The sequence below is a fragment of the Lacerta agilis genome, chromosome 1 (genome assembly GCF_009819535.1).
Source record: "Lacerta agilis isolate rLacAgi1 chromosome 1, rLacAgi1.pri, whole genome shotgun sequence".
Classification (NCBI taxonomy): domain Eukaryota; kingdom Metazoa; phylum Chordata; class Lepidosauria; order Squamata; family Lacertidae; genus Lacerta; species Lacerta agilis.
In genome coordinates this window covers 56,994,357-57,066,445 of record NC_046312.1, presented here as the reverse complement: position 1 = coordinate 57,066,445, position 72,089 = coordinate 56,994,357, and positions in this window count along the sequence as shown.

The window sequence follows — 72,089 nt, the reverse complement described above, 5'->3', positions numbered from 1 at the left end:
TACCACTGTATGTACACTGCTGCCAACTTAGATTTGAAAGTGGCATTGAATCTTCTCTCATAAAAGGATGAATTGGATGGACAACAGTGGTTAATATCTGCCTTGGTGACTTATTCCAAATTACTTTTCCAAACACACATGCACATTTCTACATTGCACCAGCACTGGAAAGCAATGAAGGTGCCATCCAGCGGTTCCTTTCATCCCCAGTGCCCAGCCTACAAGTTACTTGTGCTCAAAGTTATTTGGTCCAGTTGTATCACAGGGAAAATATGTCTGTGCCTTCCATATGCCTTAAATGTCTGCAACGTTTAAAAAAAATGCTAGGAAGATTCACTAACCATATACTAGAATGTAACACCATTTGTAACATGACATGTCTACTAAATGAATCTAATACGAAGAGTTTATCCTATAAAAATTAAAATAAAGCTTATCCAATATTAGGTAAAGTCCTCAGGTCTTTGTAATCCTTAAAGAGAGTTGTTTTACTGTCAGAGAACTTTGAAAGACTTTCCCCCATCAAAAGTCTTTGAGGTATGTGGATAAAATGATAATTCCAACAGCATAGAAACCTTCCAGTTTAATAGAAATTCCTAAGTGTATTCTCAGTCCTCTCTAAACCTAACCAAATGTGTTTTGTCACACATAAGTTGTTCCAAAACCATTTCAGCTGCTGTGCCATACGCCATAGACTCACTAAGTATGGTATATCTGTTCTTGCCACAATTAATTAATTAATTAATTATTCTTAATAATTTTGAGTAATCATCTTATAGTACATTCCCATACATGTCTGCTCAGAAGCAAGTACCTTTGAATTCAGCTAGATTTATTTCAGGTAAGTTGGTATAAGATTGTTTCCTAAACAGCTGAAAAACGCCTCACCATTAGCAACAATGGTGAACATGACAATCTCTTTCTGAAAATTGCATTTGCTTTCTTCCCCAAACCTGGTGTTTTTTTTTACAACTTCACTGTATATGTATATTTTTTTCCATTAGGTTTCAAACACCACCAGCACATTTCTGGACTACATCTCTTTCATTTACTTACTTGACCAGGAGTGAGAAATCGTTGGTGAAATCATTTGCAATGCTTTTCTCTCAGATTACTAGAGATACAATGGCTTAGCTCATTCAAGGAAATAGATTCCCACTCCTTTTCTGCAACTTTTAAACTGCTCGTTGCAAAGCAGGGGTGATATCTGCAAACAACAAACCCCAAAGATAACAGCACCTTGGCTCTGGTACTGAAAGGTGCTCAACTCTTTACTATGCTGCAAAAGACTGAAAAATTAAGGGGAGCCAGACTCAATTGGCTATGGATTTATCCAACTAGACACTTTATTTTAACTCCCGAGGCACATCTGCATGGCTCCAGGCTATTGTCATCCTTTGATTCTGTCCTCTTGCTTCCGTTAACCCTTTTTAAAGGTATAATACAGGGGTCAACAAACTTTTTCAGCAGGGGGCCGTCCACTGTCCCTCAGACCTTGTGGGAGGCCCAGACTATTTTTTTTGGGGGGGGGGGGGGTGGAATGAACAAATTCCTTTGCCCCACAAACAACCCAGAGAGGCATTTTAAATAAAAGCACACATTCTACTCATGTAAAAACACACTGATTCCCGGACCATCTCCGGGCTGAATTTAGAAGGCGATTGGGCCGGATCTGGCCCACGGGCCTTAGTTTGCCTACCCATGGTCTAATATCTCAACTCTGAGTGCTACTTTTGAATGCTGTGTTTCCACACCTCATGGGTCTGAAATCCACCTGAGAACAAGATCTAGTGGGGGGGGGGAATCAATCTGTATTATTGAGTTAAAATCTAGTCTCAACTCTCCCATTTTCCCTTTGGTTCCTTTCCCTTTGTTCTGTGGATATTTTGCTACTCATAAGTTATAATTGTCTTTAATCCTTATGTGTACACCTTTGTATCGCACCCACTGGAAGGCTTTGATGTTCTTATTTATTACTGTTTGTTTTTAAATTGAAATAAGGAACAAACCCCCAGTAATTTCAGCCCTACCTCACTTATGTATTCAAGGAAGTGTGCTATTTACACCAGGATTTGCTTTTCCTATCCCTTTATTTCCACTTAAAGCAATATAGGTGTGTTTGGTAATTATGATAGCTTTCCATTCTCATACCAAACTACACCCACGCAAGTCAGTTCCAGTTCCAAGAACTAAAGGTTATTTGGATGGCAAGAGGAACAGGAAAAAAGCCTCATGCTCCTCTTAAAAATAATTGCACAGGAAGTTTTTATTTATTAAAAAGAGAATAATTAAGTGGGGCAAGGTAGCTCTTTCTGTAAAAAATGGAATTATCAATCCAACCTTTAGCTGCTTTGAAATAAGCAGTGTGTGTGCATTATTGCAACTGAAGCATCAGCCTTTGGTCAACAAATGAATGAAATTCCAGGTGGGTAGGCATGTAGAACTTAGATACTAGTACTGACATGTATATGTTATAAGCTAAGTAAGAATTTTATCTGTCCTTTTAATTGGAAAGACCTCTTTGGCGTGGGTGAGGCATCCTGGGTGAGGTAGGTTGTTTTTGGAAACATAAGAAATGAAGATCCACTAGGTAGCACAGAAATGTTCCAGTGGTTCTTTGCCTTTCCTGATGGGAAGTTTATGAGTTATCTTCTCAGTGATTGCAATGGTGATTGTACTGTGATTGAAGGGATAAGTCATAAGAACCAAGTTAATAATTCCTTTGCAGGAATATATATATATGAATGAGAGACCCATGGACATTTCCATCCAAGGTAAAGAAATGTACCTTTCTGTCCATATTCCCTCCAGCAATATTGAGATGAATGAGAATTGATATACAAAATTTGAATTGAGTGCAGGGCCACTTATGAATTACTTTTACAGAGTTCTCATGTATGTATGTATGTATGTATGTATGTATGCAGACTTCAGAAGCTTATGTAACCATATTCTGTTCCATATAGAATATTATGTTTTAATGTTGAGGTCTTTTCCCTAGACATTCTTAAGACTATTTAGTGGTCCTGTGGTTAAGTCTAGAAGTTCTTGGTATATAACAGAGACCAGACTTCTATCTCTATGTCCTCTACTTCAGATGATTAATTTAAATTTGATTAGGGGTCTGGTGGCTTGTGTTGCCAATGCTTTACCTGCTAATAGATGAGAAAACTCTGTTTCTTGCAGCAAGGACTATACCTGATTTCCTGTATTAATTTTGAATTGTTCTTTAGATATTGGTTTATTGTTAATGTAAAAAGATTGAGTCTAAATAGGTGTTTTTTTCTCTCATGAAAGGATAGCATTGTACAGAGCTGGATCTTGGATCTGGGGGGTGCGAGCCAAATGGGATCAATGGACCAAGGTGTCAATGGACCAAGGTGATGCTGCCATCTTTTCCAAATTTGTGGCATGCTTAATGTGTATGGATTGTGAAGTGTAGGTAGGTTCCCATGAGGCAAGACACAGTGATAACAGCAAGAACCTTTATTAAACTAACAGAACTGGATAACAGGGGCAAAGCAACTGCTTATATACATTTCTGAAGGCACGGGCCACTCCCACTGCCAACTTCCAAGCTGCGAACTTCCAAGCTGCGAATCATGACTCAGACTTTAAGGGCCAATGGCAGAGGCCCAAATCCTGAAATGTTCTGTGATTTGATATCATGTATCAACTCAGAACACAGGGGTTCAGAATCCTTAGTCCAGACTCAAGCTCAGACAAACACAGACCACCGAATACATAACAGATTGTGTATTGTTTTAAACATATTTCAAGACAATTCAATAAATGGATTTATCCAGTGTCCAAATGTTTGTGTCTGGAATCATTTCATCTTCTAGGTCGATCCATTTTTTATTTGCCTTGCGGTAATAAAGCTCACTCCTGCCAACCTAGCAGTTCGAAAGCACGTCAAAGTGCAAGTAGATAAATAGGTACCGCTCCGGCTGGAAGGTAAACGGCGTTTCCGTGCGCTGCTCTGGTTCACCAGAAGTGGCTTAGTCATGCTGGCCACATGACCCGGAAGCTGTACGCCAGCTCCCTTGGCCAGTAAAGCGAGATGACCACCACAACTCCAGAGTCATCCGCGACTGGACCTAGCGGTCAGGGGTCCCTTTTCCTTTACCTTTAATAAAGCTCAAGCTGTTGAGTTGGAAGGCATCATAATACAGAGTTGAGTGTGGTAAGCTCCATCCACCCTCTATAGCCTTCCTAGAATAATTTTTCATAGCCAATCTGGACCTATTCTTATTAAAAGCAAAGCTATCAAGCATGGCCTACCAATTTTTAATACCTTGGAATAGATAAAGGAATTATGGTATTGCCCTACATCACATACCCTGATTTTATCATCTTTTTCACATATACTTCTGAACCAGCCTCCCCAGAAAAAGGCTATTGAAGGACAGCTGGAGAAGTGAGTTGGCCAACTCTACTTCTTGCATCTAAGCAGCTTTTAGACTCCTGGGGCCCAGGCACGTTGCCAGGGCTCTGGATGCAATGCCACTATTGCTCCACACTAGCTCAGCTTAGTGTGTGTGATATAATGTGTCTTCTAGGGATGAGGGAGCCCCATGAAATGCTCTACTGCTGTAAATGCACATGTCCTGAGAAGTTATCAAAGAACAGCAACAGAATCACACATATGGTCAATATTACTCTTTACTGAGGCTGAAGTCTAACATTGCCTTTTAGGTGTCTCTACGCATAACAACAGCAGTAAGGAATAATCAGTCCTGATGTAATACCAGGAACACTTGCAACAGGGAGTAAGTCCCAATGTGACTTACCTCTCAATAAACATGCTGAGACTGTACCATGCCATCTTATGCATGTTTAATTCAGAAGTAAGTCGAGCTGTGTTCAGCGGGGCTTACTTCCTAGGGAGTGCATTTCATATTGCAGATTTAATCTCCTATCAACCAGAAATTCCCTGGTCTATTGCTGTTTATTCAACACACACTGCCTTTTACTAGGACTTTACAGTAGGAACAGATGAATCTATGATTTTCCATTTTTCTCAGTTTTTCATTTTTCAAATTGTTTGCCTCATTTCTGCAGCACTGTGTGATTAAAAAGAACTCAACAAGAAAATATCTCCAGATTGACATATTATTGTTTGTAGTTTCCCCTAAGAAGCCTATTTTCTGCTAATAAAATGCAATTTTTGTATGAACTTTTCCCGTGTGTGTGTGTGTGTGTGTGTGAGAGAGAGAGAGAGAGAGAGAGAGAGAGAGAGCTCTATTTTTTTCTTGTTGGATATCTGCATTGCAAAATCTGGAGAAATATGACTTTTGAAGGACAGCTGCATTTATTTTTGCATATTGGTTTGGGAAACGTGAATTAGGTAGGTTCACATTAAAAAGTGAACCAAACACATTTCTCCGTCCTCCCTGCTTTAGAACTATAAGATAGACAGGAACTAAAAAAGCATTTTAAAACTGGAATGTCAATACCTATTCCCAATGAGCCCTTGCCCTAGAAAAATGAGGTGGTCAATCCACTGGTTGTACAGCTGCTTGCTTCCAGAATGAGGCCATTGTCAAAATTCACAGGGTTGCCATTTGCAGTTCGATTTATGAATTGTAACACATGGCTATGTTAAGAATTCTCACTGGGCACATATTTTATTTTATTACAATACAACATGCAGATTAAACAATCAACCGTAACATTTGACTCACAGACTGCATTGGCAAATCACTAATGTGTCCTGCATGGCCTAATCACAATCTAGGCTGGTATTAAAGACAGATCAGCAAGATTCTTCCAGCTATTAGCAATATTCCCATATGTGAGCCAAAGGTGAACCTATAAACTTTCCTGTTTTCAAAAATCCTAATGAGGGAGAACTTCCCCCTAATCCTGCAGGGTTTTTTCCCCAATTCCTTGTACCCATAATGGAAATAAAGAGAACATTTACAATGGTTCAAATCCTTTTTTTCTACCGAAGCATTTAAGATCCTGCATATCGCTACGATTTAAGGATCAGTTGTGGATGAAGAATATTGTTCACTTAGCAGTTTTTTTCTGTTCTAGAAATTGCTTGCTTAGCTTTTATTATCAATCAGCTTGATGAAAAAGCTACATACTAGTTAACTGAAAAGTATTTCTAAATATGAAAAGCCAGATGGGTCAAATCTTGAAAGTTCATCTTGCCTGACTTCAGATTTGCACTGCATAGTAACTAACAGTAAGCTATGCAATTTGCTTACAGATCTTTCAGAGGAGCTGTGTTTAAAAACGTTTTATTTTGATTTACCAAGCTTATCTAAGTTTGGGGGCAATTTATCTTAACTGACAATACCAGCACTTAAGGAAACATCATTTCAGAGACCTGGTCTTGATCCAAAATAAATCAGAAGATTAGGTCAAAAGAGATCTTCTATCCTAAGTGGGAGAACTGGAAAGCTTAGAGCCAGTGGTATCTTTTTGTGCATTTGATGTCAGAAAAAGAGTCAGATACAGTATGTCTATTTAAATTGTGACGCAACAACTGGACTCATCTGGGAACAGGGAAGTGTCAGCACAGGCACAGGACTCAAATTCACCACCAGCAACAAGGTGGATAATCTAAAGTAGGGATGGAGTTTTAATGGAATTTTGTGGTTCTGGTTCCCATTGCTTTGCTACCATGTGCTCCCAGACTGCACATCTGGTTTCCCCCATCCAGAACAAACCGAGTAACTTATTTCAGGTTGGATTTCCCACCAACCAAGACTTCTCCTATCTTGCCTGGATTAAGTATGCATTTCCTTGGACTGAGTTTTGTAATTTGGTGGTGTCTGAAAACCATATAAGGCTGGTTAAGTATGAAAGATGGATTTCTGCTGTGTATACTCAGCAGCTTTCCCTGACGATAAAGATGGTACAAGACGCGATAAATGCATTTATACACCTTGGGAAGCGAAAGCTCTGTTTACAGCCACTTGCAGCTCTCAGAACCAGGAACTGTCTCCAGCCTAAGCTAAATGGAGTGAAACAATGACAGCCAAACAAGTAAATTCTGTTTGCACGCGCGCATGGAAACACATACACGGAGCCCACAGGCTAGGATTAGAACTGGAATCCATCTATTTCCAGCGAATTTGACAACCCTGAGCAATGAGTGTTTCCTTCACCTTCTTACAGACATGTGTGTTCTAAATATCTAAAGGCAATCTTTAATTGAATTGTAACCTTATCTCTTTAGCTTACTTCCGCAATCAGTAGCAGCCGGTACGAAAGCTCAGTCCCGATTTCAAGATAAATAAGATATATCACAGCCCTCCTCTCGGCCCTGCATCCAGAAATCCCTCCTGACTCCTGCCATGTTTATCTACACCGCCCTGGTGGTCTCCTCAGTGCTGGTGGCACAGGCAATGATAGCTCCCTGATGACTGCCAGGTCCACTCCTGTGTTCTCAGAGTGGGGCTACCAATAATTACATGTCTCTCCAAAGGCTCCAATATTCTCATGAGGCCTAGCACACTGTTTGGAAAGAAAACAATGGTCAGGGGATACTCGGTCCGACTGGGGTTTTCAGCAATACTTCACAATAACAATTAAAAATAATTAACCTTGCCCTCAAGAATAGCACATTCCAAATCAGAGTGTTCAGTCTCACTCACTGAAGGTCTTAACGAATACGTAAAAAGGTACAAAGATCAGACCATATGAACCCAAAGTGTCCTTGCATCTTGAAATCTGTCAGTGACACCTATTCTGACACCATATTGAGAATTTAGGTATTTCACTTATTTATTTCTTTTTTAACAAGATGTAAGCATTGATCATACACACACACACACACACACACACACACACACTGGTACCTTGGGTTACAAACACTTTGGGTTACAGACTCAGCTAACCCGGAAGTAGTACCTCAGGTTAAGAACTTTACCTCAGGATGAGAACAGAAATTGTGTGCCAGCAGCGCAGCGGCAGTGGCAGGTCCCGTTAGCTAAAGTGGTACCTCAGGTTAAGAACAGTTTCAGGTTAAGAACGGACCTCCAGAACAAATTAAGTTTGTAACCAGAGGTACCACTGTACCAACCCTCTAAATGATTTATATAAAATAATGTAAAACACCCATAAGAAAATACTGATAAACTCAACAGACTTTAAGTACAAATAAAACATCATAAAGTTATTGAAATATAAATTACACACACACACACACACACACACACACACACACACACACACACACACACTATATACTGTATCTGTATCTAGATAGTTGGTAGATAGATGGATAGATATATATATATAGATTAGATAGATACATAGATGATAGATAGATAGATAGATAGATAGATAGATAGATAGATAGATAGATAGATAGATAGATAGATATATGATATAGTGTGTATTTATGGGTGTATATATAGCCATAAAGGGAATAATTCAGCATATGTGGCAATTGTTCCATCAGTGCAAATTGTTCAACTTGCCAGATAGAATGATCCCCCCTCAACTCCCACTGTGCACTGTTCAAGGAGCAATCTGAACCCCATCACAATATATTTTGTGTGGTAGGGGGAAGAGGGGGTGAGCCCCCTGGCAATAGCAAAGGTCCTTGCATGGGCTTCCACTAGTGGGACTAGTTAGTTTGAATCCCATCCAACAAAATGACATATGTGGATAGGCTTGCATTATGGTAACTAGGGCTACTGTCTCCCACCCTCTCACTCAGGAATAAGCCTCGCTGAAATCAGTGAGATGTGTTCTTAAGTAATATACGGTATAGGTGCCTTCAGTGAAGAAATCTATTCCCACCCTTCCCCCCAGATTATTACCCATAGCAGGACCAATGGACTGAATCTAGACAACTAGGTTGCACCAGAGTTTTCTTCATCCATCTGGTCTCCTCTCTTCAGTCGGCAAACGAAAGGCTCTTCCCAACATCCCCCCTCCCCTGCCAAAGTTGCTAGAGCATGGTTTGGACAAATAAGCAAGAAGAGTGATTTGGTTTAAAATGTTTAGTTTGGGTATAAACAACTTTGGGGACTGTTAGGATGAAATGTCCGTGGTGTGCTTTCACCATATAGTCTGCAACTGGAAAAGGACTTCAGGACCATGGACCTGAATGGCAGCTTGGGAAATGAATGGATGGAGGAAATGAATAGGAATTTTTAACGAGTTAAGATTAAAAGGAAGAAGCCTTTCAAGTTGACTTGAACTCAGTTAAAAGTGAACTTTTTCAATTGTTTAAAAACTAAATTAAAAAGAGGAGTTTTGTTGATTCATGAGAAATGCTCTGAAAACTCTATTAGTGTTATCTTTCTTTTCAAATACAAGAAGGCATATTCTTTTCCGTGAGCCCACAGAAAAGCTCGCAAATTTACTCACAACTAGCCCTCCTTTACCTGACAACAATGTTGCACTTGTAACACAGTTTTCAGAACAACAATTTACCTGTGTTAGATCCTTCTTCCTCTCTCCATGTGAAAAACATTATAAAAGTCATTAGATTATAAGGAGATGAGGACAGCCAGAAAATAGATATTCATAGATAGGTGAAAAATGAAAGCAGTTTCCAATAGTACTGCTCAGTCATTCAGTTTGATCACATGACCAGGTGACCCAGCACTAACCTTTATTGACAAAAAGGGTAGTGTAAGTCAAACTCAATTTTAAAGGCTAGTTTTCCCTCTGCCCTTCTTAGCTTGGCTCAGTCATCAGTAGCCCTACTCCTGAACAGAGTCTGGAGTAGTGTTAATTTACACTAGTTTAATTTAGCCAGAGTAAGTTCTGCCAGCTTCCTGTATTTCAGATTGTCCTGTAAGTAAGTAATACTTTAGCCGTGATGAGTAACTCCAGTGGATTCCAATGGGAGTAAATCTTGAGTCTCATGGGAGTAAATCTTGACTCCTAGTCCTACCTAGTTTCTTTTGTAAATCACTCAAAGTGAGGTTCTCAGTTAGAATGTGAAAGACCCTCTTGGCCCTGTGTAATTTCACAGGAACATCCACTGTTGAGTTGACTGTGAAAGGAACTGTTAATAACCCTTGGACATCTGAAGTCACTCATGTATAACTTCTGTACAGCATTGGATAAAAATAGATGCTAAACGATGAAATCTGGAGAGCAATGTTTTGGAAAATATGTTTTTATTTTTTGGCAAAGATGGGCCATCAGTAACTGTGAGAAATAAGTTTCAAAGTTGATTGGAACATGCAACTTCTTGCAAAGTTGTGCAAGTTAGAAGCTATGGTTCTTGCAGATTAATCTCTCGTGTGACAGGTTGCAATTATAGGGCTCAGAGTAATCTCTGTATTGTGCTTCCCCAATCTTTTGCCCAAGAAAACCCAGAAAACTAAATGAACTTTATATTGGAAGCAGAATACTCCCAGGTCCTAGTCCAATACTCTAACTACCACACCACATACACATATGCATACACATACACATACACATACACACATTCCACCTTTAAGTTCAAATATATATCAAGTAGCACAAAACCCAAGATAATTTATGGAGGCTGAAGGATGCTACAAACAGAGGAGCAATCCAGAGTTCTGTCAGTGACACTGAAAGGAAAGATTCTAAGCCTGTCTCCAACCCATGAGTAGCAAGGTGTTTTCAGAGAGTGGCACAGAAGGAAACAGGTCCACGTGGTGGCTTATGTGTTGAAACAAGTAAAAAGCTGTGGCTGCACCACAGTAGACTGACATGCTGCTAAATGGGTGGGGCTATTCTCTGGTAATGAGCTGTCATGCTACCCACCCTAACTGTGAAAACCTGGCCAAATATGTTTCCCCAAGATCTACAAGAGCAAAGGGCCCTGGCACTATAGCAGTGCTTCACTTGTTTTTGAATGAGGATCCAAGTTGAACTGGAAATCTTTTGGTTTCTCAGCATCTGTAGCAACAAATCATGATGACACATCGGAGCCAAAGGAACAAGAATGAACATGTGGCTGCTTCCATGGACACCACATTAATCTTCATGGTAAAATGGTTACAGCTGAGGGTAGATCTCCCCACCCGCAGAATGTTACCCTGTTCAAATAATCCACCACACCGAGTTCTCTTTAATGTAGCATGTCAGGATACATATGGAGGATCCCATGGTAAAGTACTACAGAGACTCGGTTCTGCAGAAGATGTTTAGGTTTCGGCCAGGATTGAAAAACAAAGGATATACAGCTTCTCCACTAATCAAAACCACAGCTAATCTGCTATTCAGATGTGCCATTTGCAACTGTGCTGGAGCCCAGAAGCCATATTGCATGTTCAAAGAAAACTTGTGGAAGAGGCATATCAGGAGTCCTCAGAGGGTCACAAACCAGTTTTGTGTGCTGTTTTATCCAAATCTCAGCTATTACTTAGAAGGAGAGACTGACTATGTGTGACATCATGGGCTTAACTATTCCACTTGGTCTGTCCTATCCCCTTGCCCTAGGAGACTTTATTAAAAAGCTGCTGCTTTTGAGGACTTCTGGAGAGGTGATAATGTGTGTGATGTAGCCACCTTGAGGCATATGTGAAAAGTAAAGTACAGTCATACCTCGGGTTACAAACGCTGTGGGTTGCACGTTTTCGGGTTGCGGACCGCACCAAACCCAGAAGTACCAGAATGGGTTACTTCTGGTTTTCGGTGCTTGCGCATGCACAGAAGCACAAAATGATGTCACATGCATGTGCAGAAGCACAGAATCACGTCACGTGTGTGCGCAGATGCAGCGCTTCAGGCTGCAAACGCTGCGGATTGTGAACGTGCCTCCCACACGGATCACGTTCGCAACCTGAGGTATGACTGTAGTGTTAATTAAAGGAAAGTAAATCAATTTCTAAAGTAGCATAAACATAAATGGCTGAGGTTTTCCCAGCCCCCTTAAGAAGTTGGTGCCTTGAAGAAAATGCTTGAGTGACATTGATGGGCCTGTTTCCTCCTTCAGACAGGCTTCATCCATCTGTCCATCTTTTTTCTTATACTCATTATCTACTGCAATGCCTCTCTATAGCCCAAGCCATAAAGTTCTGTCACTTGGTTCAGGTCACTGCTAAGACAACCTGTATGTTTTGTCTCAACTGCAGAATACTAACTGTGGTACTGAAACACACGCCTCAGTCCCTCTCCAAGGTGCTGATTCTGTTTTGCCTTGGACTTCTGACCTCCCTCTTGCTTGAACCATCCCCTATCCTCAGTGATGGGCCACTCCATGCATCAGGATACTGTCATGCATCCTCCCTTGGCACTTGTTTCTCCAAGTTGGCCATAAGTTAAGGCAGTCAGATGAACTAGTTATTGTATTTGAAAGTTCTCTGCGGAGGGGCTGGAACATGTTATCACCGCTAGCAACTTCACTGTAATAGGGACTATAGGGGAGGACTTTGTTGCCACATTTAGCATCACTTAGGTTTGTTTGTTTTCTTTTTTCTTGTCATGGATATGAAGTTTCCAAGCTGAGGGAGTCAGCCTACTGCAGAGGATTCTGGAAGAAATAAATGTTAGTGCTCCTTTTCTACATCAAGCAATCTTAGAACAGTAATGGTTACTTCTGGTAATGGTTACTTCTGGCAACATGCTGCCACAGTTTTCCTCCAATCAACAGTAATATAACAAGACTATAGCACAACTTAGGTATAACACCAAATCCCTTATTTTCCTGGCTTTCTGAACCAAATAAGTTGGATTGTTACGGGTTTACTTTATGTTTAGTGCCTTCTGTCAGCCCCGATGAGAGAGGTCATGAAAAGGGTGCACTAGATATCTTGATTTCCATTAAAGTTGGAGCTAAATGGGTGTTGGCGATAAATGATCAGAATGGAAATTGTGTTTGTATTTTATCAATATTTACCTATATTGTTCCTAGAGAAACAAGAAGCTGGTGGGTTATTTGTATAAGTTAGGCAACACCACTGAGGCCATCTTTCAATTTACCTTAGTCTCTCCTATTCTCTACTATGGGAATTTCAATGGACAAACCTGTTCATTTGGTTATGAAAGTTGTAAAAGATTGGGAATTTCCCCCCAGACAATTTTGAGTATTATACAAATAGGAGAGCTGTGATCAGTAAGCCAGACAGGTGTGTGTGTGTGTGTGTGTGTGTGTCTTACAAATTGGGCTATAATGTAATGCATATATTCTGGATGTAAGTCCACTGGACATGGTGTGACTTACGTATAGTGAACATGCATAGGGTCACTCCGTAACCTTTAAATACTGCTTGAGAATTTGAAATAGAAACTGTTCCTGTGATCTGAAAAATCAATATATTTTAGTTTCAGTAGAAGGAAAGTATAACTGGTTATATTTTGACCTCAGCTTGATGATCCAACATTATGAGACTGAGATAAGCCAGATAGTGGTTATCGGGAGGTTTTTAACGCATGATGTTATTATTATGTCTTTAGAAATGCTGTAAACCACCTGGAATGGCTGGGGAAACCCAGCCAGATGGACAGGGTATAATTTTTTAGAATTTTTTTTATTGTTATTATTATTTATTAAAAGAGAGCTTAAAGGTTTTCTCAAGTAGCACAAGCAAGTTCAAGGGTGGATTAGTTTATTTAAAGATCCAAGCATGCTAAATGGAATTCTAACTTGCAACATAAAATAGAGACAATTTTTTTATGTCTCTTGGATATATTATCTGCCCTTGGGCCTATTTCTTTATGCCATTAAAAAAATGGTGAATTAGAACTATATATTATAGACTACACCACTTAAGCTAAATCAGATGTTTTGTGGGGGTTCATTTGATACTGAATGCAAATAAACATAAACGGAGCAGAAGATTTACTAAGGCAATTAGATGCTTGAGACTGTTGAAGTTATTACCATCAATTATCATCTGAACTGGAGCTCACTTTTTAGAAATAGACGCGTCCAGTTTCTGGAGTTTGGTGGTGCATAGCATGCAATAAATGCATTATTAGATAGATGGTATTTCAAGATGGTGATTACTTTCTCTGTGTGGCTATTTTTAATGTCCTCCAACTGTTTCCTTTTAAGAACTATGGAGAATATGGAGAATTATTAATAACAGGGGAGGGAGAACTTCAATGAGGTTTAAATTTGGGCTCAGAAAAGCTAAACTATTTGCTTTCCTCTCAGAAATTAGCCCAGCTAATTACAAGTTCTGCTTATTTAACTTATATGCAGAATTCATCATGCAAAAGGCTGGACTGGATGAATCCCAAGCCGGAATTAAGATTGCCGGAAGAAATATCAACAACCTCAGATATGCTGATGACACAACTTTGATGGCAGAAAGTGAGGAGGAATTAAAGAACCTTTTAATGAGGGTGAAAGAGGAGAGCGAAAAATATGGTCTGAAGCTCAACATTAAAAAAAACTAAGGTCATAGCCACTGGTCCCATCACCTCCTGGCAAATAGAAGGGGAAGAAATGGAGGTAGTGAGAGATTTTACTTTCTTGGGATCCATGATCACTGCAGATGGTGACAGCAGTCACAAAATTAAAAGACACCTGCTTCTTGGAAGAAAAGCAATGACAAACCTAGACAGCATCTTAAAAAGCAGAGACATCAACTTGCCAACAAAGGTCCGTATAGTTAAAGCTATGGTTTTCCCAGTAGTGATGTATGGAAGTGAGAGCTGGACCATAAAGAAGGCTGATAGCCGAAGAATTGATGCTTTTGAATTATGGACTGCAAGAAGATCAAACCTATCCATTTTTAAGGAAATCATCCCTCAGTGTACACTGGAAAGACAGATCCTGAAGCTGAGGCTCCAATACTTTGGCCACCTCATGAGAAAAGAAGACTCCCTGGAAAAGACCCTGATGTTGGGAAAGATTGAGGGCACACGGAGAAGGGGACAACAGAGGACAAGATGGTTGGACAGTGTTCTCGAAGCTACCAACATGAGATTGACCAAACTGCGGGAAGCAGTGGAAGACAGGAGTGCCTGGCATGCTCTGGTCCATGGGGTCACAAAGAGTCGGACACGACTAAACGACTAAACAAACAAAACAATTACAAGTTCATTTACAAGACCCAGAGTCCAGCCACAATTCTGTTTGTGCATTGATTTCAAGTCATAGGTCCAAGAGGATTTTGTTTTGGCCCACCACTTTCCTGCCATTTCTGTTGAACCAGAACAAATGCCAATCGGGTTTTCTGTTATGTTGTTATGTTTCCAGTGATTTTGCACACGACCCGATTATCTCAAGCTCCCAATGAGGTCCCCCACCAAGCCCTTCAGAGTCCTCCTGGGGCCTAGTACACAGCTGTAGCAGCATGCCAGACATCAAAGAGGAAAGCAGAACTAATCTTCCTTGCTCCATTCCTCTGCCATCAGAGCAGCAAAAAAGCTAAGTGGGGGAGGGAAGGTGAGAGACTTTGAGACTGGTGTATAGTTGGTGGAGCTAGAATCAAAATCTTTCGGGGGCCATACATTTGCCTCCTATTTTAGCGAGCATTATGCACCACCAAAATTCATATTTTTAACAACTGGAAATATGTCAAGCGTGAAGTCTCAGGGGAAAGGCATTATGCCACCTACATTCATAAAATTCAGTTTCTGGTGAGGAAGGTGGGGAGTTCAAAACATGATTTCTTTATTGTAGGTCATGAACGAAGTTCATTCTCCCCAAGAATAGTTGCCTAGCATCTGCATCAATGTCTTTTTGATATAAGCTGAAGACCTTGCATATTTTCACATGCATTGCAAGGTGATCTATTTAAATTCAGAAACAGATAGCTAGCTAGACATAATAATATCAATAAAAAGTAATCTGTAGAAAAACTTTCTTTACATGTAAATTTATGTCAAATGTGTTCAGTTTTGATCACCTGCACTAGTGAGCATCTGATTTACAAAATGTTTCTTAATTGAACTGCACACATTTTGCTAAATCAGATCACAACTGTAGACAGATTTACAAGGAAGTAAGACCCATTTAACCAAATGGCAATTAGTAATTACTTTTAGGGAGGCATGTATAGGATTTTGTCTTATGTAATAATTACTCCCAAATAATTCTCTCTCTTTATTTTAACAATTTATTGGCAATTTCCTTATCTTAATCTTCTGATGCATATAAACAATAAGCCTGAACTTGAAACTCTTGCTGGCACTTTTCTTTTATCTTAATCTTCTTTTATCTTAATAATGTGAACTTGAAACTATTTCCTATTGGTTTTTAGTGATTTGCTCCATGAGAACTGCTCCAACAGACCTTTTACAGTCAGGGTGGCATTCTGGGTTGGTAATGTAGCAGAATAAACAAAGGTCAGTCATGAATGAATCATGAATTTACATGTTTGGGGATGGCTTTCTTTCTGAATAGTGCCTTAAGAGCATCTTGCACCAATCTCAAGGCTTGCAAGCTCCTTATGACAGAGACTTGTTTTTCTACTGTAACATTTTAAATTATGGGTATTGATAGTGCTTTATTTGTTTGTTTGTTTGTTTTAGCCTAAAGGCTATAGATAGCAATAGGGATATAAGATATCAGATAAGATTCTTCTATGGAATTTCCCTTTCCTGCATTAGTTGAGATTCCTGCATTGCAGGGGGGGGTGAACTAAATGACCTTTGGGGATCCCTTGCAACTCTATGATTCTGTGATTTAATATGGGACCCAAGATTCCAAGCTAAATAAGATGGCATTGCAATGCTTTGAAACGGTTCTCTGGGGTTGGACTGTAGTATAAATAGTAACAATTGTAATAATCAATAAGCGGAAGAATCTATCAATAGCGGAAGAATCTATCTATACTGCTTTATATTCCAGATCTAATCTAGTGTTCTTTTGAAAATGAGTCAAGAGTTAAATTTGTGTTTCCTGAATCTCAACATTATGCTTTTCTGCTATGCAAATGGGGAGAAGCAGCATAAATGTCAACCAGTGCATCTTCTGCCTTGCCTAGTAATAAAATCAAAAGATGAGAATGGATGTTCTTTTCCACTTAAGTGAGAAGTGATGCAAAACTTCCTCTAACATTTTGGTTGTTTTTATCTAGGGCTTTACATCACAGTTGCCAAATGTCTTGAGAGAGACACTGTGGCATTTATGTTGCAGGAGGAATGTGGAAGCCCTAGAAATCTTGCACAAAAACCTGTTATTGGCCACATTTCCAACTCAAAGTTAAGGACAGGAAAACACTTAGAATGTCAACAGGCACCTGACACTTTGAGAAATGAACCCATCATAAACATTGCAGTACTTAGTCTGCTTACCTCTAAATAATTACATCTGTCTCGGTGAGAATACTTTGCATTAAGTGGAGTCAAGGCTAGGGCACTGAACCTGCAGTTTTTGAGTAGGTGTTCTAGTCAAATCTACAGTATAATTGTGATGGCTATAAATTCTGCTCTTCAGCATCCAATTCCATCGCGAAACTAGGCTTCCATTGGAGAAAGATGGCCTAGTTCCGGAATGTCTAACACTTACTAGCTTTCAAAAACCACTTTGCTATATTTATCCACTTTCCTGAAGTCAAGGAGATTCTAGGGAATAAAATATAACCTTTTAATAAAAGCGGGAGCTATTGCTTACAACTGCCAAATTGGAGAAATGGCTTCCAAGATGTGAAAAGGAGAGGGCGAGCATTTTGGCTTGGAAAGATTCATTATTAGACTTATTGAGCCCCACCTAACAAACCTGGCTTGTTATAAACTATGTTCAGGAGTCAGAGAGTCATTACCAATGTTAAAAATGAAAGTTCAATCTAGCTGTTGATGGATCATAACCTCAATGTTTTGGCAGCGCTGTTTTGTTTACTTTTTTTCTCTATTATACTAACGTGTTTGTTCAGGTAATGGAATTTAGAGTTTTTCCGTCTTTTTAGATATTCACGCTCTTCCTGGCAAGGTCTGAACAGTTTTGCTATTCCTTATAATTATACCTAGAGGTAAAATAAATACTTTCCCACGGGTCCACTGTGGTAATTTGTCACTGTGGGTCTAGAGGGCTTAGTTGCACAACAAGTATTTCTGCCATAGTGTCTTTTCATTTTTGACAAATCTTAATGGCATAGGGACTTTGTGTCCATCGGGAATGATTAGCTTAAAGTCAGCATAGGAGAAAACCATTGTAAGTTTTAAAAGATGGACTCAGAAAGGAGGATGCATCTTGTATTATTAAAATGGTGGGTGGAAAAGCACATCATATTATGCTAGGCCAGGAGTAGGTTGTCCTCAGTTATGCAAGGTCCATCTCCATGGGCCACCAACGTATTTACAGTTTACAATGCTATAGTGCATATCCTGAATCTCTTAACAGTTGGCATAACTAATTGGTGTTTTGATTTCGAATGTGCACTCATTCTTAAGAAAATAAGGAATGTCTTGCTGGATAAAATTAAGGAAAAGATTGAATGGATTCTTTGCAAGAAACCCAGTAACCAACAAACACATAGACCACCAGGGAACAATTATCTATCTTCTGCCATCTACGATACTTTAGGATTTTTCATCTTTGGCTAGAGGGATGGGCAAGATGGCCCCCGATCCAAGCACCCCTGAAAGTGTGCATAAGAATGCATATATTAGTGAAAATAATAAACAGAATTCCTCATACAGGAGGCAAAATTGCATGCTAACATGTACGTTGGAAGAAATTGTACTACAATGCTGATGGATTTTCATGGGAATTTTTTTAAAAATGGAAGCTGATAGGGATATGTGGAGAACCAAACTTAAGTCTGGACAAATCAGAAACAGTGAGAAGCTGAAAGTGAGAGATTTTCCCATTCCTAACTCTGTAAACAGAAACCCAAAGGTCAAGGGACATGGTGCTAAAGTACCCAACATTCTTAGGTTTTATCTAATGCTATTCACAGAAGGCTCTTTGATGCAGTAGAGCTTTCCATGAATGGATGGAGCATGAGGACAATTTTGGCATTACCAGTATTTCCTTTCTCCTGCAGACTCCTGCACCTCACCCACACAGCCCCAAAGGGTACCCCAGCTCTCTTGAATATATTTAGTTGGGCACCAGAGGCTGTACAGGAAAAGAGGGATCAGCAAAAATCTCCTCCCCTTCTTTCATTCGTAGAAGCATCTGCTGAATCAATGAGCTTTCTGTGAATGGAAGGACACCATGGGTATATAACTCATGGAACTCACACCATACCTGCTTGATGGGTTAGAAAATAGTTTTTATTTGAACTGTCTATATACTGACCCATTTTAGACTAACCACCACCACATTCTCACCAGTTTGAAAGGCTAACAGAAATTAGCAATACTGCACCACTACGTCTTGTAAATAAGTGTGGGAATGGGTTTGTTGTGAATACAGATGAGGCCCCCCCTTTTTGCCTCTCAGAAACCTACTCACCCCTCTTGCATATATTTCTGCTTTGAAATGCTTTCTCGTTGGCACTGCATGAATGTAATAATATAATGCTACAAGTACATGGTAGCTCTGCATTTTTTCTTCCTGATGAACCAGGAGTCTCACAAGAGAGCCTGCCTTTAGATAATTTCCAGCCCATGTTTTACAGACCTGAATTATTTATAGTTTGGATAAACATCTCTCTTCCCTTCACAAGGGAGGAAAGCTCAATGTTTAGTGTATGGGATGGGAGAAGGAGTTAGGAGAAGTTGTGGGTTCTTCTCTTCCCAGTCCTGTGGCTGATTTGCAAAGTGCCCTCTCACAAATATTTAGCTTTGTACAATGGAGGTCATGTTTCTAAAGAAGGCTAACTTCACACAACCACATTGGCAAGGTGACAGTGTGGTCTGCATACATCCCATTTAAAGCTGCCTTGGGAGCTTCTGCTAAGAGGCGGTCTATGAATCGATAGCTACATAAATACACTTGCTGAAATGGATGCATGGTTGCTCCAGTATGATGCTCCCAGCTTACTGGAGCAAGTGTGACAACTTGTGATGATTGTAAAACATTTAAAACTGATTTTAATATTGTATTTCTATATTGTTGTAACCTGCTCTGGGATGTTGTGGTGAAAGGTGTATAAGAAACACAGCTCGTGGGGGTGTCTACCCAAAATTGCCTACATTTCGTATGTGACAATACCACAAATATTGTACAATGATATGTAAATGTCAGCCAAATATGAAAATGATGTCATACATTGTCTGATCTGACCCAGTAATGTAAACATTTAAAGTGATATTGCCATTGTTATAGAATCATAAAATTGGAAGGGACCATGAGGATCATATGTGTTCACTCATTGCTTTAAATATATGGGAATTTTATCTCACAATACACAAAAATTTAAATGCATTTTGATCAGGTTGAGTGGGGGTTGAACCCTGAGCTGCCTTGGGACAATCAAGAAATGTGAAAGCTAAAGGATAGCTCAACATACAGCCCTAACTCCACTTACCTGGAAGTATGCCCCATTATATTCAGTAGGACTTACTTCTGAGTAGACATGGTTAGGCTTCCCCTGCTAAATAGGATGGGAAGAGTGGATCTGGTCAACTCAAATTAGAATTCACAAATATGCCTTTTGTAACTTCTATCTGGAGAAGGAATGTTGTCTTTCTAAAACACACATTACTGATATCTAAGCTATCACTTACTGAGCTCTTATTAACCTAGAAGGCTATGACAGCCTGATCCTCTGTGCTTTCAGATGGCATTCAGTTTCCTTGAATTGACTGAAGCTTACTCCTAAATAAATGTGCACATGAATTGGCAAACCATTCTGCTGCTTTTCTTCAATGGGTCTTGGTTACTAACTTTTCCAGAATTAGTCATTCCTTCATTTATTAATGAATAAATGAAGCAATCATCCCAAAATGAAAAAAAATATATTAAAAAATCTAGTAAGCATAAATCAGTTTCATGGCTCGCTTTTCACATCTGTGTGAACGCATGATGCCTTTTTGTGCCATCATACCATTGGTCCATCTAAGCCAGTATAGACTACTTCAATGGCAGAAGGCAGATGCAGGCAGTATAAGCTACTCCAGGATCTCAGGCAGAGACTTTTCCCAGCACCCGAATGTAACTAGAGTTAACCAAAGCCAGTTTCAAATAGCATCCCACCCCCTTAATTTCCGCCTCGAACTTAAGCCCAGATAACTGGGTTTACACATTGCACATTAACAAATACAGATGTTTAAAAGCTAACATTTACATTCACACCCAAAAGTTCCGCCTTTCAATCTACAAATTGCCATTTTTAACAGCACTTGTTCGAAATCTCTTTGTTAACGTGCCTTTGGCTGAAGACCAGTTCATTTTAGTGTAATCTAAATGATAACACCCTTGCCCTTGCCAAGATTCTTGAAGCTGTAGGTCTGTAGCAAATGGACCATAATGCTCCTTCTCTTACATCAGTTGCTTAGCCAACCTATGACTAACATTTGTGTATGCAGGTACCTTCCCCCCGCCTCCCTTTACCTCAGAGATTAAGAATTTTTCATCATGAAGAAGTAAAAGTAAACGGCGAGTCCTTCTGTGCTTCGCTGCTGAAAGTTCCTTGCTCTTTCCACTGCAGCGGTGCTTTTGCAGTCGCTCTCTCTCTCACACACACAAACACAGCTGAAAAAGCAAAAAGCAAAGGGGGAAGCACGACAGTAATAGAAAAGTCAGTGTGGACAAAGGCAGAAATTATGCATTTATTGGCTCAGCAAAGTAAACTCAAAGAATGTACAAGATCAACACCGAAGACTGTTTTAAGTCTTTCTCTCGGCTCAAGGAACCTTGGGAATTGTAGTTTAGTATAGGGGACTAGTTATTCTCAACACCCTCACCAAACCACAATTCCAAGGATCCTTTGGGAGGAAGCCAAAGCCATACTGGTGGGAAACAGATATGTTGTTTTTTTCCTGTTGACTCATCAGGTTTAAGTGGGGAAGGAGACAAATACCTTGAAGATATATACGCAATAAGAACTGACACTACAAGGATGTGAATAATGTTGAATAGAATTTGCTACAGTTGCTACAAAAACAGAGTAGCCCTAGCACACTCTTTTTGCAAGATGCCTCTGAAGTATTGCTTTCCTTTATGTACGGGGTCCACCTCCAGGAGGCAATGATACCCTGAGACTGGTTGTGAGTAAAAAGCCAGGCAGGTGAGTACAGTCTGAGAGCAGGCAGAAGTTGGTGCAGCAGAGTCCCCTTCACCCTTATGGATCAGTCAACTATAGCAGCTTTATAGGATAGGATTCTGGGGCTCTTCTCCAAACATTAGCATTATCTGCTCACATGTCTGTACGATCAGCTCTCATTGCACATATATCTTCATGGCATTTGGTGTTTAGCAACTTGCCTGCTGCTCCGTCCCTAGCTCCCTGATGTTGGCTTTTGCTATTCCGTCTTTGAATCTGTTCCTGCTTCTCGCTCTGCTCCAATTTCCTGGCTTTCAAACCGATGCCTGAGTGTATATGACTGCCATCTATTGGACAGAATAAAAATCAATCAAAGGTATCTTTATTGTAACACACATCCCCAAGTTCTCCCATTTCCCTGTCACCTTGCTAGTTACTCTGAGAAATTGTGTCAATGGGATGTGATACCCTTGCCTTTATTATCAACAAATTGCAAGAAGGCGGCAACCTTTTGTGTTAGGGTGGCCGCGTCCTACATTGCAGGGGACAGTCTAATTCAATACTCTAATTTAAGACTTCTTTTTTCTTTTTCGAAGGGCTTTCTGCTCAAAGTCTGGTTTAAAGAATAAGAACTATAAGAAGGGAGAGCAGGGGGCGGGGCCTTGAAATTGCCCATCAACAGTAGGATGATATTCTACACGATGGTGAAATGTAGTTTGTCCTATTAAAATTAGAGTATTTTTTTTAATGGATCAAGACATATATATTAGCATATGCACTTTTTATGCTGATCTATGTCCTCTTTTGTGATCCACTTTTTTCCTTTTTGGTGATGCATAAGTGGCCACCTTCCTTCACGTACTCCCTGTAGTGTCCTATTGAAAGAGATTGCATTGTAAGAGGCACATTAGGATATCACTTCAAAATCTACATTTATATGCCGCTTTGGCTTGTATTTTGGCATATAAGTGGCAAATACATACATACATACATACATACATACATACATACATACATACATACTCTTTCCTTTCACAATACTCACCTACAGTCTTGGAAGTCTACAAGACTACGGCATGTGACAGTCCTTCAGAAAACACCATGTTCCATATAGTCACAGGGAACAGCAAATTTTCAGAGGTGGCACCTGGGACTTCCTTCCTAGAGACACTTGCCAAACAACTTTGCATACGGCATTATTTATGCCTTTGGAGAATTTCTATTCTGCCCGTTGATACACCGAGTGTTTCTAAGGCAGCTCACAAAGCATTGCTATCAGCAAATGCAATGCTTTATATGCTTATCAAAGAGCTTTCCTTCTGTGAAACCTTTTGGTAGAGTAATCCAGAATCTCTATGATGCATTTTATTGATTTGAGTTTTATAGTAGGTTTACAATGTGAATGAACCTTGCCCAGTTTAAGCTGGTGTGATAGCAGCACCCATTCCTTGGTGTTAAATCAGGACACTGTAACTTGTGGGTTAGTTCAATCCAGGTTCCATCGCTGAACTGGGCTCGGCATGGGGGACTTTTGAAGACTCCTTGTAAACTTCATAGAATCATAGAGTTGGAAGAGACCACAAGGGCCATCCAGTCCAACCCCCTGCCAAGCAGGAAACACCATCAAAGCATTCCTGACAGATGGCTGTCAAGCCTCTGCTTAAAGACCTCCAAAGAAGGAGACTCCACCACACTCCTTGGTAGCAAATTCCACTGCCGAACAGCTCTCACTGTCAGGAAGTTCTTCCTAATGTTTAGGAATAATGTAGCAGGGAGGCTATTAGTGGGTACTCAGTCATGGAATCATATTATACCTATTCTACAACAGCCACTCTGGTTCCCAGTTACTTTCTGGTCACAATTCAAATTTTCATGCCCCAAAAGGCTTGGGGCCAGGACACCTAAGGGAACCTGTTCACTCCCTGCGATCTGTTGGAGAAGTCTCACTCTCCTCCATTCATGATCAGGGTATGATGGACTGGGACAAAGGTTTTCCCTGTGGGAGCATCCTTGCCTTGTGAGATCCATCTTTTCCTCTCATTTCCTGTATTATTATTATTATTATTATTATTATTATTATTATTATTATTATTGGCTGGTTAAAACTTTCCCATTTTGGAACAGATGATTTTTTTTTTATAAATGTGGGGGACTCTCATTTTGGAACATTTTTATCTGCTGAGACTGTTTTAGATGCATGCTTTTTATTTTATGGGGTTCTGCGTTTTGTTTTGTTTTTGCAAGCTCCAGCAATTGATGCAAATGTTTCAGAAGGGTGGGGCAAATGCTTTCTAAAATAAATAAAAATTGTTTTTAAATATATCAGGCGGTGTTACTGTTGAAGCCTGCTAGGGGATATATGTTGTTATATCAGTGGCGTATAAGCCAACATGATGAAATAATTCTCTGTCCCAATACACTCACCATCTGCCAGACATGGTTTGCTTTACTATAACACAAATGTTTTGGACTCCAACTCCCATCAGCCCCAGCCAGTAGGACCAGTAGTCAGGAATGGAATGAATTGTAGTCAAATAAATGGGTGTGTGGAGTGTTAAGGGAGGGATAGTACTTGGGGGGGGGGGACACACACGTCATGCTCCTTCTGGGGTAGCTTGTCCACCTTTGGTCCCCACCCTGCACTCAGCTCTCACCTGTGCCATTTCAATACTAACAGAGCGCATCCTTCCCTATGTTCCAGTGGGAGAACACTTCAGTCTCCCATGATATTCAATACAGGATCTCAGAACAGCTATCTTATTACAAAAGAATTTCAGAAATAGACTTGAAAGAGAAGTTGCTGAATTACAACTTATTACTAAACTGAAAACTACGGAGAGACCTTGTCCGAATAGAGATATTGGATTCTTGTCTCATTACGTATGCTAAAGCTATTTTTGGTCATCTGCATACTATCCTTTGCTTTTTCCTGTAGGACTAATTGCAGTCGTCAACAGGTTTACCATACCCATTTAGTCAATCACCCATCTCCTACTATCCTTCTGAGAAAAACCCCACCCTCCCACTATATATAAGGGTCTGGTGACTTCTGTTTCAGTGTATCTGAAGAAGTGTGCATGCACAAGAAAGCTTATACCCAGGACAAACTTAGTTGGTCTCTAAGGTGCTACTGGACAATTTTAATTTTTTTCAAGTGTTCCTGTCCACAGCCCAGGAAGATGTTTTTGCATTCCTTTCGATTCTAAATGTGCTGAACTCTAAGATGGAGTGCATGTTCAAAACCCAGCCGATGATACGAAATAACATAGCTGTCTGTATGGGATCAGCTGCATTCCCCACTCAGATAGAGCAAATTTCTGCCTCTGCCACTGCTGCTTCCCAAGATCAGAATCTTCACGTCCGTTATAGATCTTTTGCTATTGCTTGGCTCTCTTGTTTTGATAAACAAGACAAGAGGAAGAAGAGAAACGGCAGGAACTTTGATTAAGCAAGCCCATCATAATGCAAGCCATTTAATTAGGAAATAATGCTAGAAACGGTTTCCCTTCCTTTGCTATTTTCCAGGCAGGATGCATCCTTCGGAAATGGGAAGCGCTGAGGGACACAAAGGGTTCATATGCATCCCAGCCAAGTGGTCACACAGGAAAGTGAAAATAGGGCCAGGCACTTATGTAAGCCGGCTGGACGTTATTCATCTTTTGGAGAGGAAGTATCAGCTAAACTCATGAAGTTGATGTAAATAGTCAAGTCAGGCCCCCAAAAGGACAGCGAAAACAATGGCCCCTATTCTACCTTGACGCCTTTTGCTAATGTTGCTCCTTTCTATTTACTTCAGCCCTGACTTCGGAATAGTTACTGGGACTAAAAATAACCACACATTCGAGCCTTAAATATGATTCCTGTCAGTTTCTGTGACCACAAGGTCAAACAAAACAGGCATTTCCTACTCTTTAACCTTTGCAGCGAGCAGAAGGAAAAGTGTTCAAAAGGGCCACTGTTATTAAGGGCAGCCTGAAACATCTGACCCTGAACTGTTTTGTTTTGTTTCTTGAATTCTAAGCGTGAGGAGAGCCATGAGAAGAATGCCATGGCGTCCCCAGTTTTGGGCTGCTTGAAGCCCATTGGTTGCTCTTCAGCAGGATGACATATGGATCCTGGTCCTATAATAGAATACAGGCCCAACGGAATGTTTATTTACAGTGTTCTGAGGAGCAAAAACCAAAGCCCAGTGGAGTTTACATGGAAGATTTCCATTGCTTCCATAGGCATTTGATCAGAGGGTTTTCTGAGGAAAGCAAAACATTTCCACTAAACACTAACCTATTATTATTATTATTATTATTATTATTATTATTATTATTATTGCATTTTGTGTTGAATAGCGATAGACAGATGTGTCGATTCTGGGTTGTCCCAGCTTCTCATTTGAGTTCACTTCTCTTCATTTCCACATTGGTTTACACACACACACACACACACACTTCACAAAAATTCATCAGCATTCACTAGTATTTCTCCAAATATACACATTTGGTGTGCTATTTTGCCTAACATACACATTTTGTGAGAAACTTTCCATGATATCATACAGTTTTGCATGTTACGTTCACTGATATATGCATGTTTATGTGTGGTTTCCCCTAATACAACATTTTAAAAATATTTTTTATTCTTCTTCTTCATTAAACTACATAAAGGGAAAGTAAAGGAATCATAATATATTGATAAGCACAAGAAAGAATGGGGGGGGGAACCAAATACATAATCTAGGTTGAGCAGCATCCATTCACTTCAATTGGTCTTGCACATGAGAACATCCAAATTTTCATTCCAAAGCCTTGAGCTTTGACTCTTTTTAGAAACAAGCCACTGAGCAACAATATTGGTGGCTCTCTGAGATAGGTTTCCTCAAAGTAGTTCACACTGAGTTTAATGGAATTTACTTCTTAGTAAAGTATTTTGCGTACTGAAGTCTTAAGACTGGATTGTGCCTGACTCCAAATTTTTGGAATAAGCATCTCATACAGCCTTCCCCAGCTTTGAGCCCTCCAGATGTTGTTGGGTTTCATCTCCAATCAGCCCAACAAGCATGGAAAAAAGTTTGGGATGATGGAAGATACGGTATAGACCGAAGCATCTGCAGGCTGGGGAAGGCTGGTCCAATATACAACAGTACAATCCAAACCCTGGCAGCATCACCCTGCCTCAATAAGTCACCATTTGGGGACTTTACACAGGATACTGCTAGCAGGGATCCCACCAAGGGTACTTTCTCCCATCCACTTGGTGGGCAGAAAAAGGAACTGTGGACCAGAGAATGGAAGTTGGTGAAGGCTAGCAAGCAGAGGCTGGCACAAAGAGGGTTTGAATTGTAGTCTTTCGTCTCTCTCTCTCTCTCTCTCTCTCTCTCTCTCTCTCTCTCTGTGTGTGTGTGTGTGTGTGTAGGGGGGGGTATGTTGTAGGGGTGGTGTTAGTGCACTGTGTTCCCAAAATGGAATCACACCCTCTCTCTTTCTCTCTCCCCCTTCATTTATATCACTGAGTGCACATTAAAACAGCATGGAAAGTGAAATGGGTGACTGTTACAGCTGCCCACATTACTTAATGTTGAGAGGGGCTCGAAGGGGGAGCAATGCCCAGCAAATTTCAGAAACATAAGTTCTCAATGTTTCCATCCTGTCTCCTCCTCTCCTCGACTCTCTCTCTGTGTGTGGGTCATTGGAGAATGGGATGTGAGGTGAGGTGAGGGAGGGAGGGAGTTTCCTTCATGCTTCGGCAGTGGTGCAGAATGTGGGGAAAACAATGCTTGGTCTGATTCCAGGCATTCCTTTGGGGATAAGCTGTTGGAATGCTAAGCAGAGAGCCAAATAATTTTGCCCAGGTATCCAGCAGTTTAGGTAATGTTTCCAGATAGAAATAGACCAAAATAAAGGGCACTTTGGAGCTCTGGTGTTTTTTAAATCGAGTGGAAATATGAAGCATGGGGTGGAGGTGGAAGGTTTTGTGCTTTATGGAACTTTATGGAACTGAGATGTTCTGGAATAAAGAGCATCCTAAAATAATGGGCAGTCAACTAAGCTGCACTCTAAAGACAGATAATTCTTTATCAATGTCAGAAATGTAGTACTAAGAATGCCTCTTTTCAAATGTTATAGAATTGTTCATCAGTTCTATTGCTTTTCTTCAAGATGTTGACAATTTCAGCAGTTTTGCTTCAGATACAGTATGCTTTCCTATTTCATTTATGCATGCAATTTTTAGGAAGTTTTCTTCCTCCTTGGGTTGTTATCTCAATTTCATCAAACTGGAGCTTTCTAATGACCAAGAGATACATTTTACACAGGCAGTCTCCAGGTACACAGGAGTGGCTTTTTAGCTAATGGTCCATACATCAGTGGCAGAGCCCATTGCATTTGTTTGTTTGTTTGTTTAATTTTTATACCATCCTTCATCTGAGGATCACAGGACAATTTAGTAACGGACAAAAAAACATTCAACAACAGTTTAAACGGTATGGGTTGTTTAATTAATCAAAGGCCTGGGAGAAGAGGACTGTTTTTCCCTGGCACCTAAAGATATGTAGTGAAGGTGCCAGGCAAACCTCCCTGAAGATAGCATTCCACAGACAGGGAGCCACTGCAGAAAAAGGCCCATTCTCCTGTTGCCACCCTCCAGACGTCTCATGTAGGAGGCACATGAAGAAGGGCCTCAGGTAATGATTTCAGAGTCCATATGGGGAGAGGAGATTCTTGAGGAGTATCGCGGTCCTGAGGATATAATCCCTTCACAAAAGTAATGTAATAACTGTGGAATCAGCAACTCCCTATGTACTGACAGTCCGCAGTCTGCAGCCTCACTTTATGATCGACACCAGCATCTGTTTTGGAGTGTAAGCTGCTGGAGAATGCAGCTAGGATGTGCGTCCATCTTTCGTCTGGAATGGGCATCCTCTGTCTGAACTGTGCAGATGAAAATGAAAGCATTTCTTGTTCATTTCCCCCTTCCCCCCCCCCACCAACATGCTTGAGAGGAAATGGTAAAAGATGTGTGTGTGTGTGTGTGTGTGTGTGTTGGGCGTTATCACCAGGAAGAGATCCATATCACTGACAAAGGAAGTACAAAAAACTCTGACATACCGGCAGATCTGTGACAAAAACATTGTACTGTGATCTTCCGCATGAAGCATGATTAACAAGGCTGGATTAAAATAGCTGCCCTGTAAAACATAATAATATAATAAATAAAATGTAGGGTTAAATTGTTGCTGGTGCAGTGGAGGGAGGTATTTGTTTGGAAAAGACAATAACTTTCTACTTCTTTGACAAGCCAGTTTCCTAGGTCCTGCTAAGGAAGGAAGAACGGACTTGGATAGATAGGGAGGCTGTTACTTTTTATTAGGCTTTTTTTTAAGCAGTGAGGCATGACATATGGTCTGCACTGAATTCCCCCCCCCCACCTTCATGGCCTAGAGGCTCCAGATAAACTCCTAGGAATTTCAGTTTAATTTATAAAACTTACGTTTCTAGCTCTCAGAGAGCTGGAGGAAATCTTGAAGATGTGACTGCAGGGTGGGTGGCAAAGATTCATGACCCACAATACAAACATGTATATCTATATCTGTCAAGAAAGAGAGAGAGAGAGAGAGAGAGAGAGAGAGAGAGAGAGAGAGAGAAGGAAGGAAGGAAGGAAACCTTTTAGCGGAATCATATTTAGGATGCCTCCATGGTCAGAGACAGTGATGGTTCTGAATACCAGGTCTCTGGAAACTACAGGAGGGGAGAGTGCTCTTGTGCTCAGTTCCTATTTGTGGGTTTCCCACAGGCATTTCTCACTGTGAAAACAGGATGCTGGACAAGATGTGCCATTGGCCTGATCCAGCAGACTCTTACTCATGCTTCTTTGGAATGGGCAGTAACAAAGGTTTGGCTCCCTTTGGCTGATGAGGATGCCATTGGGCTTCAACATGCAACTCACAACCAGGTGTCATCAAAACCATCTTTGACAGTAGCAGCTTGTGTGTCAGAGCAGAGCCATGGATCTGCTTTCCCAACACTGGCTTGGGTGGGGAATGGCAGCAGTGAGGCCAAGGCTGCATAGGAAACAGCAGGAGCACTGGATTGGCTTTGCCAGTGTGCCTGTGCAGCCCTAAACTTTGTGTCACCCTGCTCCATCTCAACCCCATCCAGGTGCACTGCAGTGAGCCCAGTGTAAGGAGGTAGGATCCATAGATCTGCTCCATCACATGGTCCTCTATTGCCTTTTGGTCTCTTCTCATTCTAGACTGTAACTTAGGCCCTGCAGCCTAGCATTCTGACTCATAGAATTAATCCACAGGCAAATATTTTATTCTGCTTAGGGGTATTATACTTGCCCAGAACCTTCCAACAGATAATAACAGGCTTGCATATTATTCAGAAGAAAGTCCAATAGATTTAAATCAGTGGCCTTTTCAGTGGTGTCCCCATATTTATGGAACACTATTCCACTGCAGGTTCACATGGCCCTGTAATTGCAAGCCTTTGACTGGGTGTTAAAGACCTATTTACTTCAAGTTGCTTTTTCTTTATAGTATATTATACTGTTGTTGTTTGATCTGGTGCCAAATTATCTTAAATACCTTAATGATATTATGCTGGGTGGATTTTTGCAGTTTACTGCAATTGCTGTTTTACAGCTCTTTTATTGCTATCTTATTGATTTCCCCTGTTGCCTTTTCATGGTGATTGGCTTTTGTTTTCCATAAACCTTGGAATTTATATTCATACGATGGAAGTTGAGGGTCTTGTAAGTGCCTTGCCTAAAAAATACCGAATAAATAGCATTTACTCAATGTTTAGGACTACAACTATAAGTTGCTGGGCCTTTTTAGACAAATGCTCTGTCTGAAGCTTACTTTTCGTCACACAGCAGACAAGCTAGTGCAGAAGGAAAGCTAGTTCACACAGGAAAGCCAGGAGGACCCATCAGTTTCTTAAAATGAAGATTAAGCAGGAAAGACTGCTGCTGTGAATGCAGTCTTATCAAACTTTTCAAATGTGTTTAGACTCCAGCTAGGAAGGAATGCAACTGTTGAAAAATATGCCTGGATTGCATTGTGGCATATCAAAGGAAGGATGGGATGTTCCACAAGAGCTGATGTGACAAGATACATATTTGGAAGGACACTGTTGTCTTTTTAGCTCTTCCCCCAACTTCCAGGTCAGATTGTGGGTCAAGTCATAATTGTCACCAGTAGGAAAGGGAGGGAAATGTGATGCATCCTCTGTTGTCCATGCAAAGATTGGTGTGTGTGTGTGTGTGTGTGTGTGTGTGAGAGAGAGAGAGAGAGAGAGAGAGAGAGAGAGAGAGAGAGAGAGAGAGAACTTCTACAGCACATGTGCTAGTGTGGAGAATATGACAGACCAAATCACAAAGTTGACACTGAGGTCCTCCTCCGAGGGCCTTCTGGCCGTTCCCTCACTGTGAGAAGCTAAGTTACAGGGAACCAGACAGAGGGCCTTCTCGGTAGTGGCACCCACCCTGTGGAACGCCCTCCCTTCAGATGGCAAGGAAATAAACTATCTGACTTTTAAAAGACATCTGAAGGCAGCCCTGTTTAGGGAAGTTTTTAATGTTTTAAGTTTTATTCTGTTTTTAGTGTTCTGTTGGGAGCCGCACAGAGTGGCTGGGGAGACCCAGCCAGATGGGCGGGGTATAAATAAAATATTAGTAGTAGTAGTAGTAGTAGTAGTAGTAGTAGTACTTTTCTTACTAAGCAATCAGGATATTTTCTGAAACTTGGTTTCCCTTACATTAGAAAACCTAAGGTTGACTTGTGATTCTTCAGTATAACTAATATTTAACCCTTTCAGAAATGCGAATTGATTAAGTATATGCAGATTTAAAATTATCCATTGTTTAACAATGAGGGTGATCTAGAGAAAAGAAAACCTAAGTGGGCAACCAACTGAAAAACACAACCAGGGGGAAATTGCAGCTCTCTTTGATATCACACATAAGGAACTTCACATATCATCTTGGAAAACACATGTCTGAGTAGCTTTCAAAGTATTGTCCTGAGACTGTGTACACATTCCAGTCCAGAGGTCATACTGATGATGCCACTGATGAATTTGATCACACACATTTTATTAAAAACAGACGTGGGTGATCTAGATAGATATAAACTGAGCTTTGCACTGTTTGGATCTCATCACTGTATATGTGCCAGTAGCTGATAGAGCCAATCCCTGATAGTACTCCCTAGCCGATGAAGTTTCATGGTGGGAAAAACATCACAAATCTGAACTGTCTGCTTCAAATTCTGACCTCTGGCATGCCCATGTCCTTAGCCAGTGCAAAGCAGTCTGGGTCTATTGAAACCAAGTCCTGTAGAGGAGTCAAGGCCACTCGCGCTGGCCAAACACCCGGCCCTCTAAGCATATATCATTGTAAAGACAAATTGCAAGCATCCTATGACAGCTAATGGGGATAATTTTTTTAAAAAGCAATCTACCACCAACCGTAAGGGAATTCTGCAATTTATTTGTAATTATGCGATCCCTTGGAATGCACCCCAATTCTCCCCGCTTCTTTACATTTTCATTCCACTGTGACGACCTTATAAAAGTGACAGAGAACGCTCAGATCTTTGCCCGGCAAACAATATACATTATTTGTCACATGAAAGTAATGCATAGCTCTCTTAAATGTTCCCTAGCAGACTCCTATTGCATTCCACAAAGCGCCTGCACTTGAACCACCTCCATTCATATCAGAGTCTTTTTATCCCAGCACACATTGAGCAAGCTGCTCTGAAGCTTAATTCTCCTGACCCTTCAGTGCAGTCGGATATTGTCACCTAATCCCTTTTTTTCTCCTTATGTCCCATGTGTGGTTTTGACTTCTTTCTCTTCTCAATTCCTTTTTCCTCTTCCCTTTTTCTTTCTTTCTTATTCTATAAGCCTCTCTCCAGGCTCCACATTCCAGAATTCATCCTTGCATTAGTGCTGCCATACAATGCTTTCCCAGTGTTAGCGGATTAGACATTAAGGAGACTGTGGCAACTCTAGCATTACTCTATGCGCAGGGGGAACATAAGGGGATGGTGGAATGTCAGCAGAAAAGGAGGAGGGGAGGCATTGAAAAAGTTGGGAATGGGCAGAAATGACATCTTGGCTATAAACCAAAGTGGCTATGGAATGGTGGTTCAGATTTAGGAAATGCAATTGTATAAAATTACTGGAAAGCTGACCAATCTACCATACTGAAGCGAGATTAGGATTACCAGGTGGAAGAAGTCTTATAGGCATCATTCAAAATGAAATTTCTGGCCATTTGAGAACACGCATGTGAAAGGCATGACCGAATGACTTTGGGTACACTATAGTCATCTTGCTCTGAGTTGCTAGTGTTATGGCCAACAGGATTTCCTGGACCCAGTATATTGTACATGGATAGGGCCCTCTGCTGCACCTGCAACTTTGCATAAAGTTTGCATAAATTATGAAGCATTTTGCATAAAATTTACTTAGACCTTTGTTATATCCAGGTACATGCCCTCTTTTAGGCGGAGAGCTCAAGCAAAAACCAGAGGTCGCACACAAGTAATGTTTGACACACCAGGGAAGCTTTCCCCATAATTTTATTTGCATTCTAGCAAAGGCTTGCCCTGTTTAATGTTTGCCTGCCATGTAGCTGTTAAAGGCACAAAATTGCTCCCCCCATAATGGGAATCTTAAACCATGCAAAAAAATAAATAAATTTAAAAATCAAGTCAAAGTAAAAGCAGCAAAACATTTGAGTAACCTAACAATGTACTTTTAAATTAAAAATATAAAAATGAGCAATCCGTTTAGTTGTTCGGAGGCAATAAAAAAGAAAAAATGTGAAAAGACATGAGAAATAAAAACACAAAGCCAGGAAATCAGGCGCACACACCACACCCTCCCTGCAATGATTGCTACATTCCATTCCTGATATTTTAAGCAAAACACAACTAAAAACCATTTTGCCAGCCTTGGTAAACAATAGCAACAGAAATACTCTGAGCATGTGCACTGCAGTTCCACATTTTAAATTCATTTCCTGCCTTGGGTCAACTCTCACCCTAACCTACCTCATATGGCTGTTGTGAAGATATAGGAGGTTTAAAATTGCTGCAAACTGTGTGTGTATGTGTGTGTGTGGACTTGGTGCTTGTATTATAGGCATCCGATTTTGCTTTCTAAAACCTTTGATCAAATGATCTCCAAGACAGCTTACCTGTTAACAATCCCATGCATTTTTCATTGGAAGTAAGTCATCTTTGCAAAGTTTTCACATTTTGCATTTGCCACTTGGAGGGAATCCTTTAACATCCATCCACGTAGTAATTAGCTTCTTCTAGGGAGTACCTGATCTCAGATGAACCTACCACAACAGAGTGGCATCCTATTTGCTAGGAAGGGCAAAGGAACGCAAGGAGAAATAGCAGATCCTTAAACTACAGAGATTCCAAGGATTAGAAAATGAGACTGAAGCAGGAAATTTAGAAATGCACTTAAAGGGAGAGGGAAAATGTTAGGTTTTTTCGGATCCCATGGATTCCTATTGCCTTGTGTCAGAACCACTTGTCAATCATAGCTCTGGTTCCACTCATCAATTAAAAGCACTGAAAGGCAGGTGCATTCGGGGTGACTCATCTCACAGAAATCACTTAGAAGTTTGCCTTCACATCTAGCTTTGCATATTCCCTTCCAAGAGACCTAGCAACCTGCTTAAGCATCTGGATCTTCTCTTTACTGTGTGCCCAGTACAACAGTACCCCCTGGGCTCTGTTATGGTGTAAACCAGTGCCGTAGCTATGCGGGGGGGGGGGGGCTAGCCATTTTTTTTTGCCCCAGGTGAAGCCTCCAGAGGGGCGCCCTTGAGGTTCCCAGCCTGTGTGTGTGTGTGTGTGAATGCAAATGGGGGGAGGGGTGCCATACTGGGTCTTTGAGCCAGGTGAAATAATGCCTAGTTTCACCCCTGGTATAAATTATTGCAATGGGACGGCAAAATGTCATGGCACTTGCCGTTTCTCCAGGCCAATTCCAGTGGTAGCTCTATGTTAACCCATTTAAGAGACCCTACCTTGGTTCAAATCAAAATGGCAGAGGAGAAAGTCCCAGATATTGCCTCCATCTGTAAAAACAACAACAGGTAGCTGTTCAGATGCATTTATTCTGGGTTTGAATTGACAGCGTGACCATTTCAGGATCAAATGACCAAGGATCCGAAAGTTGTTAAGGGATTCATTACAGCAAGAATGAACCCTTCACCAACTCTTATTTTTATTCTCATTGTTGCAGTGGTTGTTGATGTTACAAATTTATAAATCGTTTAAACATGATGAAAATTGAATAAAACACAAAACATACACTGTCTCACCTTAAATAGTCAGAGCTTCATCAAGGAATGTTTCCCTCACAATGATCACACCTGTCCCTCATATCAGAAAAAATACTTTAGCAAGCAGGATTCTTTTCCAGCTCATTGCCCAGGAAATAAGAAGGTTTATAGTGAAACATACAGAGAGAGTGGACTAGATTGCTTTTAAATGACCCAAGCCTCAATTATCATTAAATATAATAAGCAAAAAACCAAGCAGCCATTAAGGTTTCTCCAGTTTGAAACATCATTTTATTTACAGAGCAACTAAGCAATTATGAATTTAGTGGAACTGGAAAAGTGATCATGAGAGAAAACCTCAGAAGTAATAATAAATTGGTAGGGTGAAGCTGGTAATGGAGTTCCATGGAAAACCATCAGTGTTTTCTCTGGCTCCAGCTCCCACCGAGCTTTATGCAATGTGTAGGCAGGCAAAAAATTCCAAAATCTACATCTGAGAACAAAAAGTATCTTGGGAAGACACCACAAAACCAAGGGAATGGATATGTACAAATAGAAAGCAACAGAAATGCCATGGAACTACCAACTTCCTGCATATAATTTCATGTCTAATAATCCAGTGGGTAGACAAGGGCATATCTCCGTGGGATCTTGCTGGGCCCATGGTTCAGAGCTGGTCTAGATCAGGGGTGGTTAGAAGGCAGTTCAGTAGATCTACAAGGGTTTCCAATTCCCCAGCGTTTTAACAACAGCAAAAAAAAGGTTATCTGCTCCAAATTGTGCTGTTAAAAACCCTGATGTGTAGTCTTCTACTTGTAAAACATATACTGGTCATCTCAGTGCTCTGATACCCGAACCACAATTTTGCATATACAGGTAGGTCCTCTTCCAGTTCAGCCACTATTTTGCACTTGGCTCTGGTTGGTTGATTTTGGAGTTCTAGTAAAAGGAACAATAAAGGGATCGGCATCCTGGTGCTAAGAGTTTTCCCTGTCTTGGATGTATCATTTCACATAAGGTTAGCACATAGCATAGCCTCTACAGTGGTACCTCTAGTTACAGACTCGATCCATTCTGGGATGCCATTCACACCCCAAAAAGTCCGCAACTAGAGTGCCGCTTCTGCGCATGTGCACGGCACCAACGGAGCACTTCTGCGCCTGCACAAGGCGTGCAGAGTGCTTTTGCGCATGTGTGCGCAGCGAAACCCGGAAGTATACACTTCCGGGTTTGCCGCGTTCGTATCCTGAAAAAATGCAACAGGAGACTGACGTAACAAGAGATACGACTGTATCTATGATCCATGCCAGTGGCATTCTCCAGTGAGGGTATGTAAACTGATGATGCGATTGCCTCAGCTCATGCAGTAAGTTGCATTCGACTAGGATGTGGCAATGGCCACCAGGGAATGCCAATCTCAGTGCTGATTGTAGTGTCTCAGTGAGCTTGAAGTGAAAGAAGCAGTAAGTGATAAACGCAGGTGACATATATTGGAATGGTGGTCCTGACCTGACACATTAATCAAAATGGAGTTTGTCAGGGGCACAGTTCTTGTGGACTGGCATGTGACACAGAGGAGAGCTCATAGGACCAATACAGTTGCCATGTTCTTGACAGGGACTAGATACACACTGAATCAACATATCTAAGCATCAACAGAAACCTCATGGAGACCTGATTTTCTTAATGCCACTATCAAAGATTTTTGACAAAGGGGAATATTTGCCTCATAGATAGATAGATAGATAGATAGATAGATAGATAGATAGATAGATAGATAGATAGATATGTTTAAAAAAAATAATGTCATTTCTTTTAAGGGCACTCTGATAAAACCAAAAAAAGATTACCTTATTGGTTTCCTGTAGCATAAATGGGGGAGGGGGAGCCTGCAACCCTCCAGATGTTGTTGGACTACAATTCCCACCATCCCTGACCATTGGCTATGCTCTCTGGGGATGGAGTTCAACAACATCCGGGGGTGGGGGGCTCAGGTTCCTGATTCCTGATTCAAAGCGTATGTAAAGGGACTCGTATATACAGTAAATACCAGTTTGTTTCTGCTCTCCTCCACGTGCCCCATGAAAACACCCCAGGAGTGAGAACAAATTACCTGAGAGCATATAGGAATTTGATGGCTGTTGATGCAGCCACTAATGCAGGCATTGTGGAAGAGTGTTAAAATTGCTTCTCTTCTCCCAAAGCACAGCAGGTCCAGGACCTAGGAAGACCCTTCTAAAGCATGGAGCGGCGAAAGCGAGCCATTCTGAAACTCTCTCCTGACTACAGCTCCAAGAAATTGGGATCAGTTGCCTGGATTTGACTTGGAGAGAGTGAGGCAGCTACTGTTCCAGTTATCTGCTTCATTAAGTTTAGACTATATTTGTGTCTGTTTGCTTTTCTACTACTGCTTGGAAGTGTGTCTATCTGTGCTCTGTTTCACAAGGTCTGGAGTTTATTTGCCTGCGCTTGCTTTCCATTGCCTTTGGACTGTGTTTGCTCTGTGCTCTGTTTCATTGAGTCTGGACTTTATGGGCCCGAGTTTCTTCCACAGCTTTCTGGGGCTATATTTGTTTTGCTTTCCAGAGCCTGAGAATGTGGCGGTACGTGGCTTGCTCACTGCCTTGAAGAGTGACTGTGACTGTCTTGTGGCTAACGTGAGAGCATTCCTACATACAAGTTGACCCTTTGCCTAATTCTTGCACTACTGAGCTATAGTACAGATGCAGAACATGATCCGCTGGGAAGCTCCCCTCCTGTACAAGCGACATTATTAGTTAGCGTTATTTATTGCATTTGGTCGTCGCTTTCTAAAATGCCACTGAGTGACTAACCAACACATAAAATGGCAAACTGCTTGTCAGTTTATTTAAAACCATATACATTGAATAAAATACAATAGAACAAAAACCCAACCACATAAAAATTATGATTCCTACCCTACTAAAAGATTAAAAAACCCACAAACAAACCTTAAATCATACCACCTGCCTGGGCAAAACAGAATACTTTAGCCTGTTGCCAAAAAGCTGGCAATGTTGGTATCCACTGTGTTTCCCTGGGGAAAGCATTCCAGAAATTGGGAGCCACCACTGGAAAAGGCCATGCTATCATTGCTACTACCCATGCTTCCCTGGGAGGAGGCACATAGAGAAGGGTTTCTGTTGATAATTGCAGGGTCCCAGTAGATTCATATGGGTGACCTGAGCCACATAAGGTCAAAACTAGCAATTGATTACATTATAATGAAAGGGACCTGCACAATAGCATGGTCAATAGGGATTGGACTAGCTAAGGATTGAATTCTGAGCATCAGAAACCTGGGAAAGAGGGATATAACTGGAACTACACATTTGTTTGTTTGTTTGTTTCCTAAAATCTATATACCTCTTGATTGTAAAACATCTCAAAGTACAGTGGTACATCGGGTTACAGACGCTTCAGGTTACAGACACTTCAGGTTACAGACTCCACTAAACCAGAAATAGTACCTCAGGGTAAGAACTTTACTTCAGGATGAGAACAGAAATTGCGCGGCGGCAGCAGGAGGCCCCATTCGCTAAAGTGGTACCTCAGGTTAAGAACAGTTTCAGGTTAAGAACGGACCTCCAGAATGAAATAAGTTCTTAACCCGAGGTACCACTGTAGTTCATCAAGAACAATTACACCCCTACTTTAAAACATACAGAAGTTAAAATATTAAATGTATATTAAAATTACCTCAACTTTTTAAGCATCTGGGTAGGCTTGTCTAAACAAGAATGTTTTTAGCAGGTACATAAAACAGTACATTGAAGGTGCCTGCTTGATCTCAAGAGGCAGGGAGTTCCAAAGTTTAGGCACTGCCACACTAAATGACCAAGTTCTTACAAATGCATACCGGATGTTATGTGGCACCTGTACAAGTGCCAATTCTAGCAATCTAAGCAGTTGAGTGGCCATATGTAGGGAAAGGCGATCTTGTAAAACAAAGATTGTTGTTTGTTTGTTGTTGTTGTTAATTTTTCACAAAATGCCCCAGCCACTCTAGAAGGTATCCCATTGAAAATATGTGTATATAGCCGTGTACTGTGTGACCTTGCTCAATGGGCAGTGGCGAAAAGAGGCAAGAAAGGAGCTCCATTTTGCCTTCAGGGATGCCTTCTTGCACACAATTCCTATCTGGATTATACCCTCGAGAGAGAGACTAATAGTGCCAGCTGCATTCATCCTGAGCCACTCTGTGCACTGCTCGTACCCCTGAGTATTTGAACAGTTGAGCCACCTGGGGAGGAGCCGGGAGCTGTCAAAAACATCCTCATGGCAAACGGTCCAAGATTGCAGGGGGTGGCGGCGGAGGGATGATGCCGGCATTCGCTCTTTCAAAAAGAAAAGTGCTCCCTGAAGTTTGGAACATTCAGCCCAAGCATAATTTGCCAGTTTCTGGCTTCCTCCCCAATTGGCTCAGATGACAAAGTTATTCCAAGGGCTGTCCATCTTGTTCTATGATATCATTCAAGTCGCAGCAGGCAGAACTTTTCTGTTCTACTTTAGCTCCTATGTTCTGTGATCCTGTCCTGGCCCTGTCTCTCAATGCAATTAACCAGTCTTAACTCTAGGATGGCAATCATCGAAAACACTCTCCTTATTGATGTGTTTGGGACATTTTCCTCCCCTCTCTCCATAACAGCCTGGCTTTTAACTGTGCGTTTAGAGGCATGCACAAATCTTACTTTTGTAGGGTTACTAATGCAGTCTAAACAGGATATGGTTTGGATATGGTGCAAACAAACCTGACGATACATCTCAAAGGATATTCTTGCAGTAAAATGGATCAGTGGTAGACCCATTTTAATTCCAGACTGCCTTTTCTCATTGCAAATATCATGTTGGAATTATTTATCTCTTCTTTTCTACAATATAACCTTCTTAAAGTGATATGAAGAGGCAGTGACTGGTGTAAGGTCACCCAGTGAGCATCATGGCCGAGTGGGGATTTGAACCCTGCTCTCCCCATATAACAGAGCTGTGATTCGTTGGCACTCTCTTAACGTCAAGGACTTGCCATGAAGTCGCATGGCCTGGGCAGCTCCTTAAGCCTTGAGATTCAGTTCTAGCAGAGGGTTTTAGAGGTTCCTGGGAAGAAAGCTCTTTCTGTTACACTGTTCCTCATTCTTGGCACCTGTTGTTGGACCCAAAAACATTACCAACCAGGTTCTTATTTGGCATTCTAACCACTACACCAAACCGGCTCTCTCACATTGGCCAGTGGCGCTTCTTGGTCCACTCAAAGGAGATCCCATGCAGAGATAATGAATGTAATTCAAATACATGTAATTTCAACTTCTCCAAGTTCACTGTCAACAGAATGTAGAAAACTCTTGGCCCTAATAGTACAGCTAATGTTGGAAACACTTTGTCATCACTGCCGGGTGCTGCTTTTTAAAAATAAGTGAGTTATGGGCAACTTACACCTGTCAGGAGTGATGCCTCAATGCCTTCCATATGCACTGCATCAGGAGTATTTTGGGCATCACATGGCAGGACTGAGTCTCAAACAAAGATATGCTCCCCCGAGCCCACATTCCCAGCATGTTCACACTTCTGTCTCAGCGATGTCTACGCTGGCTTGGTCATGTACATGGAATGGAAGGTGGCAGAATCCCTAAGGATGTGCTCTCCGGGCAGCTGGCTTCAGGCACCAGGCCCATTGCTAGACCAACTCTGTGTTACAAAGAGGTCTGCAGACCTGACGCGAAGGCTGCCGACATCTCAACCCTGCCATGGAGGAATCCCTTGCAGACGACCGCAGTGCCTGTATCCACAGCAATGACCAGAGGAGGAATGAATCCTGGGAGGAGTGCTCTGTAATAACTCAACCGAAGGGCAGGGTATAATATAATAAAGTACAATATTACAACGATATTATACCCTGCCCATCTGTTAAGGGCAACCTACAATACAAACAGCAAATAAATATATAAAAATTAATAAATAAAAGCATATAGACAGTTTTTCTTCTCCATATAATCCCTAACTGAAATAAACCGAGCACTTTACCTTCACATGAGTAAGACATGTACAGTGGTACCTCGGGTTAAGAACTTAATTCGTTCCAGAGGTCCGTTCTTAACCTGAAACTGTTCTTAACCTGAGGTACCACTTTAGCTAATGGGACCTCCCGCAGCTGCTGTGCCGCCGGAGCACGATTTCTGTTCTCATCCTGAAGCAAAGTTCTTAACCCGAGGTACTATTTCTGGGTTAGCGGAGTCTTAACCTGAAGCGTCTGTAACCCGAGGTACCACTGTACAGTACATGTATCAGCAGAACTCTGGATAAGGATGATTGAGGGGAAGCAAATACTGTTGATTTCATAATTACTTTGGAGCCAATGGGGAAAGGTGTGTCTTTTTACAGGGCTGTTTTACAAATATGGAAAGAGAGAAACTGCTTTTCACACTGTGAAGGAGGCCCAGATTCAGAAATGGGACTTCGCTGTTGGGCTTCATCCACTCCACCCACCCACCTACCCACCCTTCTCCTTGCTTGTTCAAGCTGCACTTAATTTATCCCACAAATTATGATTAATAAAAACTTAAACTTAATGTTGGCAAGGTAACTCTGCATTCTTCCCCTTTTCTTTCCTGGATCCTGGTCAAAGCCAACAAGCTTACGGTCACTCTGTTTGTTGGAGGCAAATCCTTCATACTGCAGAAACCATTTTATTTTTGCGCAGTTTCTCCTTTTGCACGGAGCTTAGCTCATCCTCCCACTCCCGGCTGGTAGCCAGCTAAAGGAAGCTGAGGGGGTGAAGCTTTGGCAAAATATCACCAAAATACTCCAGAATTGCTATGGTAGCCTTGATTAAAGGCATTCTATAGGGCTGGTTAAACCCACATTTTGATGTGAGTGGGAGCAGGAATTGTCAGTGATTGACAACGAATGCAGCAAGGCTGCTTTCAGGCAAAATAATGTGCATTTGCAATGTTTACTAAGTGAAGAAACGGGACATCTTCACCTGAGGATATTCAGTACCACTGCTCAGTAAGCTCAGCACAGTGTTGGGAAGCCTATGCCCCTCCAGGTAACATGGCCCAATTTTTCTCTCCAGATGGTAGGAAAGACAAAGAGAAGTGAGTGGCAGAAAGAGAGAAGGGAGGGAGGGAGAAGCTTGTCACTCATTCCTTATGAACAGTAATAAAATAGAATTATTATTATTATTTGTGTGTGTGTGTGTAAGGCTGTTAACACACTGCAGTTCACCTGTCTGCCAACAGGCAACCATGCCAACTCTAGTAACTATTGGGTTGTTGTTGTTGTTGTTGTTGTTGTTATTATTATTATTATTATTATGTATTTTGTGGTTTTATATCTTGATTTTATTCTGTGAACCGCCCTGAGACCCCCAGGTATAGGGCGGTATATAAATTCAATAAATAAAATAATAAAATAAATAGTGTGATGACAGAATGACAGACAGGTGAGTGAGAGTGGCCCAGGCAAGCTGCTTATCTCTGGCTGCAGCGAGGTTCAGTGGAAGAAAGGAGGTGCTTCAGAGAGAGGTTGCCAAGCCACTCTCTGAAGCACCTCTGCCTCCCTTAGAAAGCAGGAGGTTGGCTGAGCTGGAAGGGGAGAGGCTTAGGGCAAGTTGGGAGGGGAGATGAAGTTTGGCTGTGGTGGGAGGGGATATATGAGGGGCTGGGTCAAGTGTAAAGGGAGGAGGGGTTGGCCAGGTGTGAAGGGAAGAGGGTTGGTGGGTAGGCAGGGCAAGCAGAGGCAGCAGTGCCTGGTTACCAAATAAGGAACCATTGCTTGAAATAACAGCTACACCAGCCGGCACCCCTCTCCTCCATCTTTGTCCTGCTTTACTATTAGCACTGAGTCCCTGACAAATTACCAATGATGGAATTCATCTCTCAGCAGAGATAAGGTTCTGCAGCCCTGGTTTAGCATAAGAAAATAGAATTGCTTTGCTGGATCCAACCAATATTCTGGATCAATGTTCTGTTTCAGCTGGGTGCTTTTATGAGTGTGCAAGCAAGGCATGAAGTTGATGGCCTCCTGATTTTTTAATACAGTGGTACCTCAGGTTACAGACGCTTCAGGTTACAGACGCTTCAGGTTACAAACTCCGCTAACCCAGAAATAGCGCTTCAGGTTAAGAACTTTGTTTCAGGATGAGAACAGAAATCATGCTCTGGCGGCGCAGCGGCAGCGGGAGGTCCCATTAGCTAAAGTGGTGCTTCAGGTTAAGAACAGTTTCAAGTTAAGAACGGACCTCCGGAACGAATTAAATTCTTAACCCGAGGTACCACTGTAATCTATATTTTTTGTCTTTAGCATCTGTTATTCAGCAGTTTGAAAGCACGCCAAAGTGCAAGTAGTTAAATAGGTACTGCTCTGGTGGGAAGGTAAACGGCGTTTCAGTGCGCTGCTCTGGTTTGCCAGAAGCGGCTTTGTCATGCTGGCCACATGACCCGGAAGCTGTACGCAGGCTCCCTCGGCTAGTAACGCAAGATGAACACCGCAACCCCAGATTCGGACTTGACTGGACCTAATGGTCAGGGGTCCCTTTACCTTTATCTATTCAGCAATAGACTGCTTTTGTACATGGATGGTCTCTTCACCTGTGATAGCCAACTGCCATGAAAAGAATTGTACTCCCTATTTGTCTAATCCCATTTATTTAGAAAACTTATACCTTCCAATAATTTGCATTACTCATGGTGGCTTACAGAAAGTTAAAACAAAGCAGTTGCATAAAAAGAAATAAAACAAGTTCCAGTATATGTGAGAGGGAGAGCAATTTCCCTCTGTCCACACTTTCCACCCTACTTCTATTTTTATAAACCTGTATCTTCGCTCCCTTAGTCTTCACTTTTTAAAACTAAAATACTGTACAAATGCCGCACTGAATGATCTTATACAGAGGAGAAGATGGACGTGATGACAAGCTATGTCCACCACTATGAAACATTGCTGTTTCTCTAAGGTTTCAGTAGTGCAGAAAGTTAGATAAGACCAATTTCAAAAGCTGAGAATCACAATTTGTTTCCAGGAGAGGTGAAGACAGGAGTTGCATGCAAGAGCAGCCCCTGTAGGCTAGCCAAGGAATCCATGTTTGGTTTTTGAATTTCAGCTTTGGCAAGGGTCAAAATTATTGTTGTTGTTAGTGAAGAATGAAGATATGAAGCTCAGGTGTGAACATTAAATGCACTGTGCTGCTTCACATCCTTAAGGAGGCTGCACTCATTCTACAACCATACGGATGCACTCACCCAATACTTACACAGAAGTATTGGCAGGATCGTGGATTTTTTGGCTGTGCAAGAAAAGAAGCAATTTGGCACGTTTTGGATTTTGTATGAAGGAACAATTACAGTTCCTCCTTCCGAATTCTGAAGTGATCTTATTTTCCCAACCTGCAGCAATAATAATCAGTCCACTGATGGGCCTACTTATTGATTTGAAGTATATTATACATCACCAACATGAGTCTGACCAAACTGCGGGAGGGAGTGGAAGACAGGAGTGCCTGGCGTGCTCTGGTCCATGGGGTCATGAAGAGTCGGACACGACTAAACAACTCAACAACAACAACAATATTATACATCAAAAATATTAGGTGCAGGTTTTAGTTGTATTTTCCTCACCCTTGATACTGTATATTAGATGCTAGAAGAAAAGCATAATAATAATAATAATAATAATAATAATAATAATAATAATAAACCCACCCTAAACTGAACTAATTAGGAAAATATGGAAACAGCTGGGATTAAGAAGCTATATTCAGCACTAGCCATACTCAGAGTATAGCTATTAAAATAAATAGGTTCCAGTAACTCTATTGATTTCAACAGCTCTGTTCTGAGTACAATGTAGTCAGACATCACCCAATTAAACTATCAGCAGTGATGAAGAAATAGGAAAACCAAGGAGAACATAAAGTATTAGCGCCATGCTCCTGTTAAAAACACAGATTACAGGAGAAAGATTAGCAGCATTTGTATTCCCTATGTGGGAAATAGGCCTATTTATTGAATGTTACGGTTGTGCTGAATTAATTATGCTTCTTCTTTGGATACCTTCTTTCTTGTCTTCTTTCTTTTACGTTCTTTTTGACAGCCACCCCCATTTTTTTAAAAGGCATTGCTCAAAGGTAGTATCCTCTCCCCCATCCCCGCTGCCATCCACCATGCCTGCCGTGAGCAAGTATTGTTTTTCTTTCAGAGCGGGGAACAGTGGGCACCCAGCCTGGGCAGCAAACCGCGGTGCTCAAGGCGGATGATCTTATTTCAGCCTGCCAGGTCGCTCCGTGCAACAATATCTGCCTCGGCCGCAGCGCACCCCTTGCTTTTATTTTCCTTTCCTGCTCCTCGCCCCCTTCTCATGTTTCTCCATCAGTTTAGGCCCCTAATAGGGAGTGGATGAGCCCATTGATGTCGGCGCATGGAGGCCGGCTAGTGGCATGCCTTTGGGTTTAGTCGCTTAGCAGCAGCCATTCGTGTTATGTGGGCTTTCTTTTGGGGGGCATTGCCCACCCCTGAAACTGACTTCAGGCATTTTTCACTGCCTGTTCTGCATGAATAGCCACAGGCCTCTTGCCAATTGTCCCCCCCTGCTTGAAAGCCAGCCCCAGCCAAAGACCTTTTCAAGTGTGATTCCAGAGTGCCACACAGGCTTTCAGGGCATTGTTGTCGAGATGAGGGCCCTGCACTGGAAAGTGGGGTCACTAGAGAAAGCACAATGCGGGGTGATGGAGGCTTCATGCAGTCCTCAGATACCCGCCTGTTTATTAATTTACAAAACTAATGTCACTGTCTTTAGAGGAGAGATTGAGTGAAAAAGATGCCCTTTGAGGAAGGTCATCCTATTACATTGATTTTTTTTTAATAGAACCAAACACAACTAAGGGGTGAGGGTAGCAGGGGTGCTGGGCGGCGGCAGGGAGAGGAAAGAAATGCCAATAAAATCTTGAAGAGCTGGATGCTGTTCAGGATAAAGTAGTTAAGGAAACATTCTATTCAGGGCCTTTTCAGATACAATTCCCTTTTTACGAGAAATGTTTAGTCCGAAAACCAGCTAACTGCTTTGGGCAACAACAATCTACCCTCGCTGGGACGTGGTACATAGCCAAAACAGCACAACACAACAGTGAAATCCATTTCATGGAGCTGTGTGGGCTGGGGTTTCCCCCCCCTCTCTGCAGAAAAAATTCCAGTTGTTGAGTAGAGTGTGTTAGCTGGCACCTCTTCCTGTAATCTCCCTTCTTCCATTCATGCAAGCACGCGCACAAACACCTCATGAGTAAATGCATAAGCATTTTTTAAAATTAAAAATGAAAATGATAGCTGAGGCGGGTTTAAGAAGTGCCACTGAGGATGCACTCCTGTGCCTGTTTATCCTATGATTTCCCTCAACCTCAAATCAAGCTAGGTTGGTGTAATGATTAGAAGATTTGTTCTAGGATCTGGGATACCCATGGTTGCAAATACCCATGCAACCATGAAGCTCGCTGGGTGAGCTTGGGCTGGTCACTGTCTCTCAACCTTAACAACCTCACAGGGTTGCTGTAACAGATAAGATGCAGAAGAACTATGTGTGCCATCCTGAGGTCCTTGGAGGAAAGTTGAGGGATAAATGTAATAATAAATAAATGAAAATAAAACCCTCTAACAGGGAACTCTGAATGTGAAGTAGCCAAAATGGATCAGAGGAGCCTCAAAGTACAAAAAAGCCTTTTACAAAAATGCCCAAAAAACATCCTGCTCAGCAGCTACAGCATGCTGACTGTTGGAAGAAGAAATGCAAGAAATTGTAACAGGGAGTATGTGGAAGAGAGAATAGCAACATTTGAAGGCAACCCTGTTTAGGGAGGTTTTTAATGTTCGATGTTGCATCGTGTTTTTAATATTCTGTTGGGAGCCACCCAGAGTGGCTGGGGAAACCCAGCCAGATGGCAGGGTCAGTCTGTCTGTCTGTCTGTCTGTCTGTCTGTCTGTCTGTCTGTCTGTCTAAATAAATAAATAAATAAATAAATAAATAAATAAATAAATAAATAAATAAATAGTTGGTGGACTGGGGCCCTGAACAGGAACATTTCACTCTGCAGCTCTGAAATGTTTATACCATTGCCTGTCTACTAAAACGTGTCCTGACATGTGTAATAGAATAAAATCACACCTCATTAAGGAGGGGGTCCATTAGCTTATTAGCAAAATTGCTGAGCAAAAAATGCTCCCAGTGAACCTCTTTAAGATATGACGCCGTATTGGCTTAAACATAATCTAAAAGCAGATCTACACTAAACAATTGCATTGGGTTTATGCAACTTTAACTGGCTTCCCCCCCCCCCCAAAAGCCATAGGAACTGTAATTAGTTGAGAATTCTGTCTTGGAGACCCTCACTATGCTGCGGTTCCCATGGCTCCCTGGTAAAAGGGAATGACTATTAAAACAGTTTAAGTCTTTAGCGGGGATATGTCTAAGAAGGGCAGCGTATAATGCAGCCACCACAGAGACATTTCAAGTGATGGAGGTGGGGTCCCTATCAATGTTTCACTACAACAGTTATACTCAGGCAATGGTACCAATGCTTCTTCCCCAGTATTCCTTTGTCTTAGTCTGCCCCCTAAGATCTGGGAAAGGGGCTATTTTCTGTGTCCGAGTTTTAGGTCAGTAAAATCAGCAAGGTTGCGATGGATGGATCTGCCCATTTTGTTTCTCCCACTTTCTCATTTTTCTAATCTTAAATTCATTTCTGCAACATTTGGCGATATTTTTATTTTATAAATCGTCCTCCTGAAAATTCATCACATTTTTGTGTTAGTTTCTCCTAATAAACACATATTTGTTTCTAGTTCTGACTAGTGTACATGCTTCTGCAAGCAATTATCCCTAATACGATGCATGTTTGGCTGTTATTGTTACTAATATATTCATTTTTATACACACTTCACCCAAATATGTCTATCTTTGTAAACACTGGTCAGAGAACTGCATTGCAAAATTCAGAGGAGTGTGAATTTTAAATGGTGTCTGCATTTCGGGTCTCATGTTGTTTCAGAAAGTGTGAATTAGGTTGGTTCACCTTCAAATGCGAAGTGAATCAATTGCCTCTCCCATCCCTAGGAGCACAGCCTTCTCCACTGTGGTACCCACACTATAGAATGCACTCCTTAAAGAGACCTCACTTATCTATTCACTCCACTGGCATAACCTTGTTATGCTGTTTTCTTAAAACAGGAGTGGGGAATTTTTGGCCCCTCACACACTGAAGGACTTCAACTACCATCAACCACAGCCAACATGCTTAGATCTGCAGTCTGCTAGCATCTGAAGGGCCAGAGGCTCCCACACGGATGTAAAATATATACAGTTTGGGTTGTTTTATTATTTGCACTGAGGTGTCATTGTTGACATCCGTCTGTCTCGAGAAACAATGGAGTGTGCCCCCGGGGGTGAAGTCAAACTGCTGTAGAATTACAGCACCTGCTGTGGCTTTGCTGCCTCCCACTTTTTTTGCTGAGTTAGCGGTGCAAGCCTGGGCAGTGCATTTGGAGGTCCTAGGCTGCCCAGACCACAAGACCTTCCTCTTGGCCTCGCTGATGTGGTCCCAAGGAAAGCAGAGCAATACATTTGGCATCAGCTTGGCTGAAGGAGTTGCTGGAAGGAGGCATACAACACACCACTCCAGATTTGTGTAGGGTTTACTCCTTAGCCTTTTCTTCTCACGAAGATGTCCCACAAGGCAGTGGATATGGATTTTCCCTCAGGGTTTACTCCTGAAGCCTTTCTCACAGATGACTATAGCCAGAAGGCAGCGGTGGTTTGGGATTGGAGTTTCCCTTCTCCTACTAGTGCGCATTGTATTGCGATTTATGGTTTTGCTATGTGTCATTTTACTTGCCCACGAGCAGAGATTAGGACTAGTAAAAATGTGATTGGTAAATACAGTATCACTGCTAAATTATTGCAGCAGTGGTTTGCTGCACCATCACGGCATTTTAGCCTTGCCATGCCCTTTCAGGTGCAGTGTTGAAGACTTGCCTCAACCTGCTGGCTGCAGTAGGGCAATGTTGTGCAAGCTACTCATTCATTTCTACTCCTGTTGGCATCTTCTTGTGTAAAAAAATGGGAAGACTTTGTATTCTTAATGAATGAGTGGATGTGAATTGCTTTGACCTGCATTTTTTTCTCATAGAGGGCCAGCCACCCTCCTATCTGGGAAACCTTTCTGCGACAGGAGGGTCACATGCTAGTGGTGGGCAGGGGCAAAAGTGGGCCGATCAGCAAATATAATTTTTACCTTTCTTCTGTACGCTAGTTTCTATACATACTCACATAAACCTCTATAGCTTCCAGCCAGCCAAGAAACAGGCATTAGCAGAGTTCTAGGACAAAGGCCAGTCTGGCAAAGACACTCAAGGAGGTTATGTAGAGCTGCGGAGGGGTGTGGCCTGGGGAAAGAGGGTGTGGCTGGGGAGGGGGTGCTCTGGGAAGAGTCACAAGGACCAGATAACAGGTTCTCACTGGCTGCATGTGACCCCCTGGTCTAAGACAAGGAGCTGGCCTAGTAAGGGGGCCAATTACTTTCAGCCAGTATTGGAAGCTACTGTGTTGAAGAGTATGTGAAAACACAAGGAGTGCAATTTTGCAAATGCTCCCCATAAGCAGCAGATGAAGAACGAAGGTGCAAGGCAGTGACAATCAGAGGCACTTGAAGTTATTATAACCCATTCACCTTCATGGCAGCAGAAAATCATATTAGAAACACAGGCTTAGCATCACTTCATTGCACGGTGAAGCAGGAGAAGCTGGCTTATGATGGGAAAAGGCTTCTATTTGGAACCAAATATCAAAAGTAATTTCAAGCAGAGCTATAGATACTGTACTCATCCAGTGTACCATCAATAATATTTGACAATATTAGAGATTTGGTTAGACTCCAAGTCCCCTCATTTTTGTTACCCATTCACAAAGCTTCAACCCAATTTTCCACAACTCGCTCAAATGTTCAAATTCAAGTGTGTTCTCTGGGTGTTTGATCAAGAAAATAAACATTTGGATCTCTTTCTGATCCACCAGACCCCTTTGGTTAGTTGTGTCCAAATTGTAATGGCAAAAACTAACACTGCCCACATATCATGCCTGGGTTGTTTTCTGAAACCAAACACAATAGCAGATAAATGGAATGCTTCTGGAAACATTTCAAGAAGGCAGCTTAGTACAAGGACAGTGGAATGCAGCTAGCTGTAATTTCAATGACCTACACTACACCTATGTTTATGGGAACCTCACCATATTTGCTTCAAAATCATCATCATCATCACCACCACCACGGTAACCCTATTCAAATGACAGAAGGACTAAATACATTTGAATTCAGTTATAGCACACCTGAAATGAGGATCAAACTCTTGCTCCCACTAAATCTTACTTGTATTTTACCCTCAAAAAGTCTACTTACATTGCACTCAAGAATTCTCAGTTACCTGATTTCTAGACATCTAACTAACTATTGAAAACTTGGAAAGAAATGAAAATCTTCGCAGTGAATTTTATTCCATTTAATATATTGTTTATGGGAAAATGCATTTAAAAAGAACCAGCAACAGGCAGAAACTGGGATTATGCTTCTGTTGGGTTATTAATTCCTGGAAGCTGAAATTAATTTAAACTGTACAGTGGTACCTTGGTTCTCACACTTAATCTGTTCCGGAAGTCCGTTCCAAAACCAAAGCATTCCAAAACCAAGGTGCGCTTTCCCATAGAAAGTAATGCATAATGGATTAATCCATTCCAGACTTTTAAAAACAGCAATTTAACATGAATTTTACTATCTAACGAGACCATTGATCCATAAAATGAAAGCAATAATCAATGTACTGTACTATAAAATAAATAAGGCAGTATTGTAGATGATAAAAATTAAAATTATTTTTTTCCCTTACCTGCGCTGATAATAGTCATTGTTTGGATGGGGAGCTTTTATCCATTTCCGCAGTCACACAACCAACCAATCAGTAGCTGAACAGTCACAAAAACAAATTAACCGAAAAACCCTCAAAACCAAAAAGCACAAAATGAAAAGCAAAAACAAAAGTGCTAAACTTAATCCGTTCCAGAAGTCCATTTGACTTACGAAATGTTCAAAAACCAAGGCACAGCTTCTGATTAATGCAGGTGCCCTGGAAACAGTAGCCAACAACCGCACTGGATGTTCAGCTTCCGAAAATTGTTCGAAAACCGGAACACTTACTTCCGGGTTTTCGGCATTGAGTAGCAAGGCGTTTGAGAACCAAGGTACCACTGTATTCGGATTAAGTCATTTGTGGATTTGATTTTGAGAAATACTGAAGAAATGACTGGTATAGATATTGAGTGGGCCACATTGTGTGATGTGGGGTATTTGGAGGCTATTGTGGATGTAACTTATTTTGAATTTACTGACTGCAGGAAAAATAACAATGGCTAGAATCGAAAGAACTGTGCAAGTGGAAATGTATGCAAGTTCTAGGTGACTTTGTGCAGTGCAGTGCCCCAATGTGTCAGGGGTGTATAGCTGTATAAGAAACCATGAATAATAATATATAGGCTGTAGTGTAGAAACTTTAGTGGACCCTTCCCACCTACCCAAGAGTACTGAAAATGAGCTTGTGCAAACTATAACTGGAGAACTTGTGCAAACAGAAGAATATATTGGAAATTGGAGTCACTTTTCTAATGGAATGTTCTTCTGCTAAGCTTGGAAACAGCACTTCTGTGACTGGAAGAATCTTTCCGCCTTTGGATCCAATCCTATATCCATTTATGGGGAGGGTAGAAGGACAATGCCACTTGGCTGACAGAATGGTTCTACAGAATATGATGTTGTCTGTTATTGCAATACTCACATTTTTTTAAAAAAAATTATTTCTTTTGCACTGAAGGTTATTTAGTTCCAGGTCATTTTTTAAAAAATGTTGTTCCTAGTTCATGAAATCCTGGAATGAAAAATGCAATGATCATATACTATATGCATTGTTTCCTTTCTTGTGCAGTATTACCTTGGTTCTCAAACTTACGTAATCTGTTCCGGGAGTCCGTTCGGAAACCAAGGCGCAGCTTCCAATTGGCTGCAGGAGCTTCCTGCACTCAAGCGGAAGCTGCGCCGGACGTTCAGCTTCCAAGAAACATTCACAAATCGGAACACTTACTTCTGGGTTTGTGGCGTTCAGGAGCCGATTTGTTTGGGAGCCAACAGGTACCACTGTAAACGTTTTTTAAAAAGAAAGATTGTATCTAATCAAGTCATTCTCGGAATCAGACTAATGACTAGCTAACTCCACTGACTTCAATGGGTGTATTCTGAGATTGTTGGATATAGCACCAATATATTATATGTTCAGTGTATATTGCAAGGGTTAGTAGTCCGTTATTGATTCCAAGGGGAGTTAAATCCTTTAGGAAGCTGCTCAATTCCAACTCAGGCTATTTGTCCACCTACAGCAGTCTATTCTGACCAGCAGCAGCTCTCTGGGATCTCGGGCAGAGATATTGCTCCCAATCTGCTTCCTGATCCTTTCACCTAGAGGATGATGGGGATTGAATCAGGGACTTCCTGCATCTCCCCACTGAGCAATCATCCCTTCCTAATATTTGGGAATCTCAAGTTGATTCTGGCTAATCAACCTGATAGCCTTCAGCTTGTCAGGACCCATCTGATCTCCCTGACTTTGTATGAGTAATAGCCAATTTGAGCTAAAAATTCTCATGAGAACAAGCCTTCTCAAGTTATTTTGGCATGCCTGCTTTTAGCCCCATTTGTAAAGCAAAACAGGAAGTGCAAAAGTATACTAGAAGGAGCTTGCTCATCGAGAGTTACATAAACTCTCCCTGGATCTCAGGAAGATGGTTCAATTTCAGCACAAACGTGACAGATGTGGTTTTGTTTGTTTGTTTGTTTATTTGGTCTGAGAACTGTTGTCTGTCCTTCTTTGGCAAATGGACTTTTGGGGTTGTACCTAACTAGCGATATTAGGGAGGTAGAACACACTGCAAAAGCACATGCAGCTTTTGTAATTTCAAAAAGGGTTTTGGTAAGCTCTGATGAGTTTAGTTTCTGGATAGTGAAGCTGCAGTTTCTGGATAGTGCTCTTAAGACCCTTTCCCTTCTGGAAAATGGTCACCCTAAGGGCTGCTTCAGAAAAGACATTTTTTCCTATGCAACACTAATCTTGGTGGTCATGATTTTCCCAACCGAAGTTCAGCGTTCTGAATCCAATTTATATTATGTGCATGCAAATGACACTTTGGAAGCGCTTAATTGTGGCTGGATTGTATTCCGTGTAGAAAAAAAAGTGCATAGTATGTTATTTGATGTTCATGTTACCATTGTTTCCGCCACAAGTGCACAGATTGGGAAGATGATGCATATATCAGATTCCCAGTGTATCTATTCCTCTTGGGGAGGGGGGGGACACTCATCCCAGAATTCAAATGACAGAATATATACATATTTTCCTACATGATTATAGCCCTCTTCAGCCACTATGACCAGGCATTAAATAAACATATGAGAGGGGAGCAATGGGGACAAGTACTTTAGTTCTGTCCCCTTGCCAGTGCCTTTTGCCTTCTGAGTTGTGGGGGGCAACAGAAGAGTGTTCTCTGGCAACACTGCACTGCTCCATTGGACAGACTGGAGGGGCAGGGGCTGAGTAGGCTCTTCCCAGTTGATCCCATCAACTTCCGCTGTGCTTTCTTCATTTCTGAGACAGCAATGGAAGAACTGGCAGGGATGTAGCTGCCATGCTGCTACCCATAGGAATGACTCAGTGTTTATTTGAGCAGACTTTGGCTTTTATAATTTCAGCAGAGCCCTGAGCAAAGGCAAAATTTGGTGACTCCCCCCCCCCACCTCTCACCTTCCTTTCTGCTCAATTCACCACATTATAGCTGTGAAGCCCTGCAGTGCCCTCAAGTGCCAGCGCCCAGCTGGACTGCCCCAAACCCGCCTCTGTTGAGCATTCATTCTCCTTTGTTTGCAGGGGCATTAGACAACATTAGCTATATAATGAGCATTTACTCTGATTCAAAGCAAGTGTTATCCCACATTTTCCAGCGGATTGTCCTGTTGCAAAAACTCAGATCTTTGTTGTACAAGACCTCCCAATCAACTATGATCATACAACCTTTGCCAGGATGTCAACTGGTGGTGATGATAGTTGATAATAATAATAATAATAATAATAATAATAATAATAATAATAATAATAATAATGTTGTATGTATATGTGAGAAAGAAATGCAGTCTGTAGAAACTTGGGTTACTCTCTCCATGGCCCAAGAGATAAACTGCTTGTCCTTGAAATAAATTTACAAATTAAATATATACCATATTGGCCTGAATATAAGCCTCACTTTTTTTTCCAAATTCCGACCGTGAAAAGTTAAAGTGTGGCTTAAATTCACAACCTTACAAAAATGGGCTTTTATGATATCGTTGCTGAAACAGACATACGGTAAAACGGAATGGGTGTGAGTGCCTGTGGAATTTTAAGGGAGCAGCTTATATTCCAGTATTTCCCCCCACACACGCATGTGTGCTTTGAATTCAGCCGCTTATATTCGGGCCAATATGGTATCTTCTTTTCTCTCCCACAACTCACAGCTATAGTTAATTTCCAAATAATCCTTTATTTGAAAGCAACCTAGAATCAGCTGAGAACTCTGTGAATGGCTCCTTGTGTTCCACTAAGGATGCCAAACTAAACCCAGGCAATATTGAGAACTGTAATCTATTATAACACCCTCTCTTGGACGTTAGCATGTACACTGCATAATTCAGGAAATATGTGAAACAAGGAATCTGAACCATTGGCAGAGCCATCCAAAAGGCATTGGGTGTGTGTGTGTGTGTGTGTGTGTGTGTGTGTGTAGGCAGACGAACCAGCTTTTCCAGTGTGGGTTTGAGCAATGCAGATTTACATGGATGAAGCTCATGGGCACAATACTTGGACAGTACCAGTACTTGGTTTTAGCTGGCTTATATCCCATGTAGCAACAACAACATGTACCTCGTACCTCATTTTTTTAAAGTGCTTTTAGCATGCATTTTAATGACAAAAAAGACTACACCAGCTCTAGGGCATAGTGGGGGAATTGGAGGGCTTTGGGTTCTGTGAAACCACAGTCTCTCCTTGTCCTGGTTCTCACGACTACTTGAACTGCAGGCTCGGGTTCCATCAAAGTCTTGAACACATAAATCAAATTGGGATACAGTATAGGCAAGATTCGGGTTACACAGAGCAAGACGTACAAAAGAGGTACTGGCGCAGGGCTAAGCACAAGCTAAGATGCCGATCCAACAGGGGACATGACCCTGAACCTTCCTTGTGAAGGGTGGCGCGGCATGGCACTTAGCATGGCGAATGGCTGGACCCTCAAGACTGGGCAAGCAAACTGGCATTTCATCAAGTAGGCTGAGCTTGCAAGGTCTGTGCACACTGGCTCTGTCATCTCTATTTCCTTCAAGATGGAGGCAGGGATCAATGGCACCAGCTCAGTGTTTGACGTGTCTCCACAACAAGAGGTATATGACATGGGGTGTCCTGTGTCACAGGGGCAGATTACTCTTTTTCCAAAGCTGCTCATGTTTTGCAGGAAAAGTATTTGTTTTTGCCAACTTCTGGAACACATTGGGCAGGAACTCATGTGAGGGCCTTTTCAGTGGCTGCTTCCAGGCTCTGAAACTCCTTGCTGAGGGAAGAAGAAGAAGAAGAAGAGTTTGGATTTGATATCCCGCTTTTCACTACCCGAAGGAGTCTCAAAGCGGCTAGCATTCTCCTTTCCCTTCCTCCCCCACAACAAACACTCTGTGTGGTGAGTGGGGCTGAGAGACTTCAAAGAAGTGTGACTAGCCCAAGGTCACCCAGCAGCTGCATGTGGAGGAGTGGAGACACAAACCCGGTTCCCCAGATTACTAGTCTACCACTCTTAACCACTACACCACACTGGCTCTTCTGAGATAGGCCCAGCTAACTTAATCTCTGGCGACCTTTTGCTGGCAGACAAAAATATGCTAATTTAGACAGGCCTTTTAAATATGCTGAAATTGATGTTTTACCTGCCTTGTCCTTATGGGTTGTTGTTTTTTTATTCTGTATACAGTACTATTGTGTTTAGTGTTGAGCATAATTTGAGGTGATCTATCTGATAAGAGAACTGCTAAGCTTTCGAATGCTGAAGTTTGAATGCTGGAAGAATGTGATCACTCATTAAGTGAAGAAAATATGTTCTGGATTAACAGTATTTATCCATTTGCTGGAATCCTTGGGGAAGGTTCTAAGTCATCTCTTCCTCCAGTTTCCCTAGGAAACACAAGTTCTTCCATGAAGGTTCTTGCTGGCCCTATCTCAGAAGAGTTTAATAGGAGGAACTTTGCGCCTTGGAAGTTACAAGACTAACAGTGTTTTTGGAGAGACTCACATAGAATTTAGCACCTCTTTGCATATGCAACCCAGCTGCCTTTTGATGTCTGACAATGCAATCCTATACTCAGAAGTATGCCCCTTTGAGTTCAATGGGACTTACTTTGAAGGAAATGCGTATGGGATTGCAGCCTAAAAAAAAAACAAAAAACACTCATTGGATTTGGCTGGAAGCCAGATCTACTGACTTGGTGTACTTGAAAATGTTTTTGCTGGTCTAATAGCACAAGTAGTTTCCATAAGACATTTGAGCTCCCTGATCACTCCTTCCCTTTACCTTTTTTTGTAACTCTCTGGAATGCTGATATTTTGGTTAATTTTCTCCAGCTGTCACAAAGTCTCACAGGAAAATGACCTCGTGGAGTGACCACTTCCCTACCCCTTGATGTAAGTATGCTTTTTTCCAGGCTTTCACCACTTCATCCCCATCACTGTCTGGGGCCTTTAATGAGTCAAGGGAAATATATATGCATTTGTGCGCTTGCTCGCTCGCGCGCACACAAGGAAAGCAATTATAAGATATTAATGAACTCAGTCTGTATTTTAAAATCCCATTCATTAGTTTAAGTTGAGTTGAGTTTGGTCTACAGACCATAAACATCAAATACAGCATAGGGGTCATCAAGAAAACCACAGCGAAAAGAAAAGAAAGGTAACATGCACGCACACAAATAGTGCCCCTTATAACGAGAGTCTAACCAAATTTATAAACAATCACAAAGATTGCTAATTTTTACTCAGGTCTCATCTTCCTTTTCATCACTGTGACCTAGTTTTGATGGCTGCACAGGGAACTTAGCTATATTTTCTGTGTCATAGCAGCAGAGGAGGTGGGGTAGGTGGAACACTGTTGTTCCCAACACAGAAGGCCACTGGCACAGAACATGAGGAGAGAGATGAGGCACTGGGAGTTTGGGCTGTCTGGTATAGCATGCGGCAGCAGGAGGGTTGGACTGCCTTTGATACAACTTGGTATGGGGGCTGAGCTCCTCACAACTTGCCTCCCCTTTCATAAGCTCTGGCAATCTTCTGCATTGGGAAGCCACGAGAGCGATGGTACCCCCGTCGGCTGCTACTCTTTCTTGATCTTAGGACTGGAAGTTGCCATTAAGAGTTGAAATTCACCTGAGCTCCCCAAGTGAAAACGATCATGCTTGCTCCTGTCTATAGCATGTTAACAACAAATTAACTTTATGGGCTATTTACTACTACAACTTCTGCCACCTGGGTTACAAAAAGCACCGGGTGTGTTAAACAGAAACTTCTAGATCTTAACTTGCAAAACGTATTAGCGTGTGGTGCCAGTTCATACAGTTGATGTTTTACCATTCATCAAAACCAGTATTTTGATGTTGCTACAGCCTCGGCCTCAGTGGGTTCTAGTGATCCGTTGGAATAAAACTTTAAAAAGGTTTAAACAGAACAAACTTATTTAGTTGGAACTGCAGTTACACAGAGCAATATAGCAATTGTCGAGATGGAGCTGAACGCATAAGTAATCTGTTTGAACAGGGCAACCCATCGTCCCACTTAGTCCCCTGAGAAGATTAGGTCATTCTTGCTTGCAAACGTTGCCGTCAGTCAGTCCAAGCATTCATCTAATTCACCAAGGTGCTGGATATTTCAGAGTTACTTCTCTACAAACAGCTTTAGTCTCCTCACCCCAAAGTGACAGGACCACAGCAGCACTTGGCAAACTTCTAAATTGCAGCTTGAAGGACATAGCTTTTCTAGAAGGTGATAACAGCTCAGAAACATAAGTCTGCCTATTTCTCTCCCCCTCTCTGGCCTTCTGTCTCTCCACTGAGTGACTCCACTCCTACAGGGCCATTCATGAGGGTTACATGTTACATTGGCACCAGAAACCTTCACTGGAAGCTTTTGGAGGTTTTGGAGGCATTAATCAACAAGCAATTTAACTTGGCACAGAGAGAAACAAATTATACTCATTTCAGTCTGTTCACGAAGCAAACAAGGAGCATTTTACACATCTGTGTTTTCCATTTATTTCACAGAAATAGCACAGATGCTTTGTACAGATGCACCTTTGAAATAAAAGTTATGGGTGCTACAGTATATGTGATGGTATTTAATTTGTTAAATACTACTGATAAAATGAGGGGGGAAACAAGGCTGCTGTCAACACCCGACATCCTCAGGTATCTGCTGGAGCTCCTGGTCTCACTTTTCTGACTGTCTGCTAAGCAGTGGGTGACTTGGAGCTCCCCTTTAAATTTCCTTTAATGCTTGGAGTACCCCTCCATTGGAGGCACCATTTAAATCTTCCACAATTTCCCAGAGTGATGCTACAATATGGACATTTTGGGAATTGTAGAAAATGTAAGTGGTGGTTCTAAGCTGCTCACTACACGTTGGTGCCCTGTTGCCCTCTACTGCTAAGCAGACCCACTGGGAAGGGCACTGACACAGAAGAAGGGCTCCAGTGCTGTCAAGTATCCCGTTTTCCCCGGGAATCTCCCTTATTTCAAGCAGTTTCCCGCTGCTATCCCTTATTTTTTTATATCCCTTTAATTTCCCGTTTTTTCAAAGGAAGCAGCTCCTCTCCCTCCCCCTGCTGGCCAGGGACTGGGAAGACCTCGCTTCCTTGCAGCCTCAAAGCAAGCGGGAGCCATTTCCCGCACTTACAGGCGTTGTAGCCCACGGGCAGCGTTTCCAAAATACAGTAAGCCTACTGCGCACATTCACACCAATGCCACCCACTTTTGCTTCTGGCTCCGCCCACCACTGCCATGTGACTGTCCCCGGGATAGGTGAGGCTGCTGATCCCTTATTTTCAAATCCGAAACTTGACAGCTATGAAGGGCTATCTAGAGGGCATGTTCTGAGGGCTCCTCTTAAGGTCTCCCTAAAATATTTAGCCAGCCCTGGAAAGAAATCCAAACAGAAGTGCAGTGCAGTACAGAGACTAGTACTGGCTTAAATTTATCCATGAGAAAAAAGTGAGGGCCTGGACCCTCAATTCTGCAACAATGACAAATTTTTCCATGTATGTGAAATTAGATAGATGTCTTTATCCTTGCAAAATCCATTTGACCTCCAATTACAATCTAATTTGACTTCCAGCTATAATATTTGGGCTATTTATGTAATGTTGTAGAATCATAGAATCATAGAGTTGGAAGAGACCACAAGGGCCATCCAGTCCAACCCCCTGCCACTCAGAAAGCAATCACTCCTTTCTCTTGTACACTTACAGACCCTTCGTGTTTACATGGTTTCACTTTATTCTATAGAAATTATTCCCAGGTGCATATGACAGGGTTGTTCTGTGGAGAGCAGACCTGAGTATTTACAGGCTAACATGCATTAGAGATGTGCAACTGATTTGGCAGTATCCCATATCAAATTGGGCCAATTTGGACAATTCAGCCAGAATCCAAATTGAATTGAATCAGCTCCAATTCACTGTGAATCAGACTAACAATTTGTGCCAATCTAGAGCTTGAAATTGCCTAAGAAACCAGACACCCTGTCTCCAAAGTGTTAGAATAATTAACTGCAGCACCATATAAGGAGATTGCCAGGTTGGGGAGAGGGGAAGTGGGAGATGGAGGAAGAGGTGAGGAGGAATTAGTAATTGACAACTCAAAAACATCCAATCATAGTGTTTGTGGAGAGGGATGGTGAAGTCTTAAAAGTAGCTGCAAGGTCACACCTCCTTCAGTCACTGGCAGAGGAAGAGGAGTGCTGGGGAAGCGCACCACCCATGGCAGCGCGATCCCAGTGGGGTGCCATCATGGCTGCCCCCCCCCCATGCTGGGCACCACGCTTCCGCAGGCAGCATGCCACGACCCCAGGACACGTGCCACGTCCTTTTGTAAGTTCTGTTTCTTAGAAAGAGTTTGGTGGCATATGTTCAGCTAGTATTTTATTTATCCTTCGGTACCCTACCCAACATCTATACCTGTTTGTTTTCCATCCTTCCCCAATTAATCCTGCCTCATGGTCACCCAGTTGCCCTGTAGACAAAGTGTGTATTCTTTAAACAAAGAGGAGAAAGAGGTAGGGAGTTTGGAACCCAGTGCAAAAAATAAAAATCTGAGCCTTGGGGCTGCTGGGCCATCCCCTAACAATGCCCCTGTTCATGGCCGCTGAGGTGGTGATGGGGAGTCTGCTCCCAGCAAACTCTACCTGTCACTGTTCTGCTAGGAAAAGTTCAAGCAGCAGTGCTTGTGTGGCTATGAATCCTGGCTTCACATCTGAATCCTTGTTGCTGGTCACAGCGTCAGCCTGGGTGCAGGACAGGAGGTGAAGCCAGGTTTAAACTAGAATACTAAAGCTCTGGAATCAGGATTCAAAGCCAAGGTGAACAGGCCCATTTCTCGGAATGTTGTAAACTCCATATGGGACTTCAACCCCTTCTTAAATATTTGGAAATGTGTTCAAGGTCTGTTATTGCCCGATCCACCTTTAAGTTTCTGCAAAATCCCAAAATAAAACTATGACTGGTCTAAATTCCTGACCAATATGTCTGTGTCTTCCTTTCAGCTCTGCCCTGTAAATGGTTTCATAAATTTAGTATTCAGCAAGTCCCATCCCCCTTCAAAATATTCACTTGACTTCAGTGTTTACATATGCACTAGGTATGTTTACCCTGAGGTATTAAAAAGGCCAGTAAAATAGATATAATGGCATTGCATACATCCTGTGATAGTCAGTGCCTTGCATTTGCCTGCTTTATTCAGAATAATAGTGATTAATAATATTAATAATAGGTATGGTGGAAAATAATAAGAATGGGTAATTCCCTTGGAATGAACACTCTCCAAACATTATCATTAGGAATTCTTTTGCTTTACCTTTTAAGGAGAGCAGCAGTTTCCAACATGTCAGGTTTGTAAATCACCTGATAGTTTGAAAGGAGGTATTTGAGTAATTTCTCTAAGCTATAAGGTGAGCACCATCCTGGCTGTATTATTTTAGGAAATGAGCCCAAACCCTGTAGAAGTACAGCTAGCATATAAATTAAAAACATCTTCCAGTTTAATTGGCTTCCCTTGTGCTCCATAATTTAACATTGACATTTCTTTTTAATGAAATACAACATGGTTCAGTGATTAGGATTGAATTTATTAATGTGTTTAACAGTGCAATCCTAGGTGTGTCTACTCAGAAGCAAATCCCACTGAGTACAGTCAGACTTACTCCCAGGGAAGTGCATATAGGAGTGCAGCCTACAATATTTACATATCACCTAAACAGATAAATAAATATCGACAACTGGATCCACCAAGGGTGATGCCTGAACATGATATCAAACTTGGCCATGCATGTGCACAATTGTTTTAGGAGTATTGAAGGACAAAGAGAGGACTGTGTGCATAGTTTCTGGTGAGCATTACTGCATCTAACACCCACTCCAGGATCAAGAACAATGCAGTCCGGATCAGATGGTTAGTGCTGAGCTGACAGAAGAAAACACCTGAATGGGGAATGAATTTGCTGGTAGGTTTGGGCAGGTATATGGAAACAAAAGCATACACATATCCCACTGGATATACATCAAGACAGGGTTGCCTCCAAGCTGCCACATTTTGCTTCCTGAGGCAATGGAGAAATGGAACCACCCAGAAGCCCATTGGACTGGCAGCTGAGTCTTGATCATGTGCTTATAGATTTATTTTACAATATAGCCTGAACCCTGCACAGTCTATATTGATGCTGAGTGTGTCTTTAAGCTGCCTGCTGTGTATGCGCGTGCGTGCGCACGATTACTCTTTAATCTCACAATGGATCTGGTTGCACTTGTTAGAGAACAGCGGCAACTCAAAGCTGCACCAACATTTACTACCTTGCAGCAAAGGAGGTTGGGATGGTGGAAGAAAAGCAGTGCACTGACCCCTTGATCTGTGTGCATGTGCACTATGAGCACAGGTGCACACATTCCAATCAAGAAGCTGCATTCTGTCCCCTCACAGTGAGAGATTGGGCTTTTGGGGAAAATCGGGAAGGGATTGGAAGACTGCAATCGACAATTTAAACTCATAAACAAGGCTCCCCTAAAAACTTTCCAGGTGCCCAGATAGGGACAAAATACAGGCATCCATTAAAGCAGAGTTAGGCAACCTGTGGCCCAATTTCATGCAGGTAGCAAGGAGGAGGGAAATAGTGGCAAGAGGGTGGCCCAGAGAGATAAAAGAGGGCAATGGGAAGAGAGAGGTGCATGGGGTGGTAAGCAGAGAGCCAAAAAATTATGCCCACTCCACTCTTGTTTTTGGCCCCACCCACTGCTAGCATGCAGGCTCCAAGTGATTACCCAAGGTATGTGACCCTTAAAAAAGTTCCCTCCCTCCTGGGTTAAAGCATTTGACAGTCTGTTGTGCACAATTTTAAATAAGGGACATTGGCTTGAAGATAACATGCCCGTTATAATTCCCTCCTTTTCCAAAACACCAAAATGACACACTTGTATTTTCAGGCATTCCTCTGGACAACTTTTCCTTTGTTTTCTTTTGGGATTAGGTAGCATCAATTCTTTCTTTCTTTTTATTAGTTGAGTTTTTCCAGTAGTGATAGTTCCCAGAATGAGGATTTACTGTAAAGCGCAGGCACATGGCCAGTTTGAGACGATTGTACCATCGGTGTTATTACCATGGTTAGTGTGCCGCTTGACCTATTCCCACTATAACAGCAGTGGGACTATGATTCCCTCAAACACATGAAAAACTGCCTTGTCAATGAAAGGTGGTGAACAATACGGCGATGTTTGCATGATTGCGATCCATGAAAAATATTAGCCCTTGCATAGGCGGGCCTTATTTTGTAGACGTCGTTTGCCTAGCAAAAGCGACTGTCTGTTTGTCTTCCCTGTATCGTTGCGTCTTGACCTGCTATTCACTGTCCCTGAAAGCCTGGGAGCTTCGTTTCATCTATAAAATGTGATTTGTTTTATTGTGAAACAGAAGAACAAAAAGGTACTGTACGTGGAGAGGTCTTTTTCCATGAATATAAAATCCTTTCAGCTCAGTTTTAGGTGACAAACTGCACAGCTGTAATGCGTTCCATTTACCAGCCTGCATATATGAAAGATGTGTAATGTTAACTGAGTTTTCTCCCCCCCCCCTCCTCATCCCATTCCCGTCCCTAAAGGAGGACCACCCTGCCTGCAGAATCTCCAAGGAAAAACACGGCGCGGTCTGATCAGAAACTGCCTTTGTTGGCAGAAATACACTACGTTGCATTAACCAAAACAGTCAAAAATTTAAAATAAAATCTTTTTTTATGGTGGCTGCTTTTTATTTAAATATTCATTTTATTTGTGTAAACGGATCTCATTTGGTCTTGACATACCAACATCACAGAACTATCTGTAAGCCTTGTTTACATTTAGCAGTGGAAATTGTTTCAAGCTTTTCACAGAACCTTCAAAAAATGATATACACTGAACAGAAAATGTGTCGGATCCCGCACTGTAGCTCCCCCCCCCTCCAAATGCTACGTTTGCTCATGGATAACAATTTGTGGGACAGAATGTACCAAATACTTAATCCCCCCTTTAAGACGTGGTTTTTACACTGATATAACAGCTGCTTTGCTGTTGCCAGATACCCAGGCATTCACACTTTAAGTGGCTTCGGTGTCTTTTGTGCTAACTTATTACTAACCTTGATATGTGACATCATCTACTGTTATCATTTTGTAGTTAATGTAATTAATGCATACTTTTGTTTAAAGTAGACATACAAAGTTACGGCATATGGTATTACTGGTATTGGTGATGGGAGGAAAAAGCTAGGGATGGGTGCTCCAGATGAGCTGATTATTGAGCATGCATCTTGGCTGGCTTGCACAAAGCTTACACAAAGGTAAGACTATGGCCACATAGACTGGTGATGTAGCAGCTAGACTGGTGACTAGGAGTGACCGCCGAGACCATATAACACCGGTCCTGAAAGACCTACATTTGCTCCCAGTACGTTTCTGAGCACAATTCAAAGTGTTGGTGCTGACCTTTAATCCCTAAACAGCCTCGGCCCAGTATACCTGAAGGAGCGTCTCCACCCTCATTGTTCAATCCGGACACTGAGTTCCAGCATGGAGGGCCTTCTGACAGTTCCCTCACTACGAGATGTGAGGTTACAGGGAACCAGGCAGAGGGGCTTCTCGGTAGTTGTGCCCGCCCTGTGGAACGCCCTTCCATTAGATGTCAAGGAAATAAACAACTATTTGACTTTTAGATGACATCTGAAGGCAGCCCTGTTTAGGCAATTTTTTATTGTTTGATGTTTTATATTCTGTTTTTAATCTGTTAGGAGCCGCCCAGAGTGGCTGGGGAAACCCAGCTGGATGGGAAGGATATTATTATTATTATTATTATTATTATTCACCCCATACGTTTTATAGAATCATATAGTTGAGAGGAACCCCAAGTGTCATCTAGTCCAGCCCCCTGGAATGCAGGAATCTCAAGTAAAGCATCCATGACAGGTACCCATCCAACCTCTATTTAAAGACCTCCAAGGAAGGAGAGTCCACCACCTTCCAAGGGAGTCTGTTCCACTGTCAAACAGATCTTAGCATCAGAAAGAATTCTGGGAAGTGTGGTTAATGGTGCCAAGAGTTGTTCAGAGACCCCCATCCCCCTCAGAGAGTTGCGGTTCTCAGTGTGGTCTAACAATCAATCCCTAGTCAAAGGGAACTCTTGGGATTGTAGCTCTGTGAGGGGACTAGAGGTCTCCAATGAACTCTCAGCACCGTCAACAAACAGCAGGTCCCATAATTCTTTGGGGGAAGCCATGACTGTTTAAAGTGGTATTATACTGCTTTAAATGTATGTTGTGAATGTGATGTTGGGTTTTTTCCCAAACAGATCATCTATCTACCAGATTATGCAGTCTCTATTTGCATTAAAAAAAAAAAAGGCAAACCATACCATGTTGAGAGTTTGGCTTGAAAGTTGTAACAAGATGCAAATTGCTCCATCCTAGTGCCAGATCAGTTAAGACCCAACAAATGGCACCCTGCACAATGTCTGGCCTTAATGACTTTACAATCTGGTGTGGGGCTGGTTTAACGTGATTGGGGGTGGGTAGATGTTAAATCGGTTTCTAAAAAAGAATGAGATGTTCCTCAAAGCACTCTGCTGGTGCTAGGTTTGTCTTGGCTTTGCTCTTGCTGCTGCTTCCTCCTCCTCCTCTTCTTTCTCTCCAAGCCCACCCACTCCCCGCATCACTGCCTGGCATTCCTGACACTAAGACCTGTCTAGCTTTCTGGAGCCACAAATCATATGAATCAGAGAGAACCCACCCATTGCTTTGGCATGTATGAAATGACTGACAGTTCCACCTCAGTAACAATTAAACAAGTAAAAACTGGTTGCTTTGGTTAGCAGGTAAAAGTGTGGAACACCCAAACACATTGAGCTGGGTGTGCGTACCTAAGGAATCTAGGTTAGCGGTGGATGGACTTTCTCTTCCCAGAAACATAACAAAGGTGCTTTATCCAACTGATGGCCAGTATCATCTTGTTTCACTTAGTTTGGGCTCCCTTTATGTTGTCCTTGGTTAGATTTTGCATTCATTGTGGTTATGCAGAGCTATATGGAGGGAGAGAAAAATTCAACCGAGGTAGATATATAATTCAGGTAAGCCTATATGAGCTACATATGGAATGGTGAGGGTGTTGCTTCAGTGTCAAGAAACTAAGGAAAGGCAGAAAGACAGACAGACATTTGCAGACTGGAGACATTCAACACAGCAATGCTCGTTTATCCAACATTATCCAACATTAAGAAGAAGTTGAAGGAGCAGGGTATGTTCACCCTGAACAAGCAATAATTAAGATATGAAAGACCTATCCAGGCATGCAGGAGTTAGGGATAAGCAGTCAGATGGCTGGACAAGTTTGTTGGTAACACCAAATTATCCAGGGTGGTTAAGGAAAAGATTTTGCACAAAGATCCCGCTAAACTGGATTTAAACAGGAAATAAAAGAACAAAATGTAGTTCAACATAAGCAATTGCACATATCAGGCAAGTACTGACTTATTGTTTTTCTGGCACCTATTGTAGACTCTCCTTTTTCAACAAGCCTTTTAAGTAGGTTTCCTGTACATCACTTAAAGACAGTTACAAGTAGGTAGCCATGTTGGTCTGCCATAGTCAAAACAAAATAAAAAATAAAAAATTCCTTCCAGTAGCACCTTAGAGACCAACTAAGTTTGTTCTTGGTATGAGCTTGCGTGTGCCTGCACACTTCTTCAGATACCAATGATGGATTCATCATGCTTAGTGAAATATTATGTACTAAAACATCATTCCAGTGCAGCCAGGAGTCTTTGGGTAAATATACCTGATGCCAGGTGTGATTAATGAATGAGATTCATTTCCGAACAGAAAAACTGACAATTTTGCAGATGTGTGCAGTTTTCGAAATCCATCCCTCTCATCCTTTCGAAGGGATGGGAGTCAAAGAAACAGACCCCTATAGCTGACCCCTATAAAACAAACAACATACTATCATCAGTGAGCTGGTGACAGTATGGTGAGCAATGCCTTTTGTTTCAGTTTACTACATGGCCCTATTCTAGGCAATGGTGGCATGAGGAGAATGGCCAATGCTCACTCAACACCATAAAGCCAATAGAAAGAGCCCATCAAAGGCTTATGTTCCAGAATAGCTGGCCAATTTGCCTGAGCTTTCATCCATAGCTATATCAACCATAATCAAACTGTGTTTGGGGTTTTGCAGTCTCCCAAATGCCCCGTGCACTAGGACTTCTGCCAAACCTTGCATGAATGCTAGCCTAACTAATAATAAAGGTAGGACATCTAACAGAGAAAATAGTAGCAGCTCACCTCCTTTATAGGTAAGATGAAACTTCCACTCTATCCATTTCATTTTGAACCAATTCTTTCTCTTGCCAATTTTACTGGAAATTCTAGGAGGGTGTACTGGTTCCATCAACTGGGTTGGAGCTAAGCTCCATCATTGTGCTTAACAACAGAGGAAAGGAGATAGAGAAAGGAAGGGAAAAGCGGGGAAAGCTAATGGTATAACTAGAGGGGAAAACACCCCTCCAGTCTAAACACTGTAGAAAGCAAAGAAGACTTAATTAGGAAACTGGAAGGCAAAGAACAAGAGCTCATCCTAAGTGAATTGGAGTGTGATGAGCATAAAGAAAACTCTTTTTACAACATGTTCTTTGACTCCCACTGAGTGCTTGTTTCTTAGACTTCCTTGCCTAATAATGTTAGCATTTAAATGGACCAGGAAAGCTTTGATGTTAACACCTCATTGAGGTATAGAGTTCATACGTTGGCTACTCCTATTCTTTGGCTGGAAACAGTTTTCTGCATGGCTAGCTTAACAGGACAACAGAACCTGGATTTGTATAGAGATTGGAAAGGCTATCCCCACAAAGAAAGGGCTACAAACTTCATTTATTTTAACAGAAACCTGCCCTTCATAGAGGAGAGCAAATGTCTAAGAAGTGCCTCAGACTAAACAATTAGCAGCTCCCATTAGTAGCATGGCTGTGTACATAAGCAACGGTTCTTAAAATTGACAAAAAGTTCTCATGAATCTGCTCTTGGGATAACGTGCCTGCGGGAGGATGGAAGGAGAAAAATTCCTCACACTCCCATCTGCATCACTTTGAGAGGGTACCCCAGTTATCCAACCACTTTAGGAAAAGCACCTGTTCAGGGAACCATTCAAGTCATCATGAAAGGAAAGAACAGAGGCACAGAGAAAGCATGTGTGTTGTACTGTATATAGATAACTATATAGATCTATAATCTAGGCAGAACTGGAAACCAGTCCTATTAGATCTTATGAGCCTCGTGGGTGTAAATATCCTCTACAGGAGGATCAACAGAGACAGCATCGTGATCAATGCCAGTTCTGGTTGAGCATCAAATATGTATGCAGTATTGCAGCACATTTCCAAATTACCATACTGGCATTGCTCAATCTGATATGAAATCTAACAACTTTCTTTGTGATTGCATACATGTATATTAAAATTTGGAAATCTGGTACTGATTTTTGAGAGTTGGGTTTTTCAGAGCTCGCAAACACACAGATGAAAAAGAATGCCACATTATTGTTATTATAATGTATGTATAATGTAAGTAATGGTGGTGTAGAAGAAGAAAAAGACTCGGTTCAATTCTCCATGGGTTGCAGAATTTTCTGTATGTTTATCGATGGGTTTTAATTTGCATTTGGGAGCAAGCATCATTGAAATCAATGGGACTGCTGAACAGGCATGGCATTTGAATATCTACCACAGCTACTTCAGATCCTAGACAACTGAAACTAGAGCTATTGTACTATGCAAATGTTATCAAGCTGGCTATTTTCATCAGTAAGGGTTAATTATTTGTTTGAAAAAGAGAAGCTGAAAATCAGTTATGATCATAACCATCACTAGTTTTGTTAAGATAAATGCATTTCTCACCATTTGCCTGCTTCACAAGAAGTGATGAGTCACCAAACTTCTACCACTCTGCCATTTTTGCTAGAATGCAGTCCATATTAATTCAACTTTAAATTTGATGCAGGTGTGTTGCACCAGGGTTATGAATGCCACAACCACTATGGGCCCATGCATCTTGCATGTTTGTTGTTCAATATATATATTTAGGCTCTTCCGTGGAGCAAAATCCCCTCTATACTTTCCTAGCATGTATCTTGAGAACAATTCAGCCACATCAGTTGCATTTGACAGGTTTTTAATATATCGCTAGAAAATATACATGTCAGCTTTAGCTATGTCCAGTACTATGAGGTAATATGAGAAGAGACAGCAGAGGAATACAGTCCATATCAGCCTGCACGCCTGTGAAAACTAGCCACCCTTTAGGAAGGCCCCAAGATCTGTACACTGCCCCTCTGACGGTCTGGAAAGTCATTTGAAAGCAATGCCATTTGTTTTTCTTAAGTTGCTGAGAGGAGTGAATCACCAGTTTTCAACACAGAGGTTAGCTGAAGTGTTAACAGCAGACACTGATGCCACACTCACTCTCCTGCTCTCTTGTTGATTTCTAAAATGCACGTGTGGCCAAAAAAAATATGTCCAGAATAGTACCCGGGTACATCGAAAGAGCTGCCTGTCAGACAGCTGGGCTGTGTTTCCCCACATACATCATCAGGCTTCTAGATAGCCAATGTCTGCATGCTGCAAGCATATAGTTTAAGATAGTGTGACTAGAAAATATGACAAGAGCTTTTGTTTTATTATATTTTATTTATTATATTCTGTAAACCACCCTGAGACCCCCTGAGTAAATAAATACTAAATAAATAAATAAATGAACAACACAACAACAGATTTTAATACAGGAAAGCCTAGTCAGCCTGAGTACCTACAGCACTTGTGTAACAATACTTTATTATTGATGTCTTATTATATCTGACATTCAATGTAACTTTCCATATAAACTGCAGGCTTTTAAAAATTATCATTAAAAGCAAGTTGTTATCAGTTTGAAGGTGAGGGTGTCATAATTTCAGAAGGCTTGTAAGGGAAATTTAATTTAACCCTTTCTTTTCCAGCTGTGATCCTGAGGAAACTCCTTTGTCTGAGCAAGCATTTGCTTTGAAGGGAATCCTCTGTTGGTGGGGGTGGTAGCGATTCCCCCCTAATGCACATACTAGCTGCAGAGGGGGGTATTTTCAGCAGAACCACAAACTGGGTAAGGGTCAATTTCCTTTCTGTGCCTACTTTGATTCTCTTAATTAGTGTTCTCATTCTCTCTCTCTCTCTCTCTCTCTCTTCTCTCTCTCTCACACACACACACACACCCAGCTGATGCTATTTGGATTTTTTTTTTTAATAATAAAAAAACCACCTGCATGTTAAATGGAAAGAGGCATTTAACATTGTGTCTGGTTTGGCCCTAAGCAAGTCTCATTAGTTCTCTCATAGTCTGCCAGAGAGGGCTGCATTTTGGCTAGATTGCAATTATCAAATTGTTTGGAAGCGTGACCTCACTGCAATCAATTCAACACGTGTGGGTGGGGAAATGCCCGGGAAACATAACACAGACATATTATTTAATTTTGAAAAAGGGGAATTTCAGGAAAAAAACAGAGACTCAAGGGCAAAGAAGAAAGGAGTGGATTACAGGGCTGGCAGGTCCTAGGAAAAAGGAAAATCTAGAACCAAGGAGCAACAAGATGAGACAGGAGGAATTGCAAGACTGTGGCTTTTAATAATGCAAAGAGAACGTGCCTGGCTACACAGATGAGGTATTCCAACAGAAAGAGAAAGTAATGTCTAGACAGAATAAAGCTAGCCAAATACATCTAAGCTTGACTACTGTAATACACTGTGCATGGGGCTGCCTTCAAGAGACCTGTCGGAAATGCCAGCTGTAAAAATGCACATCAGCTTAGGTTACATGGAGTATATATTGTTCCGTGCATATGCCAGCTCTCCAAGTTTTTTGGGGTGCAAATCGGCCTATAAAGCTTTGCATGACTTATGATCAGTAACGTCAAGAGCTGTCTTTCCCCCTTCAAGCTGCTCAGATCTCTTCTGAGATAACCAGTGCCTACTAAAGTCGGGCAAGCAGTGGGCCAAGGAGGTGTGGCCTGGGGAGAGAGGGCGTGGCTTGTGAAGATCCCAAAGGGCCAGGTAGAGAATCTCCAAGGGTCCTGAGGTTTCCCATTGTCTGCCCTAGCCGATCGACCACAGCAGCAGGCCGGCATCAAGACACATCAAGTGGCATTTGCCTCACACCCGCCTCAACACTCAGTTATAGGTCACAGGAGCACACGGGCTGCAAAGAACCCCTTGCTGGATAGAACAGACCACCTTTTACACACAAGGGACCAGGTTCAAATCCAGGGAACAGTCCACACTAAACACACACATAGAGGCTCCACACATACTCAGGAGCACCAGGGCCAATCAGGAGGAGCTATTCGTGGAGCCTGGCTCTTGCATGCACCAATCAGTTCTTTGGCCCACCACTTTCCCATCCTTATGGCAGAAGAAGAATATACTCTTTTGGGTCTACTGATTAATTTTTTCCAAAATGATATTCCAATCGCATTTCGCAGAGAGAAGGGTGTGGACAGCTAAGGAGTCAAAAATGAAGTTTGGGGGAAAGAAAGAAAGAAAGAAAGAAAGAAGAAGAAAGAAAGAAGAAAGAAAGAAAGAAAAAAAAAGAAAGAAAAAGAAAAGAAAAAAGAAAGAAAGAAAAAGAAAGAAGAAAGAAAAAAGAAAAGAAAGAAAGAAAAAAGAAAGAAAGAAAGAAGCCCCCCCCCAAGTGCCCCCTTACGTTTCCTTCCCCTGAGCTTGGGCCTCCCTTGTGAAACTTCATTTATTAGCCACACAATTGTTAGCACTGTCCTTTTAGCTTCCCTCACTTTTCATTATGCCACAAGGCCTTTCTAAATTCCT